General features: G+C 45.5%; 18 protein-coding genes across 18 annotated transcripts in view; 8 read left to right on the top strand and 10 right to left on the bottom strand.

The window, feature by feature from the left end:
- The window catches only part of BJ212DRAFT_1487254 (uncharacterized protein), a gene marked incomplete at both ends in the record, with an annotated part of 2,060 nt that extends 1,324 nt beyond the window's left edge, over positions 1-736 (top strand). Inside the window, 2 exons of the mRNA XM_041341254.1 lie at positions 1-134; positions 171-736. The exon at positions 1-134 is cut by the window's left edge and continues 254 nt beyond it. Of these exons, the coding sequence (XP_041186386.1) occupies positions 1-134; positions 171-736 (700 nt within the window). The remainder of the gene's footprint in view (positions 135-170) is intronic.
- A 1,901-nt stretch (positions 737-2,637) lies between these two features.
- BJ212DRAFT_1487253 (uncharacterized protein) lies at positions 2,638-3,345 on the bottom strand (the record flags this gene model as incomplete). Its single annotated transcript, XM_041341253.1, has 3 exons — positions 2,638-2,715; positions 2,773-2,921; positions 2,976-3,345. The coding sequence occupies 3 exons, from the start codon at positions 3,343-3,345 to the stop codon at positions 2,638-2,640; spliced, it is 597 nt and encodes a 198-aa protein (XP_041186385.1).
- Positions 3,346-5,322: 1,977 nt separating this feature from the next.
- On the bottom strand, positions 5,323-6,062 carry BJ212DRAFT_1304746 (uncharacterized protein; the record flags this gene model as incomplete). The annotated part of the gene is made up of 2 exons (XM_041333667.1): positions 5,323-5,706; positions 5,769-6,062. 2 exons carry the CDS (start codon positions 6,060-6,062, stop codon positions 5,323-5,325), a joined length of 678 nt encoding a protein of 225 aa, XP_041186384.1.
- A 4,202-nt stretch (positions 6,063-10,264) lies between these two features.
- BJ212DRAFT_1285560 (uncharacterized protein) lies at positions 10,265-11,179 on the bottom strand (the record flags this gene model as incomplete). Its single annotated transcript, XM_041331892.1, has 1 exon — positions 10,265-11,179. One exon carries the CDS (start codon positions 11,177-11,179, stop codon positions 10,265-10,267), a length of 915 nt encoding a protein of 304 aa, XP_041186383.1.
- A 2,581-nt stretch (positions 11,180-13,760) lies between these two features.
- On the bottom strand, positions 13,761-14,853 carry BJ212DRAFT_1487250 (uncharacterized protein; the record flags this gene model as incomplete). Its single annotated transcript, XM_041341252.1, has 3 exons — positions 13,761-14,116; positions 14,189-14,236; positions 14,292-14,853. The coding sequence occupies 3 exons, from the start codon at positions 14,851-14,853 to the stop codon at positions 13,761-13,763; spliced, it is 966 nt and encodes a 321-aa protein (XP_041186382.1).
- Positions 14,854-15,637: 784 nt separating this feature from the next.
- On the bottom strand, positions 15,638-15,950 carry BJ212DRAFT_1285586 (uncharacterized protein; the record flags this gene model as incomplete). Its single annotated transcript, XM_041331895.1, has 2 exons — positions 15,638-15,771; positions 15,845-15,950. Coding segments are annotated over 2 exons (240 nt in total), but the record flags the coding sequence as incomplete, so codon positions are not given.
- A 12,920-nt stretch (positions 15,951-28,870) lies between these two features.
- BJ212DRAFT_1285574 (uncharacterized protein) lies at positions 28,871-29,300 on the bottom strand (the record flags this gene model as incomplete). Its single annotated transcript, XM_041331894.1, has 2 exons — positions 28,871-29,125; positions 29,232-29,300. Coding segments are annotated over 2 exons (324 nt in total), but the record flags the coding sequence as incomplete, so codon positions are not given.
- Positions 29,301-41,075: 11,775 nt separating this feature from the next.
- BJ212DRAFT_1487242 (uncharacterized protein) lies at positions 41,076-42,118 on the top strand (the record flags this gene model as incomplete). The annotated part of the gene is made up of 3 exons (XM_041341251.1): positions 41,076-41,335; positions 41,564-41,768; positions 41,825-42,118. The coding sequence occupies 3 exons, from the start codon at positions 41,076-41,078 to the stop codon at positions 42,116-42,118; spliced, it is 759 nt and encodes a 252-aa protein (XP_041186379.1).
- A 1,462-nt stretch (positions 42,119-43,580) lies between these two features.
- On the top strand, positions 43,581-44,124 carry BJ212DRAFT_1216033 (uncharacterized protein; the record flags this gene model as incomplete). The annotated part of the gene is made up of 2 exons (XM_041329303.1): positions 43,581-43,816; positions 43,977-44,124. Coding segments are annotated over 2 exons (384 nt in total), but the record flags the coding sequence as incomplete, so codon positions are not given.
- A 1,198-nt stretch (positions 44,125-45,322) lies between these two features.
- Positions 45,323-46,438, bottom strand: BJ212DRAFT_1487240 (uncharacterized protein; the record flags this gene model as incomplete). The annotated part of the gene is made up of 3 exons (XM_041341250.1): positions 45,323-46,000; positions 46,070-46,222; positions 46,301-46,438. 3 exons carry the CDS (start codon positions 46,436-46,438, stop codon positions 45,323-45,325), a joined length of 969 nt encoding a protein of 322 aa, XP_041186377.1.
- Positions 46,439-49,314: 2,876 nt separating this feature from the next.
- Positions 49,315-52,605, top strand: BJ212DRAFT_1439011 (CHAT domain-containing protein). The gene is made up of 3 exons (XM_041337748.1): positions 49,315-49,348; positions 49,407-49,803; positions 49,924-52,605. Exons 1-3 carry the CDS (start codon positions 49,319-49,321, stop codon positions 52,362-52,364), a joined length of 2,868 nt encoding a protein of 955 aa, XP_041186376.1. The 5' UTR covers positions 49,315-49,318; the 3' UTR covers positions 52,365-52,605.
- A 1,436-nt stretch (positions 52,606-54,041) lies between these two features.
- BJ212DRAFT_1397143 (uncharacterized protein) lies at positions 54,042-54,590 on the bottom strand. The gene is made up of 3 exons (XM_041337233.1): positions 54,401-54,590; positions 54,246-54,347; positions 54,042-54,168 (listed from the first exon to the last, which is right to left on the bottom strand). The coding sequence occupies exons 1-3, from the start codon at positions 54,441-54,443 to the stop codon at positions 54,158-54,160; spliced, it is 156 nt and encodes a 51-aa protein (XP_041186375.1). The 5' UTR covers positions 54,444-54,590; the 3' UTR covers positions 54,042-54,157.
- A 467-nt stretch (positions 54,591-55,057) lies between these two features.
- BJ212DRAFT_1487237 (uncharacterized protein) lies at positions 55,058-56,768 on the top strand (the record flags this gene model as incomplete). Its single annotated transcript, XM_041341249.1, has 5 exons — positions 55,058-55,570; positions 55,629-55,835; positions 56,027-56,068; positions 56,119-56,361; positions 56,424-56,768. The coding sequence occupies 5 exons, from the start codon at positions 55,058-55,060 to the stop codon at positions 56,766-56,768; spliced, it is 1,350 nt and encodes a 449-aa protein (XP_041186374.1).
- Positions 56,769-57,784: 1,016 nt separating this feature from the next.
- Positions 57,785-57,976, bottom strand: BJ212DRAFT_1247590 (uncharacterized protein; the record flags this gene model as incomplete). The annotated part of the gene is made up of 1 exon (XM_041329678.1): positions 57,785-57,976. A coding segment is annotated over one exon (192 nt), but the record flags the coding sequence as incomplete, so codon positions are not given.
- Positions 57,977-61,060: 3,084 nt separating this feature from the next.
- BJ212DRAFT_1487235 (CHAT domain-containing protein) lies at positions 61,061-63,645 on the top strand (the record flags this gene model as incomplete). Its single annotated transcript, XM_041341248.1, has 2 exons — positions 61,061-61,100; positions 61,172-63,645. 2 exons carry the CDS (start codon positions 61,061-61,063, stop codon positions 63,643-63,645), a joined length of 2,514 nt encoding a protein of 837 aa, XP_041186372.1.
- A 1,683-nt stretch (positions 63,646-65,328) lies between these two features.
- BJ212DRAFT_1397118 (uncharacterized protein) lies at positions 65,329-65,920 on the bottom strand. The gene is given in 4 exon segments (XM_041337232.1): positions 65,329-65,455; positions 65,533-65,644; positions 65,696-65,875; positions 65,888-65,920. 3 exon segments carry the CDS (start codon positions 65,726-65,728, stop codon positions 65,445-65,447), a joined length of 156 nt encoding a protein of 51 aa, XP_041186371.1. The 5' UTR covers positions 65,729-65,875; positions 65,888-65,920; the 3' UTR covers positions 65,329-65,444.
- Positions 65,921-67,256: 1,336 nt separating this feature from the next.
- Positions 67,257-67,827, top strand: BJ212DRAFT_1397108 (uncharacterized protein; the record flags this gene model as incomplete). Its single annotated transcript, XM_041337231.1, has 1 exon — positions 67,257-67,827. A coding segment is annotated over one exon (159 nt), but the record flags the coding sequence as incomplete, so codon positions are not given.
- Positions 67,492-68,123, top strand: BJ212DRAFT_995509 (uncharacterized protein). The gene has a single exon (XM_041344539.1). The coding sequence runs from the start codon at positions 67,744-67,746 to the stop codon at positions 68,092-68,094; it is 351 nt and encodes a 116-aa protein (XP_041186369.1). The 5' UTR covers positions 67,492-67,743; the 3' UTR covers positions 68,095-68,123.
- The last annotated feature ends 129 nt before the right edge of the window (positions 68,124-68,252 follow it).

Genomic DNA, 68,252 nt, shown 5'->3' with positions numbered 1-68,252 from the left:
GTCTCGTGGCAAGTCCAGAACTCTGGGTGTCACTGCTGTGACAACCCCCAAGACCCAGACGCATGGTCGCAGCAAGACCATCACTGCCATCAAGGCACCCGCACCTGCACCAGCTCATAAGTCACCCAAGTTTTGTTTCATCACCATCTGACCATTATTTTCCCTTGTAGCACCTCCATCTTCGAGTTTGGCAGTCCCTGCTCCAGCACCCAGTCTGGCAGTCCCTGCTCCAGCACTTGACCTGCCCATGCCGGATCTCCATGCCATGGCAATTGTGATTCAGGATGGCACAGCTCGCATCACCATTCTTGAGGCTCGTGTGGCAGAGCAGGATGGTAAGATTGATACCCTGCAACACCTCCATGAAGGCCTTAGGTGCGAAATTGTCAACTGGCACCCTGCATTCCCACTTCCCGAACCTCTGGCCAATGCAACATCCTTGTTGCTTGATCAATCCATCCCCCTGACCATGTCACCATCTGCATCTGCACTCCCCCCTCTCATTGATCTCTTGATTGGAGAGATGATGCCCACACCCCCAAAATTTGAGGATGCCTCTGCCATTGAGGGCCTCCTGTTTGAGTACAACCGGGTTGTTCAACCAGAGGTTCCAGATACATCCAGCGAAATTGTGGACCTGGGTAATCCGGGCAACCTGGTCCCAGAATATGATTCTTCCAATGACATGGATGTTGAGGTTGAAGTGTCTTCTGAGGAGGTTGACATGGCTACATAATTGCATAGTGATAGACATATGTACAAGTTTTCCAATGAATGTTACCTCTGCCAGTCCATTTATTCAATCACTGAGTCTCAAGTACTGAGTAGTGAAACCTGAAAGTTAGAAACAAAGATTGAAACTCAAAACCCAACAGTCGTAACAATGTATGAGTTTCAAGTTTTGAGTCTCAAATCACTGAGTCCCAAGTCCCGAAACCCAAACATTGAAGCCCAACACCCGAAACTTGAAAGTTGTACCAATATCTGAATTTCAAGTTTCAAGTTTCAAGACTTGAATCACTGAGTCCTGAAACCTGAAGCCCAACACCCGAAACTTGAAAGTTGTAAAAATGTATGAGTTTCAAGTTTCAAGTTTGAAAATCAATACTCAAAACTCATACATTTTTACAACTTTCAAGTTTTGGGTGTCGGGTTTCGGGACTCGGTGATTTGAGTCTCGAAACTCGAAAGTTGTAAAAATGTATGAGTTTTGAGTATTGATTTTCAAACTCGAAACTTGAAACTCATACATTTTTACAACTTTCAAGTTTCAGGTGTCGGGCTTCAGGTTTCGGGACTTGGTGATTTGAGTCTTGAAACTCAAAACTCGAAATTCAGATATCAGTATGACTTTCAAGTTTCAGGTGTCGGGTTTCAATGTTCAGGACTTGGGACTCGGTGATTTGAGTCTTGAAACTCGAAACTTGAAACTTGAAATTCAGATATTGGTATGACTTTTGAGTATTGAATCACCAAGTCCTGAAGTCCAACTACCAACACAACTTCAGGTGTCGGCATTTGGTATGCAGGCCTCAGTGATTCAAGACAGGAAACTTGACAGTCATACAAATGTTTGAGTTTTGAGTTTTGAGTTTTGATGTTGGTGTTTTGAAGTTTTGGGTTTTGGGTTTCGATGGTCAGGGTTCGATGTTTGGGTTTTGGGACTTGGTACTCACTGTGTTGACTTTGATCAACGTTGACAGGATCTGAGTCTGAATGTCATTGATGACTCAGATCAAAACTAGTGCAACAGCATTGCTCATATGTCCATATAGTATACCAATACCTTGGCCCATATGTCTAAATGATATGTATTTGGGCATACCCATTTATCTAATATACCCTACGTCAGCCCACCCGTATATATAATACATATTTCCTGCCCCATCAGCCCACCCATCTATCTAATATACCCTACGTTGGCCCACCTGTATATATAATACATATTTCCCCACCCCATCAGCCCACCCATCTATCTAATATACCCTACATTGACCCACCCATTTATATGACATCCCCCTCCGTCGGCCCACCCATCTATCTAATATACCCTACATCAGCCCACCCGTCTATCTAATATAACCCCCACCTCGGCCCACCTGTCTACAAATAATACTAATACATTGGCCCACCCATCTATATAATAATATCTACCATACATCTCTCTTCAGCCCAGCTGTCTATAATATATGTCTATCCTACTCTACATATTGCCCAGATGGGCCCACCCATCTCCATTGGTAATAATATTTCTTCTGGCCCATCTGCCATCATTTTTATAACATTGGCATAGATGGGCCCACCCATCCCCATCGGAAATAATATCCCTCCCAGCCCACCCATCAACATCAAGGATATACATAACATTGGCCCATAGTCCGCTGGCCTGTCTTATACAGGATATTATGTAGGTCAGGTGACCTGTATAATACGGAGTTTGTCACTGAAGGGGCTCTACTTTAAGATAGAAGCACTCCTTCTGTCTTAGCCTACACTGAACACTTGACTTATTGTCTTGCGTAGAATCTTGGCAGAGGTCCTGACTCTTATTGAGTCATCTGTTATTAGAACTATCCTAGTTCATAACAGAAGGTGGTCACAAATTCAATGAAGATAAAAAACAATGACTCCAGGTCATCACTTGCTGTGTGTTGGATCTTTGCACCCTTTGCAATACCCTCCTGGAGAAGATGAATTGACATATAGGGCCATACCCTTCAGATAACATGCTCAGCCATGTGCCATGCTGTGAAAATTGTAAGTATCACTTACCATGCCCTCTGAAGGAACACTAACAGTGCCTTCCGCAATCATGCGAGCATGATCAAAGTCAATAAAATAACCTTGTCCATCATGGATGATAAAATTATTTGGACTCAAGTCTCTGTGGAGGACGTGACTTGTGAGCATTAAACTATAAGCTAAACACTGATGGGTCAGTCTCAGGATTCAATTTCAACACACTTGAGACTCACCTGAGACAAAGTCATGGAAGGCTCTCAACAGCTCAAGCTTTGAGGAGTAGAGCACAAGTGGTTCTCCACAGGGGGTCAACAGAAGGTGCTGGTGGAATCTGCGAATAAACCCAGAGGTACAAACACCATGGGAAGCTCGAATATGATATGTGCAGTCTGGCTCCCCATCATAGAGGACATTCCAATGGGCCACAAGCTTGACTACATTTGGGATTCCTTCAACCATCTTGAGAATGGTCACCTCGTGGTTTTTCTTGTCCTCAGCGACCCAACAGTCTTTGAGTGCATACTCCATCCCATCTGAGGTCTGAACACGAGAACAAATGGTACCACAAGAAAAGAAACCTTGGCTTTGCCAAAGCATGCTCATGATTGATAGATGGGATTTACAAGTGACTTGCAAAACTGTTATAATATTTGGTACTTTTTCAGTGTACACAATATAGCGCCTATGCACGTGGGAATCATGCTTAGTGTTGGTGGGGGCGTGTGAACTACAAACCCTTGGCTACAGACTGACACTTGGACCACGTGATTTGGCCAAGGGGATGTGAAGATATGCCTATTTTAAGACAGAGATACCATTGTAACAGTTTTGCAGCTGTTGATATAGATGGTGGGATCTTGGTCAAATCAGAGGATGGTTACTGTTATTTGCTTATACAAATAGAAATATACATAAAAATATTATGTCTGAGTTTGAAATTGCTCCCATGCTTCTTTATTCCCAACCATTGCTACTATTTCCTTAGGAGAATGCTTATACTCTGCAAGTCTCCTTTTGACAAGGTGCCAGAGATATTCCAATGGGTTAAGGTCAGGAGATTGTGCAGACCACATCATAGTCCTAAATTCCTGCCCATCTAGTCACTTCTTGACCTTTTTGCAGGTATGCTTAGGGTCATTGTCTTGCTGAAAGATGACATCAGAAGCATTATGATTATAAAACTCCAGGAAATTCTGAAGTTTATCCTTCAAAATTTGAAGGTAAAGATCTCCACCCATTCTACCATCAATCTTAGCAGCATAGCCAGCTTCTTCACAGGTCATACAGCCCCATATCATCACAGAACTTCCATTAAACTTGATAGTTCCTTATACCAATCTGTCACTATGCCTCTCTCCTGACTTTTTCCAAGCCCATTTGCAACCATCTGACCCTAGGTGATTAATTTTGGTTTCATCAGACCATATGACCAACTTCCAGTCCTCTAAAGTCCAATTTTTGTGAGTATAGGCAAAGTCTAAGTGTGCTTTGCAATATTTTGCAGACAGTAGAGTGTTTGGACTTGACTACAGCCCTCATCATAGCTTTTTCAGGTAGCAGAAAGTGGTGCTTGGGTTGGGGGGCTAATTGACAATATTTGAAAAAGATTTGAGCACTTGGATAGCAGTTTCTGCCTGCTGAGTGAAGATGAAACAAATAGGATGACAAATATTGACTGAGGAAAGCTTGGTTGAATGATCACCAGTCAACTTTTGCAAGTAGGAACACTCTTTTTAATGAAGCTTGGAGATAGTAGTAGTGCTGACACCAGTTGTGGAGGCAATAGAGTGAATAGAATGACCAGCATTAAGCTAAAAGAGAATGGTATTCTTTTGAGTAGTAGAGAGAGATCCCATGGTGGTAATGATTAAAAATAAAGAAGCATGGGAGCAATTTCAAACTCAGACATAATATTTTTATGTATATTTCTATTTGTATAAGCAAATAACAGTAACCATCCTCTGATTTGACCAAGATCCCACCATCTATATAACAGCTGCAAAACTGTTACAATGGTATCTCTGTCTTAAAATAGGCATATCTTCACATCCCCTTGGCCAAATCACGTGGTCCAAGTGTCAGTCTGTAGCCAAGGGTTTGTAGTTCACACGCCCCCACCAACACTAAGCATGATTCCCACGTGCATAGGCACTATATTGTGTACACTGAAAAAGTACCAAACATTGTAACAGTTTTGCAAGTCACTGTATCATGGTTTTCTATCCAGCCTATGGCATTCTGCCGCAGATCGGCATGCAAGCCCTTGCAGGTAGGATCGCACATATGCATTGTGGGATTGTACCCGAGGTTGTTGCTGTGTGTGAGTGTTAAGGTGTTTAAAACCTCAAGAAGACACACAGGATTTTTGAGGATATTGATGGGGTGTGAAATGATCAGACCTGAGTGGTCAAAGTAGTGAAGGCGAAGCAGGTTATTGGTGATAGTAAAAATCAAGATGAACTGGTGCCAAGGATGCTCTTGCATCAACAGGTACCCTTTAGTGCTGCTACCATAATACAAAGGTATGGATGAGCCGAGTTTGCTTTCTGTGTGCTCCATGCATGTAATAATATTGCACCATCATAATGAGACGTTGTGTAGATTGCAATCCACCAGAATAACATCTGGCTTCTGCGCATTGGTGTCATCCAGGACAGGAGTATTACAGAATTGGGAGGACCAAATATGCATCAGCAGGCCACCAATAATGTTCATGGCACAAAAGGGGAATGCAGCTGAGGGATTAGGGAAAATTTTCTTGTACATCATGTGCATGGCAGCTTGCAAGATGTTGAAGAGGAGGGTCCACTTGCCCTCTGTTGTCACTGATGCCTGAGGCTGCTTGTTGGGGTGCTTGTTGTCATATCCTTTGGCACCAAAGCTCTTGTCGGTTTCAGGCATTGTGAAAGACAAATCCAATATCTCCACTTCTGTATTGGTCAATGTGGCCAACACCATGCTCATCTGTGTGTGTGTGGTTGTGACTTTTGTGCCCTCCCTGCCTTTTGTCCCTGTCCCTTCTGTACCTGCACCTTCTTCTTCTGTTTTCTGGAGTCTACCAACAACTTAGGCTGGACATTCCTGTCATCGAACAGCCATTCTGCATTTGTGCCATGGCATGCAGCAGGTTGAAAGATAGACCCACTCTTAACCCTCTTCCCTCCTTGCCCAGACTTGAAATAGAAAATTTTGCTGAGAGATGCTAGAGTGAAATCAGTCTGTAAGATAAGGGTATCCATAACAGACTTGGCATCTTTGGGGAGTGATTTTTCTTCCCATAAGACAGTACTGATGAATTCTTCCTCCAAGAGCTTATCCATAGCAATCTTGTTCTGAGGTTCAGGGAGTGCATTGTAGGTACTGACTGATCCATAGAGGCATTTACAATAAGAAGTTGTGCTCACTAGTTGTGGCAGTGGCATCATGGGAGTGGTTGGTAGTCAAGTGGAGTAGTTGAATGGTTGAGAACATCTCACTAATTTTGGAAACACTTCTGTGTGCCATGTATGGGTAGTCTTAGGGTTGGCACTAGGATGCACAAGTGAAGGAGAGGAAACTCGGAAAATTTAATATATTTGTTCAAGATGACTATGCAAATGACACAACAGGCTACTAAGTGAGTGGGTGAATGTGCGCAGTGCTTTCTGGCCCCAATCAGAGATCTAACCAAGAGAAAAAGGTGAGCTGCAAATCCCTGAGAAGTTAGGAGTCAATAACAACACATCGCAGCAAAGTCGCAGAAACCCAGACAGGTAGGAGGAAGTGACTGCTTACAGGAAGGACAGAGGGGTTCAGCAGACCCTAGGCATGGAGATGCGGACAGATTCCTCATGAATTGTGGGAGTGGCTTGCATGTAAGGTGCCATGATTTGCACATGCTTGCACAGGTACAACTGGAATGCATCGCTGGCCCAGCACCCCTTCGTCTTGACAACTTTGAACAGGACATTGCGCAGCAAGTATTCAAGAGTTGAGCCGATGCAAATACCATGCCCTTGCAAAGGGTCCATCCCAGTGGCCTTAGCTGCCTCTGCTAGATGCGCTATGAATTTCTGCTTTGTGAGTACCCAGTGGCCTTTCTTGTGGCAATAAGAGAACAACGCAGAACTGGGAGAAGGGTCATTGACTCTCAAATGGTTGAGGAAGGCTTGCTCAGGGTCTGTGGGACCATTCTGCCTGGCAAAGGAAACATCTTCTCCGTCTCTTGCTGTCTTTGTGCGTGGGATGTGGAATACTCTCATTTTGAGGTTACTATGGTTGCGTTCGGTGCAGACATCAGATGGCTTAACATGAGTGTTGGGGTCAAAGGCTATGAGGGTGGGTATGGTGAATTTGCTGACCCTAGCTGTGCAAAAGAAGGTGGTGGTCAGACAGCTGTAGACTGAGGAGTTGAGGGGAGATTTGAGGTTAAGCTTGTTGCACAGCATGCAGATGAACTCGATGGTGTAAGGGCGTCTCTTCTTGCGCTTCAAGGACCTGGGGGTGAGATTGTCAGCTGCTCTGAGGAGGGAATCAATCTGCTCGTTGTTCAGGACCCACTGGTGACCATGTAGGATGTGCCAGGTGCGGACGCTGAAAACGTAGTTAGCTATGGTCTTCCCTGAGTAAGAGCCTGCCATGAATGCGATGAAGGCTGTGATGAGGATGGAGCTGGCTGGTGCACGGTCATGGTCTGGGATTGACCGAGCATCACAGAACATGTGGAAGATGAGCAGGCCAGAGCCATATGACTCGCAAGTGCTTTCAGCCCAAGCGTGAATCATAACTTCTTGGATCCTTACCATGTTGCGGGAAGCAAGGGAGCTGTGGGGGAGTCTGGTGGAAGCTGAGAGCCACATCTGGAGACGGTCTCTTGTGGTGCAGTGAGGGCGGAGAGCTGAGATGCATGGGGTGAGGTCAGCAGGATAGGTATGCTTCCAACACTTTGAACAATTCCTCTCCTTGTCTCTCAAGTTACCAGTTTGTGAGGGTGCACTCTGCATGAGCTGGTTGGAAATGGGCTTTGGTGGGAGCGTGAAGTGAGACTTGGGGAAACAGTCTGTGGGTCTCGGCTGGGTGTAGAGGGGCATTGAAGTCGACGATGAAGTTCCTGAGAGTGGGATCGATAGGAATGGGGGGCAGAAGTAGGGAGCAAGGAGGGTACTTTCCACAGGAAGGATTATCGGCTGGGTTGAGGGCGCTTGGAATGTATCATGTGAGGACAGTGGAGGCCACAGATTCTGTGATACTGTAGATGTGTTTGAAAATGCCATTAGTTGTGCAATTCCAGCTGTGTCCTTTCCACCAGCCCTCAACAACTCCCTGGTTGTCTCCATAAACCTTAACATAAGGGATTGGTCTGGGCTTGGGAGCATGAATGATGGTGAGGATGAGGAGCTCAAAACTGATGGCTTCCACCCATCCAATGTTGCGATTGTCAGTTTTCCAGCCAGGGATGAGTCTTCATGCTCTCTACCAACTGTTGATCCAAATTGCAATGCCCACACCTGAGCTAGCATCTGAGAAGGTGTTTGGGTCAAGTACTTCACAGGGACCAGAGATGGTCCTGTGAATGGTGGGCTGACAGAGAGTTGCAGTCCACCACCTGAGGTCAGCAGGGCAGTTCTGGGGTGGGGAGTGAGGAATGAACAGATGGTCACCAAAGATTGGGAGCATGGCTTCCAGCTTGGTGAGATAGGCTCTGCCAGCAAGAACAATGAGTGCGGTGTGCAACAGCTTACCATGGAGCTTTTGAACTTCAGCGAGAGTGTGATGAGGCTGCGCTTCCCAGGCAGCAATCACAGCCAGATACTTGTCCTTCTTCCTGGCTGTGAGTTTCACTGTGCGAGAGTCCAAGTTCCAAGTGAAACCCATGAATGGTGGATTAGAGCTGAAAGGGATATCCTTGGAGGGTTCCCATGGCATTCTGGTTTGTGCAGAGAAGAAGGTGACATCATCCAGGCAATAGGAGAACTTGGCATCTCTGGGAGAACGTGGGGACCACTGTGAAAGGTCAAGAATTGGGAAGATACAATCTTCATTGAACTCCTCTGATCATTCATCTGGGAAGGTGATCCCATGATACCATCTTCTGCCTCCGTCAGAGCGCATGCCTCCATTGGTAGCGATACCACGTGCCCAGGTTGATCTCTGCTCATTGTAACTGTCCAGGTGTTTAAGCAGAATGCAGAAAAATAGATGATCATTGACCCACTTTGAGAGTGGGCTGACACCTTTGCTGCAAAGGATATCTGTGCCTGCATCTGCAAGGCCCCTGTAAGTTCCAGCTGCTGATGAACATCCAAAGCAGAAACTGGTATCGACTGCAAACTCATCTTCTCCTGTCTGGACCACAAGGCCTGGGTACTGAGACAGGTGCAAGGGAATTGTTCTGTAAGCTTCAGCCACATCGTGAGTGGCTCCTTCAGAGCCAGGAGGGAGATGCCAGACCAAGAGAGATATTGTGGCAAAAGTGCCATATGTGCAAGGGTATAGATTCGAGTCAATGTGAGAATTAATAGATTGGACTGAGTGCAAAGGATAGTGAGAGATGTGCGATAAGTTCTGGATGAGGTGATATTTTCCTGGCTTGCCTGGCTTTGGGATAAGGGAGAGAGGTGCAGTTTGGAAGGGTCCAATGACTGACTCCAGGGTTGCTCTTGGCAGTGGACCCAGGTAGCATCTGGTCTCAAATTCCCTGATGAGGATCATGGCAAAAGCATTAGTGTGTTCAATGGTAGAAGGGTTATTAGGCGGGGTAAGGGTGACTGTAATGATAGGGATACTGCCAAAGAAACCATACTGTAACAAATGGGGAATATGGGGATATTTAAGTATGAGGCTGGATTTCATAAGGGCGACATGCCAGGCTTCCAGGTTGTATGGGGTGAGCACCTTAAGCATCCTGTCCTCAAGGACAGCTCTAAGCACCATGGTTTGTGTTTCCACAACCTGAACATTCATGCACGTGCTCATTGCTGATGCTTGTGCAACTGTTGGGATGCTGCCAATCATAGCATAGCTGGAGCCCCCAGGCATTGATGAGACAGCCTTTGGCATTTTGACGACAGAAGGTGGGAGTCTTTCTGTCCCAGAGAACCTCACTTTTGCACTTGTGGATGTTGTGGGTGAAATGGCTGAGACACAAGGCACAAGCATAATGGCCGTTTGGTGCTGCACCAATCTGAAAAAACTGTTGGTCTTGGGGAGGCTTCTTTTCGTCTTGTCTGGTGCGCTGGTAGTGCAGTGAGGTGGGATGAGGAGGAAGGCGACCAAAGGTGTTGTGTGGGGGGGAACGAGAGCAAGAGTGGATATGATGGTTTCCTCCTCAGGCCTGGGGATGGTGTGGGGCACCCTGGTCTTGGTTGGGGAGGTGCTGTGCTTGAGACGCAAGTTGCATCTGTATGAGGGGCAGCAGGAGCAGAAGCAAAGGTAGGGAGGAAGCAGCAGAAGTGTGGTAGCAGTGGAAGTGGAGGAAGAGGAAGCAGTGGTAGCACGGATAGGTAGCAGGTTTCACAGAGAGGGAGCAGGAAAGCAGTAGTGGTTAGTATTGGAAGCAGCACTGGGACTCTTTTTGGGAGGAACTGACCTCTGTGAGGCTTTCTAGACGTGACTTGTTCCAAACTTCCTCTGTCATGTTTTTAAGCAAAGTAAGATTGAAGATGCTGATGTCAAAAGCATTGTCGAGGACTAGAGAGTCATGCCAATCCTGATGAATGCAGGCTGCATACAGGAGCAGAGTGCATTCTCCAAAGGGTTCAGTCCTACAGGGATGCACCACAATGTTCATAAAGAACATGGTGATGGCCCATTGGCGCTTCTCAGGCCAGTTCAGCTTGTTGATGTAGAGGAGGAAACTGTTCTTTGTGAGGTCGAACTGGTGCCAATTGAGGCTATGGTCTTGAATGGCTTTGTGGGATGCTTTGAAGGATGTGACTGGCTTGAGGGTGATGAAGTCATCAACCCTTGTGAAACCAAAAGCGTCCTCTGCTGACAATTTTGCTTCATCTGAGGTTTCCTTGCAACTGTCAGGGCTAAAATACCAAAGCTCCATGTACTCAAAGGACTTCAACTTGTGTATGGCATACTGAGATGGATGAGGGGTGAGGGTGTCGCCTACCACCATTCCACACTTGAAATCGTTCATCTTGGGCTTCTTCTTCTCAGCTTCCTGAAGTTCATCTTCAGTTTCTTGTTCTAGGTGAAGATGTTCATGCTCTGTGTGTTCATGTGCTGTTTGTGCTGCTTCAGCTGTGAGACGAGCATCCTCATTGACTTGCGCAACCCATGCAATGCTTCTGTTGTCCCAGTCCTGCTGCCAGGCTGTGGTGAGGTCAGCTGCTACTTCCTGGTGCAATGCTTGTGTTCCACCAATGATGCAGTCTCTGAGAGCTTCAAAGGTGGGAGATGTGAAGTCGGGTTGGATATCCAGAGCCAGGTCTGATGTGATCCTGGCCATGTTGGAAGGACAGAGGTATTTATTATTATGGGTTCTTAGTTTTGAGAAAAGGGAAAATTGAAGAGGAGAAATGATGTAGGTATGGTGCAGAGGTAGAGAGGTAGAATAAGAGAAAAGAAATGCTTGATAGGACTAGAGTCTATGAGCGAGATGGGTGAGTGGAAACACAAGATGCTACTGGCACCTTCCACTTGCCTGAAGACCTTACTCTAATTCTTTGCTCATGCCTCATTATGTAATAGAGTGGCCACATCATGTCATGAGTGACCTGGTTGAACATGTCAACTAACTATACATCATCTTGTATTCATATGCCAAAATGTAATTTTGCACGTTTTTTGTGATGATTATCCCACACACCAAATCAGACATGAATCATGGTGTATTTTCTACATGCAGCAAGTGATCAGAACATTGTACAAAAGCATAGTATCGAGACAACAGACACCTTGGATTTACCTTGGAATGGCCCCTCCTTCAGATGATCCTGGCACTGCATTGGCAATGGGACTCCTGCTCCTGCAATGCCCATCTGTCAAAGCCTCACACTGATATGCATGCTAGTAGCCAACTTGACCTTCACGACCAGCTGGATGCATGTATTCTCCACAGATGTCTGATGGGGGAGGTCCATGCGAACAGTCATCCAGAAGTTCATGGTCTGTGTACCATGCGTCATGATAATATGGCTGTCTATTCCCACTGGCATCACAATAACCTGGGTTCTCATGGTAAGGAGCATAAGCATATCCTGGGTAAGGTTCACCACAGTCACCATAATACAAATATTCCCTCTGATAAGGGTACTCTCCTTCAGGTCATGGTCGCCTGGCATATGCATGCCAGCCCAAGTCTTCATGGTACATGTACAGTGGCTCAAAAAGTGACTCAATGTTTGTGACTTTTTGTGTAATTGCTGTATTATGAGCTAGGGTGTGAGAATATGACTAAGCCATAGGGAGGTGTGGGAAAGCTCTGCTTCTAAGCTTTATGTTTGATCCCTTCAGTGTGAGAAAATTATGTCATCAAGTGAAGATATGGTCAATTTAATTTGGTGACTCATTGAGACACTTTTGACTTTCAGTTTGACCAACACAATCTCTATAATTCTGGTACTTGGTGTTTCCTCCTGTTGCTCTAATTACTTCTGCCACTCTTCTATGCATAATATCTATCAATTTGAGGCATTCCTCATCAACAATCTTGCCTCACTCTGCTGCAACTCTCTCCCACAGCTGAAATAGCCCCTATTGTTATTATCATCAGCTTTTCTAATCTGTATACCAGGCAGATTGCCACCAAAACTTGTCTGAGCAGGGTTACTATCATTAGGATCATAAAAAAGTCATTCCAGATAAGAAAAATATCAAATTAGATTATCCTTTCAAGCTTACATCATATAACAAAAAATCTCTTGTTCATAATATTCCAACTAGGCAGGCTGCCAATGCTACTCAAGCTACCAAATTCATTAATGACATCATCTATACTGCTCTCTCCACTCAAATAGTCAGGGGTACTCTTAAGGCAGCCAATCTTAAAGTTGTAAACAGGCAGAAAAGCCTGTCCTGTCTTCAGCCTATATAGGAAGGAGATTTACCTTTGCTTTAAAGCCTCAATATTGGACTGTTGAGGACTGGAATAGGGCTACCTGGTCAGATGAAACAAAAATCAATAGGATGGGGTCAGATAGCTAGGAATATATGTAATGAAATGCAAAAGAACTACTAGAAGAAAGAAAGGTCAAGAAAACACTAGAGTATGGAATAGGAAATTTGATGGTATGGTGTTGTATGAGGTGGAATGGAGTAGGAATTCTCTGTAAGGTGGGTGGGAGGATGAATGTGAAGCAGCACATTTCAGTTTTGGAAAAGTATCTGCTCAGAAGCATGCAAGAATCAAGAATTAATGAAGAACACATTATCTTCTAACAAGATAATGACCCTAAGCATACTTCAAGTTGACCATAAAATGGTTTGAAAACCATGGCATCAGTGTGCTATCATGGCAAGTCCAGTCATTAGACCTCAACCCTATTGAACAGCCCTGGTAATTACTTAAGATATCACTTGCAGTCTATCAAGATCCTCAATAGGGTTATTTCAGCTTTGGGAGAGAGTTGCAGCAGAGTGGGGCAAGATTGTTGATGAGGAATGCCTCAAATTGATAGATATTATGCATAGAAGAGTGGCAGAAGTAATTAGAGCAACAGGAGGAAACACCAAGTACCAGAATTATAGAGATTGTGTTGGTCAAACTGAAAGTCAAAAAGTGTCTCAATGAGTCACCAAATTAAATTGACCATATCTTCACTTGATGACATAATTTTCTCACGCTGGAGGGATCAAACATAAAGCTTAGAAGCAGAGCTTTTCCACACCTCCCTATGGCTTAGTCATATTCTCACACCCTAGCTCATAATACAGCAATTACACAAAAAGTCACAAACATTGAGTCACTTTTTGAGCCACTGTATGCACCACATGGTGCATCACTGAGGTAATGATCATCATCGGGGAGTGCAGGAGAGCTGTCTTGATGAGTGTGCAGGTCACCATGAATGTATCAGGTGTCATGAGGCTCATGGGAGTGATTGTTGTGGCCCCACAAGGGTCAACATGGCAAGGTTCTGGTGCATCAAGGTTAGAAATGGTGGGCCAGGACAAATATCCTCAGATGGGGCACATGTTAGATTTTGCAGTAGTGGGGGAGGCACATCTTGGACATGGCCAGACTGTCCATTACCACCTGTGTGTTTGGCAGGAAGTTCAGTTTTACATGGGGAAGATGGCACTGCCAGAAGAATGGGTGCTTCAGTGACTTGCACAGAGGTCAAATGATCAACTAATGTCTCAGGCTGCACAGCTCTGCTATTATTCTGTGAGTCTTCATCTTCTTGCAAGAGACGCATGGTCTTGGTGAGAGCAGGTTGGCCTCCTTAGTCACTGGGCATGCACATCACACTGGGCTGATCTTAGTAAATCTTCAGACATTTATGTAGAGCAATACCTTTCACAATGTCAGGAGGTCCATCACACAGGTGCATTGCTGCATTGTCTGTTTAATTATCAGTCAGGATCACTACTGAACTGAGATAACCATCAAGACTTACCTATAGCAGGTTGTGATTGCTGTTCTTCATCTCCTGAGAACCCTACTGTGAGAGGAGATGAGTGCCCTCCTTTGGCATGAGCCTTGCCTGTGGCTTGTGCACTTGGCTTGTTCTCAATGGCCATCTCCTCCTCTAACCCAATTGGTTGTACATGCTTTTTCATAGCTTGTACAACTCTGGTATCAAGCTTCCATGAACGTGAATGTGAAAAATCACCATAGTCGGCATTATCCTCACTATGGATTTTGCCATTGGATGAGTTGAGAGGCTCCTCATCAGGCTTCTCAACACCATCTGTACTGGACAGAATTTCTATGGGAGCTGGCACTGGTTTAGTAGGGAGTCGCTTTGCAAGCTTAAATGGATGTGATGGAGGAGGTATGAGTACCTCGGAACGCAAGTTGGTTTTCTGGATGGTAGTCATGGTGTCTTTGGCCACAATACCCATAACATCATCCTGAGTGTGCGCTGACATGGGGACCTTTGGCTTCTTCCTGGTAATGGCAGAGCTGGCTTGAAGGTGTGGAGGGCCACCATAATCAAATGTTCCATTAACAAACATCTGCCTCACATTTGGAAAATAGAGTCTGCTGGAGGGGCCTTACCAATGATGACAGGCTCCTTGGAGACTATCACTGCACCTGTCAAATTATTATGAGCTACAGTGGTCTAATAAGTGTATCAGCACATACCTCCTATGGTTTTGGTTTGCCTTAACAATGTGCATTGTCTTTGCCTTCAACAAATGAGCAAGCACATTGACCTCATGTTGTGTCAGTCCTGCAAGACTTTACTCCATAAATTAATGTTATGAGATTCTCCTGGCATCAAACTCAAGTGTGCAGGATACCCCTCAATGCATAGATGGTCATTAGTGAGGGAACTAGGCATCAGGATCCATGAGGAAAGTCTGTCGGCAAACTTCCCACCAAGGTCCACTGAGAAAAAAATGTCAGGATCTCATAAAACCATGGACATGATGTGCTACATACCAACTTACTTGATGAGACCAGCCTTCAGCAATTTCAATGCATCCTTCTCCTTCTCTGACTCAGATGAGCTCACATCTGGGATCTCTATCAGCACCTGCTCTTGATCTCCTTCTGTGCCCTTGAAGGCCTGCTCCACAGCAGACAGTGAGATGGTGTTGTACACATGTGCTTTTGATATGCCCAATGATGGCATCATTACTAGCTTGGCAGCACTTTTGAAAAACTACAGAGGTATTAATACATAAAATACTTTCAAGGAGGGTAACACTTACACTGCCAGTGCTGGGCATTGTGTGAACATGGCCTAGTGACACATCTTCATTAACAATGTTACCACATATGATGATGGTGGCCTCAAACCCTTGCTTGCACAATGGTTTGATTATCTGTCAGCATGTTGAGTTCTCTGTAGGTATCAAGGATATCCTGATAAGTGTCTGGATAGCTTTTCTTGAAGAGCTCATAGCACTGACGGTGAACACCAGTGCCTGTAAGATCAATATATGGCACTGAGCAAAAAGCACACAGTATAAACGAATCACTTACTTGGTGTCATTGAACCATCCTGAGGAGGAGCGCCATCACCAAGCCTTACAAATTCCTGGCACATCCAGTCCTTGAAGTACCCTGCATAAAGATTCCAGTAGTTGGTGCTATTGATCACTTGACCTCAACTCTTCATCCACAGGTTGATTACCTGGTAGGACGGCATATTCATATTCTTTGTGGTATCATTGACAATGGCATCCAAAGCAGTGCACCCTTCTTTGAGTGCAGAGTTTGTCTCTGATGAATGTCGACCAGCAATGGGAGCATTATCATCATCCATCATAACATCAGACCCAACATGAGATATTCCAGTGGCTGATGGACTGAATGTGACTGCATGGTGACATGGCACACCAGCAGAAGGTGGAGCCAAAAGCTCAAAAGGCTTGAGGGGAGTTGGTGGGATGATATGCATCATCAGAACAGCTCCTTGAGGTGGCAAAGAGTTTGCTAACACTATGGATGAAAAATTCCAGGGCCCATCTGACCCATGCATATTGGGCTGTGAACCTCCCTGAGAGCTTGGACCTGCAACTGCAGGCATGAGAAGTGGTGAGGTCAGTAACTGCGAATACAAAGCCAGTGGGCTAGGGGAGAGTCTGGGAGCCTCATGTTCTATCAGAGGTGATGGCATGGGCCACAATGGCTGAACTCCAGATGGTATGGTAAGAAGGTTATAAGGAACCATGGAGTTTTGATCGAGAGCGCCATACTGGGGCTGCTGGGTGAATACATCCAAATTTTGAGGCATGACTGGCTGTGGCTGCTGGCTAGTGGGTGCCAATGTGCTGGAAAATAGATCTTGAGTCTGCGCAGGATGTTGAGCAGGCATGGCCTCAATGAAAGGAGAGTTGTGATGGCTGGAGTGCATCAACTCTAGCAGCAAGGACAAAGTCAGAAATCTGGAGAAAAGATCTTCAATAAGAATTACCAGATGTGAAGGTATTAGTGGTATAGCTGCTGGGAGCACAGGCTGCTTGATGTTGGATAGCAGCATCCCTTGCGATACCAATGTTGTGAGATGTGGGCTTGATTGTGCTCCATAGTCTTGATGGAGTGAGTTCTGTTAGCAGATCCTTGTATCAACCACCTCTGAACTGTTCCTGTGCATATCCTCCCTGTGTATATTTGGAATCCATAGCAGCAGGTGATAACACAGAAAGGTACACAGGAGGTGAGGATGCCTGGTCATTGGTAGGGTCAGAATAGTAGTCTGATAGATTAAGCTTCATACCCTTTGCGCAAGATCAGAGAAAATGACATGTAGCAATGAAAATACTCACTGGAATTGCAGATCCAAAAGGTGGGTAAAAAAAGGAGGGCACAACACCTCATACTTATATCAAAATTTAAGTGTGTGTGAAGGAAGTCCTTAATTTCAAGACTAAATAAGTTAGAAAAATGGAGGTATAGAAGCAAACAATGTACCAGACATCATGGAGGTCCACTGAGGAGGGTGTAGATGGTGAATTGGTGAACCTCTGGAGGCTCCAGAGGCTCCAAAGGGGGCTTGGTATCAAATGGCTTTGTGACTAAAGATTTCATTAATCCATGGCTGAAAATCTACTTCATGCCCAAGACAACACAATGTCAGAATTAGGTTAGTCCCAAAGAATGACCTATGTACATCTGCTATCTACATTTGATGATAGGATGGACTTTGATCAACATCTAAGGCACTTTGCAGGGTGACTTTCACTGTCACTAAATTGCAACTCTGACTCGTCCTCATCATTTGCACTGCCAGTCATGTCATCGTCCTTGGAACTGGATGGTCTCCCCTTGACAGAAGTAATGTGTGGGATAAGATCACTGGTATGCACACCAGATGGTTTTGGAACTGCTCAAGAAGCTGGTTGAGGAGGTGGTTGTGTGATTTCCACAATAACTTGGGTGCAACAACAAGAAGTAGGTAAAGAAGAAGGTAAACTAAGATGAGGAAGACCCTTTCTGTCGATTCAACCATCAGCAAATGCACACTGCCCATGGGAGTGTAAAGAGCAAGCTGAGGGGGCTTCTCTGATTACAATGGGGTCCTTTGATGTAGTGAGATGTGTATGAGCAGCATCACTCTTCACTGCTCAGATGGTGAGGGTGCCTGCCTTGAGGTGGTTGATGAGATTGATGCAATGGTAGTGGCTCAGATCATGGATGCCTTTGGTGTGAGAGAGAGAGAGGGGCGCAGCTCGCTGGGTATCAAGGTATCATTAGGGTAATTGGTGAGGACATACCTGAGGCGAGCTAGTTCCCTTGGGAGAGTTTTATAGGGGAAGTCAGCACTTGTGTGCCCACAGAGCATCCCACCAAGTGATGCTGAAATGATTTTTAGATAGGATGGATGTGTCATGATTAATCTTACCAGCAAGTGCCCTCATCCCACCCATAATACAAGGTATCCCATCGAGGTTTTTCCATTCTTTACTGAGGCAGGAGCCTCCAGAGACTTCAGTAGGTTGGGTGTCCTCTGTTGACATAGCTACATTGACAAGCTAGAAGCAGGTCAGTAACATTTGAACATCCAATTAGACAACTACTCACAATCCAAGAAACAGAAAAGATTGTGAATCTGTGAGTGTGGCAGAATCAATGAGGCCACAGGGTGAATTTGATGTGCTGTTGGTCATGGCCATCTTGCAGGAGGTAGTGCTTAGACAGTGTTTGAAAGTAGCACCAGCTCTAGATAACAATCAATTGATCATGTGCAGACCATGTGCAAGAGAAACCTTTGGAATGAGGAAAATTCTAGTAAGTTTGAGGAAGCTCAAAAATTTGAACTTTGAAGGTATGCCACTGCACTGGCAGCAGAACTTTCCAGAGATGGTAACATGTAGTGCCTCCCAACTTAATGAAAAGGTGGGTGCCCTCTACATTCAGACATTTTCACTTCAGTTTGATGTACATCAAGTCTCCAGGACATGTGCCTACAGTAGTAACAAGTTAACATTTCTGTTAAAAATGTGCAGTTTTTTTGAGAGGCTCATTTTCTCAGTTATCAGAGCCTCCAGAGGCTGTCAGACTACAAGGGTGACATTAAAATAAAAATTACCCAGAACAAAGTCATTGCTTAACTACTACATTCATTAAATAATTCCCATCTACAGTGTGTTGAGATTGAGAATGAGGCAATATAATGAATGTTGGAAGCTCTCCATATCATCCTCTTGCAATCCTGTAAGATGGAAACCTCATAAGACTGCCATAATCTCAGCTAGCACCCAAACTCTGCAGTCATAACCGTTTGTCTGCCGAGGTTGAAGCTGGAAAAATGTAGTTAGTAAGGACTGAGACTTCACAACAAATAAATTTACAATAAGTGGATGAGCTACCCATTCTCCAAGATCAAGTGATACCACAGGGTGGTGTCAACAAGCAATAGATAGTAGATGAGACACAAGTGTCATAATAGCCTATGTGGATAATGACAGTATTCCTGCATATACTATAATAATGCACTCGCTTTGATGTCATGTTGCCAAGGGTGCTCCTCAGCTAAACTGTCAAAAAGATAGAATTTCCTGGAGGAACAATGGATAACACAGAGTACCCAATGACCAACAGGAACTGGCTGATGAATGGGCAATATCCATACTTCCTTCTCCCAATAACACATCCACAAAGTTTGATGCCAGAGGATCTCATCAGGTGCATTGTATCAAATACATGGGAGGTTGTGAGTAGAGAGAATGGCAGTGTGCTGCACAGCATGTGTGGACATGTAGGTGTCATGCAGCAAGATTGCATATCCATTGAGACACACATCATTGAGGCATGCAGTAGGGGAACCAAGGAAGGAGATATCCCTTGGATCAAATATTTGTTCTGGGAAGCCATGCCAAGAGGGCCATATCTTAGCTGTACCTGACCTTTGTGTAGCAAAACTCAGATCCTTGTAGGGCACAGGTGATTCATCAACTTGAAGTATCTATCCATGGTTTCAAAAGAGCAAAGAAGATGGAAAATGGTGGTGTACTTTTGAAATTGCTTAACAAATGATTATGTTAGCTTTTCCCACATCACCAATATCTTCTGTATCTTTGTTAGCAGTGGCATCCTCTTCAAGGAAATCAGCAAATGCAATTTAATGTGCATCAACATCTGATGGCCCTGCTTTGAAGTCTGGGATGTCATCATCTTGGTGATCAATTTCCAGTGTTAATGCATCATTAATCAAACTGAGGTTGACTTCACTGGTTGCACCTCCCATAAGTGTCTTTATGACATCTGAAGCTTCTCTAGCATGACTAGAAAAGTGAGCTACAGAAGCAAATGGATTTACCCAGCATGATTGTAGCTGAAGAAAGTGGTCTCAGCAGGTTTGCAGCAAGAATATCAATGGTTGGTCTATTGAGATCGTCAGAAAATGGCAGAATGAAGCACTGGAATTACTTACTTGCATCAGAAGAAAACACAAGCTTTAAAGCAGAGAGCTCATCTCCAAAATAAGAGCACAGGTTGTCAGCTTCAATACTGAGACACTGCTGTTCCTCTTGACATTGATCATGTTTGAGGAGGGCACAGATTCCATCTCTCATGGCCGAATCATTCAACCAGCATGGTATGTCTCCTGCAGAGGGCGTTGTGATGATCATATTCCTGCTAGGCTTGCAATGGCCATCTTTTGATATAGGTGATGGAAAGCTACAAAACCATTGACTGCTTTTCCCACACTCAACCCGCTCCGGACATGTATTCCTGCACTCTGCAGACCCATGCATTCACTCCTGCACTGCGCACATACCTGTGGTTGATTTCCTGCACCTTTGGACTACCTTACAGATGTCCCACATCAGTCCATTGTCCATCCTACCTCATTGGTATGTATTTTGCCTTGCCTCGTGTGTTGTAACAAGTGTTGCAGCCTTATTACATGTCTTTACATATTCCTACTGCCTGTCTGTCCCATCCCTTCCATTTCCGAGAGGGTTTAGCTAGTATAAAGTGCCTAGAGTGACTACTTTGTATTTACTTCCCTTCTACAGTATTTCCTTCCCTTAGGTTTTACTTAGGAGCAGTCACCATTAGTGCGCGCTTTTAGCCCCTATTGGTTACCTTATACCTGGACACCTTGTCTTGACTTTCCTTACCCATGCAATCAATACCCTTGTCCTCACTTGTTACCTGCACCATTCCTTAAGACTTCCCTATCCCTTACCCTAGCATCATGCACTTCCTCATCAACTGCTCATCAACTGCTCATCAACTGCACTTCTGCATTCCCACACTCTACATACCTGCACACTTGTTCCCATGCTCTGCGCACTTTCGGGTCTTTAGTATTATTGGCCGTTCTCAGTAGCAATTCCCTTTAGGGTCAAACATTCTTGCTTGCAAGTGTAGCAGCTAGGCGGAGCATCAACCTACAACAATATTTTTGGTTAGGCACTTTAACAAGTGTCTAGCCATTGTTGTGTTTGCACAGCATAATCCAGATGTCCTCCATTAGGGTCTGGTCATTGTGCAAATCCACAAGTTTGGTTGGAAGTGCTGTTGGAAGTGGTATCCCCCACAAAGGGTCATAGAGGCTGTCTAGGCGCTCACAATAAGAGTTGAACTTATGAATAGCAGTCATCAGTGCTGGTTGTCTCTTTGCTATTGCTTTATGAGTTTGTTGATGAAGCTTCATGCCTGATATGTTGGAATTAGTTTGAAAGTAAAATGATTGATTTGATTAGGTCTTACCCAAAGCTTGCTGAGCCACACCAACCGCCCTGTCCAGTTTATCCCACTCAAAAAAACTACCAATTGCACATTTGTGTATATTGATCTTGAGGTCATGTGTCATCAGAAGGGTATGGATGAAATCCAGATTGACACCTTGAAGCTCTGGAAACCTGTCCTGAATGTTGAGTGAAGCATAGAGCATTTCGACCTTCTCCATTAGACATTGGTGGCCCCTCTCTAAACCATCAAGAGCAACCATGGTGTTATCCGATGCTGCCTCCCTTTCAAGCATGGTGTGGGTGGTCTGCAAGGCCTGATTTGAAGTGGCCATATCAGCCTGTAAAGCAAGAACTGTATCCAGTTCTTTTTTGAGACATGCAGGAGCATCTGATAAGAAGCCAGTCAGCAATTAATGAAAGCACAAATATGTATGACTTACAAGCATGAATAGATAGTTTCAAATGTCGTTGATCAGCCCACAATGACCATAGATCTTCAATAGAGACACCACAGGTAGTGAGGACATCCTGCATGGCATTTGTTTGAGTCTTAATGCCATGAATTTGTTGCTTGACCCAATCACTGAGGTCTGTGCACATTTCAGCTCTGATGGTGGCTGCCTGGTGGTCTATAAGCCATGGATGTCGCTGACACTAAAGCATGCCAGAATGAATATGTGAAGTTGTGTGAAAAGGAGATGTACTGACTGATGATGATTGCTGAGTACCAATCAGATGCACAAGTCATGACCAAAGTCACTTAGTGCCTTCTCCATCCGATAAACTGAGTCCACTGCACATACAGGGATTGTAGATAAGCTGGCATCCCCACTCATGTCCATAGGCATGCATAGCTGTTGTTGCAAAGCAGAGGCATGAAGTAATACAAGTGTCTAGAATGTCATACTGCAAGTTGTTACTAGGTGAATACACAATGAATGATTGCAAAGCATACCTGTGAAAGTGAACAAGATAGTACACAGCCAACATCATACAAAGTAATGACTGTTGCATTGATAGGAAGAAGTGAGAACAGATGTTCTAATAAGGTGACAGCATATTTCTGCTGCTCACCAGGCGTATCATAGGTGACAGGTGTCTCTTGCAGCCCTGGAAGTCTCTTCTGGTACATGAGTTGTACACTGTGTAGATTCCCTTATGAAGGGGATGTGTGTGGTGCAATGTGATCATTCACAGGATGGCCCTCTGGCAGATTTTGCGTAGCAGCTGTTGAAAGGGAAGGACATTAGTGTGTGCATCAAGGAGATCAGTAGTGGTAGTTCTCATTCCCCCCATTACCATGGTTGTTGCCATTCTTTGAACTCTTGCCATTTTCAAGGTGAAGCCTCTCATGCCTTGTCCTGCCACTTTTACTCCTTGTTCTTTTGCTATGAGGCCTTAGCACCACACATCAGTGGCATAGAGCATTTTAGGGATTACTACACCCTTGTATAACTTCTTCAGTAGGTGGCCATGGGCTCCTTTCATTACATGTGACATTCTTTGACATGCCATTGTGTATTTGGTGCCTTTTGCTAGTGCATACATCACATGCTCTTTGAATGTGAGCTCTTCATCTACTATTACCCCTAGGAACTTGTGGAATTGGGATGGTTCAATGACATGTCTGCGGATGGTGATGGATGGTCAGGGGATGGGAATGCTTTTTCCTGTTCTGTTGGGGTCTGGCATTTGTCTGTGTGATACACATAGCAAGGCCATTTTGTCTAGTTTGAAGTCAGCATTGTGGTCTCTACTCCAGTCTAAAGCGCCCCCTTGTTTTTCCATCATGGTTTTGAGCTTCCCATTTGCTTCTTCGTAGCTCTTGCCTCATGCAGCTATTGTGATATCATCTATGAAGCCCAGACTAAGTTCTTTTCAGTGTGGGTTGGGGTCAGCGATATGAAGGATGGGAGAGTTATAAAATAGGAAACCTATTACTGACAAGGGGCATCCTTGGTCAACCCCATTTGAGATGTTGAATTGGGCTGAGCGGTAGTCATCAAAGTGCAAGGTGGTCAGTCTATTGCTTAGTCATCTTTTGTACCAGTTGATATATTCAAGTGAGATGCCTACTTGTCACATGTTGTGAAGCATTCAGTTGACTACTATGCTCAGGAATGCCGCCTTGACATCTAGGAATAGGATTGATACAAAGTGGTCTGTCAATGCCCAGGCATCTGTTGCAAATTTTGTCAGTAGGTGAAGGGAGTCTACTGTTGACTTTCCTGGGTGGCCTCTGAAGTGTGTGGGTGGGAGAGGTTGTGGTGTTCGGCTATATAAACCAGGTCATCAGCAATGCATGAAGATAGGATCTTACCCATTATGTCAAGCAGTGTGATGGGCCTGTAGGCTTTCAGTAGGCTATAGTTTGGTCTTCCTGGTTTACAGAGTACTATAGTAGATGAAAGTTTCCAGTCCTCTGGGTAGTAGTCAAGCTTGAATGTTGCATGGAATATTGGTCCCATGTACGGAATAAGCAGGTCTTCACATTTCTTGTATATGCAGTTGGGTACTCTGTTTGGGCCAGGAGCTTTGAACGGTGAGAGTTTGGCTATTGCTTGGGAGATTTGGGTGTCAGTTATGGGTGTGAACTCACAAATGGGTGAGATATAATTGAAATTGGGCTTAACATATTCATCTTCTGGGGGAGGTCAGAAGAAGGTCTTGTAGAGTAGCTTACTCTTTCTTTCATTGTTCTGCATTACATTGTTGCCTCCCAGATCTTGTGGGTCTTGCAAGGTCTTGATTCTCATGTGAACTTGGTCTGTAGGGTCACTGGCTGTGTATCTGTGGAAGTCCCAAATATTAGTAGGTGTTAGTGCTTCAAGCCATTCTTCCCAGTGTTCCTTCTTCACCTTCTTGATGTTTTTGGAGAATCAGTTGTGGGCAATGTGGAACTCTTTGTGGATAGGGTCTTGTCTCCTGGCCAGTCAGTCTCTAGCTTTCCATCCAAGCTTGTGTACTTGCTTTCATTCAACATCTAGGTCTGACGACCACCATTGTTTGATGTATGGTGATTGCTTGGGTAAGGTGTATGAAGGTTTGCTAGAATTGATCTATGGTTTGGATGTCAGTGGGTGGTGAAGATGTGTCTAGGTAAGTAGATAGGGCTTCTCTAAAGTCTTTCCAGTTGATGTTTCTGAAGTTTGATTGTGGTGACAGGTTGATGTGTTCTGGTTGTAGGTCTATGGTGCTAATAATTGGGAGGTGGTCAGTGATAATAGGACAGAGTTGATATTCTACAGTGCATTGGGTGAAAGTATATTCAATTTTGACAGAACAGAATACATTATCTGGGTGGGTGTGATTTTTTGTGTTTGATGCCTCGAGCGTTGCAATGCCTTGTGGGAGTGCTTGAGTGAGATTATATTCAGCTAATAGATTGATTAGTACTTCCGCAGCATCTAGGTTTGCCATGGTAAAGAGGTGGCTGTTGCTCGTCATCTCCCACATTGGGTGATGATGGTTGTAGTCTCCTAACCAGATCATGTGCATGCTCGTTTCTCTGGTCTTGCCTCGAGCAGGGTTTGTTCAATTACGAGCTGCTGTCTCTTCTGTTACTAAGTGTCACTCCATAAATTGGAGGGTGTGTGTGTAGTCACAAGCATTGTAGATATTGTAGATGCATACCTTGCTGAAGTCTCTGTGGAGCTCAATCACTGTAATGTTGGGTGAGTTGAGTGGGATTATATGCTAGTTATTTTTGGATAGTTTCTTGTTGATGAGGAGGATGGATTGAGATTGTTCCAGGTTGGTGTGGTGGTTAGAGGGGTATATTACGTCCCAGAATTGTCTGAGGTTGGATGTGTTAGCTAGGCCTACTGGGTTGAGGAATGGTTCCTGTATGCATGCTAGATCATAGGTGTTTGGGTTGAGGTTCCAGAGCATGTGTTCCCAGGTGCTGGATGATTTTCTTAAGTTTTGCTGCCATATTTTGAAGTCTGTTCTGGGGAGTTGTTGGTCATCGTGGTTGTGCTGCATTAGTCAAAGCCTGAGGTAGGGGTGCTTTTGATTGGGTGGTTTGGGGGTGGGGATGGGGACCAGGGAGGCGAGGATTGAGGGGGGGAGAGAGAGATGGGGAGGGAGGTTGAGGTTGAGGTTGATGTGGCAGGATGGTCAGAGTTGCCTGTATGGTCGTGTTTCCATTGTTCTGAGGGTGGAAGGATAGCCAGTTAGTCATTAGGTGTGCTTGTGGGTTAGCATTGATCAGAATGTGGTTGGGGTTATCATGGGGTTGGTGATGATAGCCATGACCTTGTGTTCCTTGCTGATGGTTGGGTTGTTGCATGGTCCTCTGTTGCTGGGGAAGGTGTGTCTGGAGTTGTCCATAGTTGCCTTGGTTGTCAAGGTCTGTTGTTGGCTGGCTCCATGCTGTCCAGGTCAGGGATTCATTCCACTGTTCAATGTTGCCATCTAGTGTTTCTCACGTAAGGGGGTTGTCCATTGGGAAGTAGCAGTATTTGGCATCTTCTGATCATTTCTTGGATTGTTCCCATTTGTTGATGAAGGTGGGGCATTCCCTGCTCCAGGAAGCATGTCCCTGGCAGTCACAGTTAGTACATTGATAGAAGTTCAGGTCATCTACTTTGCATGTTGCTGTTTGGTGTTCAGCTCCACATGTGCCACACTGTTAAGAACCGGTGTGAAGGAGTAATAGTGACTAGGCTGGTTAGAAACTAGCGCTACTTATCCAAATAGGCACAAGTGTAGTATTCAACCCAAGAGGACTGCTAATGAAGCAACTCCCTACTAATATGCAAGGGGAGTGTTAGCACGAAGGACTAATAACCTATAGTGACCTAAGACCAAAAACCCAATGAGTAGCGCTATAGCGATCAGTGACTAGCGACAAGCGAGTTCCAACAAGAGAAATGTGCATATAAGTGAGTGGTGCTATGCAAGTTGTTTTATGCAATAGCACTATTCAACATCCGACTAGCAACAGCAAGAAGAAATCAAAGGGAGCGAAAGTGAGGAGTAAGGTAAGACAGTGCAAGTGGAATGCCCAATAGCGACTAGATTATAGCTCGACTACCGATAGTGATCCTGATGTTGCGAAGGTCAAACTTCAGAGGGAACTTTTTAGTGATGCGCACTTAAAGCAAGTCAAGCGACACGCGATCAAAGAGATTGGCAAGAGCAGAATTGATTGCACTAAAACTAGGATATAGCAACTAAAGTGACCTGACACCTGCAAAGGTCCAGGGAAGGGAAGTACTGTACTGTATGTAGGACAGGTCATGTTATCATACTGCATAGGGGTTCAGGATTGTGTAGGTGAGTATAGTAGTGACACTGGCAAGGACACATGTAATAAGACCTGCAACTGATGAGTAGTGACATTTAAGGAAAAATAATGCACCAGCGGAGGTAGGTGGACATAGGCAGGACATGGGAGGATGGAATACCTAGGCATCGGACCGGGTAGCACACTATGGGAGAAAAGTGGTTCCAAAGTGGATAGCTTGGGAGCTGAATAGTGCTGGTGACTAGCGCCTTACTCTTTTCCTCTGGACAAGGCAAAATATGCCTATGACACTCATATGCACCTAGCGCTGGTATGATTGTCACACCGGTTTGCTCAAGGGAGAGAGAGACTGACTCAGAGGGGCTTGGCCTCAGCTCATATGCTGTGCCCCTTACCCAAGTATGTGCCCTTCATTTTAGAGGAAGTCCAATGATGGTCCATTGAAGTCCAAAGGACTTCCAGAGGCTGGCTACTCTGGTGGAGAGTGCTAGAGGACTTCTGGAGGAGCACAGGAAATGTCCAGAGGAGCACAGGAGAGTTCCCACTGCAAGGTAATACTTCTACAGGAAACAGGATGGAAGGATAGGAGGTCCAGAGGTCTGGAAGTATGGAGGACAGGATGTCCGAGGGTTAGGAGGATGGGATGTCCAAAGGACAGGACACCTGGAGGTGCACAGGACAGGATGTCCAGAAGGAATAGGGACTACATCAGACAAAGTCCAATGTAGAAGCAAACAGAGGTAGACTACCCTTAGGTAGAGTTGGAGAGACAGGAAGTGGACCAAAGTCTGGAGAGAGGGTAAGTGCTGGAAAGGCAAGACTCCAGCCTAGGGAAGCAATCTCTAGACTTGGGACAGAGACATAGGGGACAAATTCGAAGGTCTGGAATTCTGGCCTAGGGAATCCATCCCTAGGCCTTATGGAAAAGGACAAACTCAGATGGACTGAAGTCCAGAAGAAGATTGGGCAAGTAGAAGAGGATCTAAGATGATATTCTGACTGAGGACTCTACAGGAGTTGTACAGGGGTTATATACTAGAGGATATCTGAGAGGATCAGTAAGCAATGGAGTAAGGCTATGTATGAGCATGTGGAAACACATTGGTAAGTAAGACAGAACATAAGTAAATGAACTTGGAGATGAAACTAGTACAAGGATCAATCAGCAAGACGGAAACAGAGATAACTGAGAACCAGAAAGGCGGAGATGCCTAAGTGGGGATAGGTGCAGGATCTCAGATGGAGGGTGGGAATAGGTCCAGAGATCTGGGGATCTGGAAGGCAGGGCAGAAACAGGACTGAGATATGTGAGGTGGTGGATGTAGTCTGGAATCTGAGAGGAGGTGAAGTCCAGATGTCTTGCTGGATGGAATGTGCATAGGGTGGACAGGATACGGGTGTACAGATCAGGCTAGTGGTAAAGATCTGGAGGTCCGGAGCTCAGGGATAATTCCATAGCAGAGCTAATCCTGCTTAGATATGGAGCACACAGTGGAAGGGGATCCAGGAATGAGTTGGAGGTGGGGTCCGGAAATAGGCCCAGAAGGTGTGGGAATATTATGGGATCTAGGTCCAGCATATGGGATATGACAGAAAGACAGAGATGTCTAAATGGGGACAGGTGCAGGATGTTGGACAGAAGGTGGGAATAGGTCTGGAGTTAATATCCAGAGGTCTGGAGATCTGGGGATCTGGAAGACAAGGTGGATACAGGACCGGAATATGAGGTGGATATAGTCTGGAATCTGAGATGAGGTGAAGTCCAGATGTCTTGCTTGCTGGATGGAGTGTGCATAGGGTGGATGGGACAGGGGGGTATGGATCAGGCTAGCAGTGGAGATCTGATGGTCTGGAGCTCAGGGGTAAATCCAGAGCAGGGTCAATCCTGCTAAGGTGTGGAGCACACAGTGGAAGGGGATCTGGGAATGAGTTGGAAATGAAGTGGGGTCTGGATGTAGGCTCAGAAGGTGTGGGAATATGATGGAATGTGGATCCAGATATGACAAGGCTGAAGAGAATTGCAGACAGAGAGCTGTGAAATAGCTGGTGGTGGAAGATACGAAATACATCGTCTTTAGCATGCTTCTTGTCAGCTGTAACATAGCTCAGATGAGGCATAATAAAATTTCAAATATGAACATACATACTTTTAGGAATGGCAAGGAAACCAATGATTCTGAGGGCATTGCAGTGTGCATGCCATACATTGTTGCATATGTTACCAATCAAGGCATAGAGGGGGTAGTATTCATTATTACCAGTGCCCACAGAGACAGTGGTCTTGTCACTACCAAGAATAATTGGGACTAAAGAAGATCCACGTGTTTCTGGAACTTCTGATATGGTGTCCTTGACAGAATATGAGTGATATCCCAAGCAATACTAAAAAATATGGAAGATGTACTGCCTGTTGCCATGTCCAGTCTCTGGACATGAAATCCTTCCATCAGTGTGTGTCGTCTGATGTATCATATTCATGAAACAGCACATAGTCAATCTCATCCTTGTAAGCAGGGTTGGCAAGTATGTTGTGTGCCATTGCACAGGGGTCCCTGAACTAGACCTCAAATTCATCATCCATCCATGGCAGTGTGGATAACACAACTTGGCTAGATAGTTGTTAGAATACCTAGCCAATATATTGTTGGAATTGAGCAAGTGCGCCCACAGCCATGGTGTTTCATTATTCACATCCTCTGATTGGTTCAACCCAACGACTCGTATGTTTCATTGTTCAGTCTTGTTATTTATCTTACTCTTGTACCTACTGAATCTTTTGTATGCTATGGCCAGCGCTCTTATCCCATTGTTCCTAGTTTCACTCACTCACAAGATCACTCGAACTATTTAGCTGTTGCTGTCTTGACTCATTACCTTAGATGTTTGCCTTCGCATGCATGATCTGAGGTAAGATACTTAGTTCTTTACTTATGATTCACCTTTACTTATATTGTGCAGAGAGTCTGTCCATTATAGACCCATGTGAATTGTACTAATCCTTCATATATGTCTACTAGTCCTGCCTAGCTGCTACACTTGCAAGCAAGAATGTTTGACCCAAGGGATTTGCTGTCTAGTCAAGTTCAATAATCAGTACTATGCAAAGGGTCAAAAGTCCGAAGGTCAGAGATCAAGTCTGAAGGCATGGGATGAAGTCTGATGTGTGGGAAATCAGGTCCGCAGGTGCAGAGATGTGGAGATGGCAGGAGAGTAAGGGAAAGGGAGGGAATGTGTCAGGACTAGCTTGGAGATGTCAAGGAAGGTCAAGTGAATGAGTGACACTTGTGTTGGGTCAAGGAGAGTGGGTAAACAGTGATATTGCAAGGGTAACTCTAAAGATAGGTATGGGGTGACCAGTATCAGGGATTTCTCCCTCCTACTAAGTGGTGATTGTAATTCTGGTTGCCCAACCCTATATAACTAGCTACATGAAAGTCTGGAGTCCATAGGTGAAAGTAGTAGCAAAAACACGGGTCCGATGATATGTAGGTAAAAGGCCATGTGTTACAACCATGTACGCCCCTATTCATTTCTCCCTTATTACTGTGTATTACATCATGAGCCGCATGTTGCCACCACTAGACTTATCTCTGACTCATGCTTTGTATTACATCACAACTGCCATTGCTGTTGCTAGATGACCTATTCTTGCTATCACTTACATGTCTCTTATCCCAACTCTGTCTATTCTCATGCCTGCCCTAAAGCACAGTAGTCCACTATAAATAGGTCTCCTGTACGCTTTAGTTCTTTACTTTAATCTTACTAGGTTTTACCCTGAATATCCTTTGCTTGAGACCTCCAATCTCTTGTCGTCTGAATCGTATCTTAAGTTAAAGGCACTCCCTTTAACTTAGTGCACACCGAACACTTGACTTATTGTCTTGCATAGAATCTCAACAGAGGTCCTTGACTCTTATCGAGTCATCTGTTGTTAGAACTACCCTAGTTCATAACAAAAGATTAAAGTCCCTATCAAACCTCTCCATCCAGGGAGGCCCCAGTAGCTCCAAGCAAGACGACCCCTTGGGTTAGAAAGTATTGGTGGGAGAGTGATCCAAACGACATCCCCACAGAGCCAGAAGAAGAATATCATGAGGCTGAAGGTCCAGATATCACAGAGAACAGAGAGAGACGAATTCCATCCCCTGTAACCACAGAACCCGACCATCATTCAACTACATCAGTAGACAAATTCCCAGAAGAACAGCCACCCCGAAATCTTTCTGCACATCCCAGTATCAGAATGTCCAGCTCTTTGTCCAAACTTAAAGCTGGAACACCAAAAGACTACAACAGAAGCCCTGACCATGCTTTAAGATGGTTGTTTTCAGTAAAAGCATCTTTCGCCATTAACTCTTCAGTTTACAACACCGATGAGAAGAAGGTCATTACCACACTTGCATATATGACTCAAGATAGCACTATGGGATGGGCGTTAACATTTTACACCAAAGTAGACAGCTCCACTTCGAAATCTTATGGAACCTTCACAAACTTCGAAACCAAGTTCAAGGAAGCGTTCACACCAGCAGACGCCATTGGCACTGCTATGAATAAACTCTGAACCCTGAAGCAGACAGGCGACCTCACTTCCTATATTGTGAGTTTCAGGACCCTTGCTGCACAAGCCAACGTAAAACAAGACGCCATTCTTATTACATTCTTCAACAATGGACTCAAGAAGGGAATCGGTAACACCATTTATCAAATGGAAACCGTCCCTACAGACTTCGACAAATATGTCCAAGCTGCAATCAGACTTGACAGTAACTGGCAATGTGGTGCAATATTCTGTAACAACAATCACACGACCACGAAGCCCACTGGTCAGCACTATGTCCCCAGACCTTCCATTGATCACCGCAACCCCAATGCTATGGAGGTCGACCACCTCACTGAGGAAGAGAAGACTGAACACTACCAGAATGGCAAGTGTTTCAACTGTCACCAGAGGGGCCACGTCTCCTGTAACTGCCCTAAGAAGAATGGCAAAACCCCCATGCGCTGCACTGAGCCAACTGAAGAAGATGAAGAAGTCCATCATATCAATGAGGAATTTTGATGTGGAAGACTGGATCGACGTCAGTATCTTCCAATGTACCTATTAGACTTGTTCGAGGTGTAGGAATCAGAAAGGAACTTCGCATTCCCATTTCCCTTATCTCCAAAACTCACCTAAAAACCATTGAAACGACTGCTGTCGTTGATTCCGGAGCCACCGGAACTTTTATCTCCAAGGATTTTGTTAAGCTTCACAAAATTCGAACACATAAACTCATGAAACCATTCTGAGTAACCACAGCAGATGGAAGTTATGCGAAAGGAGGCATGATCACCTGCTACTGCATCCTCATCATGAAAATTGATGAACAATTCATGCTTGGAAAGTTCAATATCATGAAACTTAGCCATCGCAACCAAATTTTGCTAGGAATCCCTTGGCTGCGTGCCATGGATCCAATTATTTGGTGGAAAGCCAAAACTCTAGAACTCTCTCAAACTGAGAAGAGTAATCTAATAGAGGAAGATGTTGACACTGAACAAAAGGAGAACAATCTTCCCCCTCTCTTTCAGAAAACCATCGAAATCCCAGTTGATAAAATGTGGAAGAACTCCCATTTGAAGAAAGAGGAGATGCCAGTTGTAGTGCTGCCAAAGGCACCTCCCATACGACCCATGCCAGAACCACTCCCTCGAGCAACAATCGAAGAAATCCCTGATGAAGAAGCACCTCCGGTTTTACCCAACCTTGACCCCATCCCTGATGACAATGACAACTCTTTTGATACCAAAGACAATGTATGGACTTCAGACTATGCACCACCTGTACATGAACTTGCCACGTACCATCTTGACAATGATGAATTTTTGGTAGAATACCCCACTGATGTTACTGAGCTCTGGGTCATCACCAACATTTCCATGGATACCCTGTTAACCAAAGATGGTACCAGTGCCACAGAACAGAAACCCACAGTCACACCCTTGTCATGGCCCGCCACATATGTCAAAACCAGTAATAAAGCTCAGCAGTTTGCTCTGGCAGCTGGGCTTGAACAAAAGAAGAAATCATTTGAAGAACTCATCCCTTCTTACCTCCACAACTTCACCAATATCTTTGCTAAAGACAGACTAAATCAATTACCTCCAGAACATCCCAGAATTGACCATCACATTGATACTAAACCTGGTTTCATCCCTAAAATGTCCAAGGTCTATCCATTGTCAGAAGCAGAATGAACCACTGTCAAAGCATTCATTGATGAAAACCTACAGAAAGGATTCATCTCCAAGTTGAAGTCACTGCAAGCTAGTGGATTCTTCTTTGTTGGAAAGAAAAGCAGTGATCTATGTCCTTGTCAAGACTATTGGTATATCAATGATTGGACGGTGAAGAATGCCTATCCTCTCCCACTCCCATTATCCCTGGTCACTCGACTACACGGTGCTAAATATTTCACAAAGATGGATGTCCGTTCTGGATATAATAACATCCAAATTCATCCTGATGATCATTGGAAAGTGGCATTTACCACTGAGTATGGCCTCTTCGAACCTAACATCATGTTTTTCGGTCTCTGCAACTCACCCGCTACCTTCCAGGCATACATGAATCGGACCTTCCAACAAGAAATAAATGAAGGATGGTTGGTCATTTACATGGACGACATTCTTATCTTTTCAAACAACCTCCCTTCCCACCATGCTTGAACTCATCATGTCCTAGAACGAATCTGTGCTGAACAACTATTCCTGAAACCAGAAAAATGCACCTTTGATGCCAAAGAAGTCAAATACCTAGGTATGATCATCCATCCCAGATGTGTTGCAATGGATGTAGCGAAAACCGATGGTATTCATGACTGGCCTACTCCTACCACAGTAAAGGAAGTTCAGTCATTCCTCGGGTTCTGCAATTTCTATTGCAATTTCATTCCTCATTACTCCAACATTGTGAGGCCCTTAATTGACCTCACCAAGAAAGACATGGTATTCCATTGGTCTGACCCATGTGCCTCTGCATTTACCATGCTTAAGGAATACTTCCGGAAACAGCCTGTGTTACAGAACCCTGATCCTAATAGGCAGTTCGCTGTCGCTACTAACGCCTCACTCATTGCTACCAGAGCAGTTTTGCTACAGACTGATGAAAATGGAATCTACCATCCATGTGGATACCTCTCCCAAACCTTGAACCCAGCTAAAAGGAATTATCAGATCTTCGATCGTGAACTTCTCACTGTTATTTGTGCCCTCATCAAATGGCATCATTATCTCGAAGGAAATTCTCATCCAGTTCTTGTCTTTATGGATCATAAGAATTTGCTCTACTTCCATACTGCACAGAAATTGACTTGTCGCCAAGCACATTGGCAACTCCTTCTCTCCTGTTATGACATAGAACTCCATCATGTTGCTGGAACTAAACTTGCCACCCCCGATGCACTCTCCAGATGTCCTGACCATGGGACCGGACAAGGTGACAATGATGACGTCACTCTCCTCCCAGACTCTATGTTTGTATGACTTCTTGATGTGGAACTTATGACCACACTCGCGAACCCTGACCCCACTGATCCTGACCCAATCTTCCAGGCTGCTGCTGATGCCCTTGATGGCTTATCGCTTCCCCCCATGAAATCTGCACTGGCTGATTGGTCAATTAAAGAAGACATCTTGTATTACAAAGATTGTGCCTATGTCCGCCCTGCCAGAAGACATTTAATTCTGGAACGTTGTCATGACCATGCTTCCACTGGTCATCCTGGCCATTTTAAAACTGAAGAGCTTGTCAAGTGTGAATTTTGATGGCCTTCTATGGGCTCCTATATCCAGAAATTTGTTGATGGTTGCGCTCTTTGCCAGCAAATGAAGTCTGACATGCACCCTGTGACTCCCCCGCTCATCCCTATCCCCTCTGTCGCCTCTGCACCCTTTACCCAAGTCTCCATTGATCTCATTACCAACCTCCCCGTGTGTGCAGGTTTCAACTCTGTTATGGTCATGGTCAACCATGGCCTTATGAAGGGGGTAATTCTGATCCCTTGTATGAAAACCATCACTTCTGAAGGTGTTGCCTCGAAGTTTTTCAAATATGTCTATCGCCGCTTCAGTCTCCATGAGAAAGTTATATCTGATCGAGGACCACAGTTTGTATCAAAGTTCTCCAAAGCTCTCGCTAAACTCTTAAAATATGACATCACCACATCCACTGCTTACCATCCTCAGACTGATGGACAGACTGAACATCTCAACCAGGAACTTGAGACTTATCTCTGCATTTATTGCTGCAATCACCCAGAAAATTGGGTAGAACACCTCCCTATGGCTGAGTTCATCCATAACCATTGAAAACACAATTCATGAAATGCATCCCCATTCTTCCTTATGATGGGATGTGAACCCAGAGCTCTCCCACACACTCTTCCCGACTCCACTGTACCTGCTGTGGAAGATCGATTGCATCTACTTCAGAAATCAAGAGAAGAAGCACTTTCTTGTCACAACCTTGCCATGCAACGAATGGCAGAATGAATGCACAGACAGAAGTACCAACCATGGAAAATAGAAGATAAGGTTTGGTTATCAGGAAAGAACCTGATTATGCAATTACCATCATGAAAGCTTGCGCCAAAACAATATGGCCCCTTCCCTATCATTGATGTACTATCACCCATCACATTCACACTCCAACTACCACCTCAGTGGAGAGTTCACCCCACATTCCATGCTTCCAAACTATCATCCTATCACGAAACAGAGATTCATGGTCTGAACTTCCATGATCCTCCCCCAGATGTCATAGATAACGAAGAAGAATATGAAATTGATGTGATCCTGTCACACAAAGGCACAGGTAAATGAAGATGCTATCTAGTGTCCTGGAAAGGATACTCCTCCGCCAGTAATGAATGGATCCCAGAAGATAACCTTAGCAATGCCACTGATGTCCTCTCAGCATATAAAAAGACTCATCAACTGAAGACTTAGAACAATGTCTCTTGAATGCCTACACCTCTGCATACAACACATCGAGGAGCTCACCACTGCTATGAACATCGTATCTGAAAACATCACTCACCCATTATCTCTTGCTGACTACCAGACTGCCACCATCGCTAACCTCGCCGCCATTGAAAACACACCTTCCCCAATCACTTCCCCACCATTGACCAACTCTACCTTAACCACTGACTCTACCCTCACTGATTATTTCACAATCATTGACCAGGTTGAGACTAGTGCCTTGTTTGAATCTGCCATCACATCCCAACAATACACTATTGAGATAGACCGTCTCCTAGGAGAAAGAGGGGCAATCTCTAGTGGACTTATTATCTGAATCATCAGAGATGCTAGCCTAATTGAATGCACCGCTAATCTTCTCAATGATGACCGTCACAAGACCATCTTCCACCACCTTCATATATGCATTCATAATACTGCAATCCATCTGTTGCCTGATGATACTAAGGAAGCTATCAGAGAAGCTATCCACATCATCACTGAATGGATCGCTACAAACCCAGTTGCACGACCCCCATCTCCACATATTGCCATTCCAATCCCACCACCAGTTCTTCTGATAGCTACTGCTGAGCATTCGGATGATAATATCCCTCCTATTGCTGTACTTGACATACCAGCTTCTCCATCTCCTACCCCCATCGCACCCACTACATGTCGGTACCCCATCAGGCATAGATCCGCCCACATCACCAAGCAAATCGCGTCAGCTTCCCCACACAGAAACCATAAATGATGATCTAGATCCCCATCTCCACCTGTGCAATCATCCACTGTCACCACCATAAAGATGGCAACCGTCGACAACGTAGTATGTTGCAACTGTCACATTGCCAGGCATCGTCATAAGAACTGCCCAGTGTATTATTGCCGGGTTTGCAAAGAGTATGCACCCAGACATCTATTGGTCTTTTGTAAAGACTTAAAAGGTGAAGCAGTCATTCCACTGGTTTGGACTGACACTGGTTTCTATGAAGCCCTCACTCATTGGGAGATCGAGCAGGATGCTATTTATCATGCCACCAAGATGGCTGATAAATCATATACCATTACAGAGGAGCAAAACAACTTGCTGGATTCTAACTATGACGCTGATCCTATCTACTGGGCTAACCAGGATAGCTAAAGTCGGTGACTTTGTCTCTAAATGAGGGGTAATGTTACAACCATGTATGCCCCTATTCATTTCTCCCTTATTACTGTGTATTATGTCACAAGCCGCATGTTGCCGCCACTAGACTTATCTCTGACTCATGCTTTGTATTACATCACAACTGCCATTGCTGTTGCTAGATGACCTATTCTTGCTATCACTTACATGTCTCTTATCCCAACTCTGTCTATTCTCATGCCTGCCCTAAAGCACAGTAGTTCACTATAAATAGGTCTCCTGTACGCTTTAGTTCTTTACTTTAATCTTACTAGGTTTTACCCTGAATATCCTTTGCTTGAGACCTCCAATCTCTTGTCGTCTGAATCGTATCTTAAGTTAAAGGCACTCCCTTTAACTTAGTGCACACCAAACACTTGACTTATTGTCTTGCATAGAATCTCAACAGAGGTCCTTGACTCTTATCGAGTCATCTGTTGTTAGAACTACCCTAGTTTGTAACACCATGAGGTACTGCGGCCAGTGGGAATCCATGTAATAATGCTGTCTACTCAATCAGTAATGGGAAATAACTGACTATGCACCAGTGGGGTTAAGCAGGACTGGACTGGACATGGTAGGGCAAGTGCACGGGATCTTCAAGCGGGTCCAATGGATCAGAGATATGGAGATGGTGGGAAAGCATCAGAGATGGGTAGGAGATGTGCAGACTGGATGGGGATCGCAGAATGGGGTCCTAGCAGGCCAGCATGAACATGATTGTCAGACTTTCACATAGCTACAGTGGCTCAAAAAACTGTCCACATGTTTTGATATTTTTCACTATCTATGATATTGTGTGAGAACGAACAAATGCGTCAAGGACATGGTTATACCACATTGTAGTATGGCTTCAGGGCTTTCATTTGAGCGCTACACCGTGGGAATCGGTGGAGATATGGTGGAGATACAAGGCTTACAAAATCATGACTCATGCGGACAGTTTTTTGAGCACATATTAAAACTATATAAATCATCATTTATGACACCATAACAATCATGCCACCATTAAATAAATTATAAAGTGGTGTCATTATGTCATTTTAAAACCATATCTAACTATACAAACCAAAAATTTCCATATGTCATGGTTATATTCACCATGAAAGCCACCCCCCCTGCTCAAAGGGATAATATCCTCTCTCTTTCCTATTCTGGCCTCTCTGCTTGTCAAATTTCCTCTAGAACTGGAGTATCCAAGTCCACTGTGGCCAAGTTCATCAAAGAAAGTCACACAGACAAGGAAAACTTCTGTGAAGGGCATCCATCCAAGCTCACCTTTACTGATAGGAGGGCTATTATTCAACATATCACTACAGGAAAGGCTGATAATGCTGTCCAGGTCACCTATTACATCAATTCCACCATCACATTCCCTGTCTCTTCACACACTGTGAGAAACATTCTCAAGACAGCTCATCTCAGGTCAGTAATAAGGAAGAAAAGGCTCTCCTCTCTATCACACATATGCAGAGAGGGCTAGCACCTTTCTGTTTTCACATATATACCTTGCCATCTGACCCAATCCTATTTATTGTGGTCTTATATGATCATATAACATGCTTCCAGTCCATGTAATCCAATTCTGATGGGCTAAGGCAAAGGTTAGTCATCTCTGCATATGTGTGATAGAGAGGAGAGCCTTTTCTTCCTTATTACTGACCTGAGATGAGCTGTCTTGAGAATGTTTCTCACAGTGTGTGAAGAGACAGGGAATGTGATGGTGGAATTGATGTAATAGGTGACCTGGACAGCATTATCAGCCTTTCCTGTAGTGATATGTTGAATAATAGCCCTCCTATCAGTAAAGGTGAGCTTGGATGGATGCCCTTCACAGAAGTTTTCCTTGTCTGTGTGACTTTCTTTGATGAACTTGGCCACAGTGGACTTGGATACTCCAGTTCTAGAGGAAATTTGACAAGCAGAGAGGCCAGAATAGGAAAGAGAGAGGATATTATCCCTTTGAGCAGGGGGGGTGGCTTTCATGGTGAATATAACCATGACATATGGAAATTTTTGGTTTGTATAGTTAGATATGGTTTTAAAATGACATAATGACACCACTTTATAATTTATTTAATGGTGGCATGATTGTTATGGTGTCATAAATGATGATTTATATAGTTTTAATATGTGCTCAAAAAACTGTCCGCATGAGTCATGATTTTGTAAGCCTTGTATCTCCACCATATCTCCACCGATTCCCACGGTGTAGCGCTCAAATGAAAGCCCTGAAGCCATACTACAATGTGGTATAACCATGTCCTTGACGCATTTGTTCGTTCTCACACAATATCATAGATAGTGAAAAATATCAAAACATGCGGACAGTTTTTTGAGCCACTGTAGTTATATAGGGTTGGGTGACCAAAATTACAATCACCACTTAGTAGGAGGGAGAAATCCCTGATACTGGTCACCCCATACCTGTCTTTAGAGTTACCCTTGCAATATCACTGTTTACCCACTCTCCTTGACCCAACACGAGCATCACTCATTCACTTGACCTTCCTTGACATCTCCAAGCTAGTCCTGACACATTCCCTCCCTTTCCCTTACTCTCCTGCCATCTCCACATCTCTGCACCTGTGGACCTGATTTCCCACACATCAGACTCCATCCCATACCTTCAGACTTGATCTCTGACCTTCGGACTTTTGACCCTTTGTGTAGTACTGATTATTGAACTTGACTAGACAGCAGATCCCTTGGGTCAAACATTCTTGCTTGCAAGTGTAGCAGCTAGGCAGGACTAGTAGACATATATTGGCTAGGTATTCTAACAACTATCTAGCCAAGTTGTGTTATCCACACCAGGATGGCAAGGGAAGTGGTGACTGGGGTGGTGATGGGATGTCCCAAAGGGACAGTCCTGAAGTAGGGTGAAGCGAGTGCCTGTGTTGGGTAAGACCTGACTGGTTTCAAAACCAATGCAGGCATCCTGGAACAGGACATGGAAGCTGAAGCAGGTGGTGAGCATGATGGGAAGGCATATGTGCTATGCTGGGATGTTGCTGTTGACAATCGAGTATTTTGAGGGCCAAAACATTCAAGGTTTGGGGTGCAGTTGTAATCACCACATTAGCACAGCCAAGGTAAACTTTAATGCTAAAATGAAAGCTAGATGTGGGATGCAAGCAAAAAGTACCAAAAAGGCTTTGGTAAGCATTGATGTTGAAGCTGGAAAAGCAATGGTTAACCTCCATCTCCCTGCACCTGCAAGCAAAAATTAATATACTAAAGGTGTGGGAAGTATCAGCTATCTCCTCACCAGACAGGTTTTAGTAAATGTTGATGTCAAAGCCACAATGGAAGATTGGTGGTAACCTCGGTCTCCTTGCACCTAGTACTGAAAAGGCTTTGGTAAACATTAATGTTGAAACTGGTGGTGAACCTTGGCCTCCCTGCACCAGTGAATAAAAATAAAAATACTAATGGTGCGGGAAGTGTTAGCTATCTCCTCACCAGACAGGTTTTGGTAAACATTGATGTTCAAGCCACACTGGATATGGGTGGTGAACCTTGGTCTCCTTGCACCCACAAATGAAAACTAAAATGATGATGGTGCAGGAAGTGTTAGTAGACTATCTCACCAGAAAGGTCTTGGTAAACATTGATATTTTGCAGCCTGAGGCAAAGAGTTGCATTGATAATATTCTGGAAAAAATGTTAGTAGAAATCGAGGTTCCACAGCAACTGCAACAGATCACACCAATATATTAGTAGGTATGTCAGGTCACAACTAGGTCATTTGGTCAGAATCAGCTTAGGCTACAATTTTTGGAAAATTGTGATGGAACTCACCTTGTTGCCAACTGCCACTGTTGTCTCTTTCTTCAGCCTTCCAGACCCCCCCCATTGATACCATGTCTGAGCCTGCGAGCACAGTTCTGAAATGCATGATGACTTGTCCTAAAAATGCAACTCAGCATCCAGGACATATTCTGACTGAGGCCGAAGGCTATACCAAAAGATGTACCAAAGCTCAAAAGGCCACTGATGACAAGTGTGAAAAAGAGGAAAAACAGGCAAGTGAAATGGCTACACAAGAAGGACATAAGCATGTTGCTGCATTTCAGAAAAAAATTCAGACAGACCAAGCTGCTATACATGCTGATGCATGCTGAACCCATGGAGACCTCTAACTTGACTATGGCCGAGGATAAGGCCATTAGTGCTAAAGGCAAGGGTGGTAGGGCTGGAGATAAATCAGCAGCCAGTGCTAATGTCGAACATCCTGAGAGTGATACAGAGGATGAGGAGCAGGAGGTGCGAGTGCCTGGAGCACACAAAAAGAAGGGGAAGAGGATGGTGTTACCAGTGAAGATGCCAATGAGAGATGCAATTGAAGCAACTGGTCTTATTGATGAATCAACAATGCCATGTGACAACAATAAGAAGTTTGATGATGTGTAAGGAGCTTACTTCTCAACCATAATGCACCATCTGACCGAGATGGCTCTTTTCTTTTTCAATTTAATGCTTCATGGTGACAATAGCTCTACAGCAGGTCCTACAAAATTCAGTGTTGCTTCTGGGCATATTTTGCATTGGAAGTCGAGCATCCCTGCAAAGCCTTCCTCCGACACCACTGCCTTGAAGGACAGATGACCATCCACCATGCCTTCTGCCTTCTCTAGTATTGCTCCCTCCTCTAAACTCACTAGGGGGAGTACTGTTAGTAGTGGTGGTGCCCCACTCACACCCATCAATACCATCACTGGTGCTGGGGCTGATAGCATGACAGATCATTTCATGACTCTGTTTGCAGATGATGATTTAGATGAATCAGTTGAGCGCTCTCAGGCCCTTGCCTGTATGTCCAAACAAAAGTGGGCCACTCATGTGAGTTCATTTATTTAATTCTTTTCTTGATGTGTCAACATTAACTATGTTACCAGGGCATCAAGATTTCTTCTATGGTCCCTAACACTTCAATTCAAACAAACTTAGCCCATCACAACACCAACCTGGCCCCCAAACAGCTCAACACACTTCAGCCTGACACTGTCACTGACAATAATGGTGATATGGATGTTGAGGTGGCTCGCCCAGAAGTAGTGTCCCTTGTCAACTACGCATCCGACACTGACATGGAATCTGATCTTGAACTTCCTCCTTCTACACAGGATATTATGATGATGACATCCACCAAGCTGCAGCTCTCAATTGAACACCAGCATCCTACCCTATGACTCTGTTAACAAGTGTCAAGCACAAACTCGCAGACATAGAGGATGACCTGACTGACAATGACACAATTGAGGACAACACAATTGAGGATGCCCTGCTCAAGGATGTCCCCTTTGAGGACAACATCATGGTCAGTGATGATTTCATTAATGATTGTGCCTCCATGATTGAGGAAGATTCACTCTTGTCTGAAGTTGAGTTCATGAGTCACATCAAGCCCATTGTCAAGATCAAATCCAAATCAGTATCTCTGTGGGTCACATCCATGGTAGTATGCTTTCATGATTAATATTTAAATTATACTGACTACACATAATGCAGACTAACATTGGTGTCAAACACAAAGCTCCTGTGACAAAGTGGACAAAGTCTTCCATCATGCATACTTGTAGTCTTTCCAGCATCTCAAGTGCTAGTTCTGGTGCTGCATTGGGTCCTGTAGAAGTGGAGATCCTCCCTTGTTCTGCTTACAGGATCAAAAACCTTCCTGGAGGTTCTGTTAAGGTTGCATGCTCAAGGGGGTCGGATCACAAGGGCTTGGCCTCAGCTTGTATGCTGTGCCCCTTTCCCGAGTATGTGCCCTTAATTTCCAGGGGCTAGAATAGTTGTCCAGAGTGTCCAGGATTTGACTAGGGCAGACAATGGACGTCCAGATCTGAAACATGAGATAAATCTGATGGACGTCCAGATATTACTTGGACAAGCAGATAAGGCTAATCTGGACAAAGTCCAGACTAGAAAATAACAGAGGATAGACTACCCTAAGGTAGAGCCAGAGATGTAGTCTAGGATACAATCCCCAGACTCAGAATGTGACAAGAGACTTGGCTCGAGTCCGGAGGACACAGGCATGAGCAGGAACTAAGATGATATTCAAACTGAAGTATTTCCGAGAGTTACAAGAGGTTTATATACTGTAGGTATCATATAGGAATCAGTCAGCAAACGCAAAGGCTATGTACGAAGCATATGCAAAGTCTATTAGTAAGTAAGACAGATCACCAATAATGCATATTGGAAATGAAATGTATGTAACAGATCAATAATCAGAAGGGAAACATAGTTAACTGGAGTCCAGAGACAGGGGAAGTCTAAATGGGGTTGGGCGCTGATATAGAGTTTGGATTCCAGAAGGAAGATAAAGATAGATCAGATCATTGGAGATCTGGATATCTGGACAAGCAGATTTAGAGTTGAGGGTCCAGAATGGCATATGACAGGTTCTTGGGCAGTCACTAGGTGGAGTGCTGTGTTCATTCCTACTCTCATTGCTGCCATTGGAGATCAAGATGAAGTCTGGGGTTGACTCAAGTTGGAGACGACATTTTGTGCTACCATGCAGGACACCTGGGATGCAGTTTACAGAGATATACCTCACACGGTCACAACCAATGGGCCAGTTATGGCTCTAGTAAGTGATTGTTGATGCAATTCATATCTGATTGTGTTTTATTTTATTATTAGGCTACCCAGTGGCTATCAGAGTGGCACAATGGCATTGGCACTACTGCCATCTCAGTACTTACACCCTTCATGTCAATGCAGGACAACATCAAGACTGATGAGGATCACAAAGATTTTGTGAAAAACTTACATCTCAAGCTAGGATTCTTGTATGGCACCATCATGGAGGATGGCAAATACAAACAACCCTTTCAGTCTGAACTTCTCATTCAGGTTCAGGTTCTCATGCAGCATAGGTGCACTACTTTGGGCACTATTGACAACTGCAGGAAGACCACATATGTGAAGGGAGCTCTGAGCCTTGCCACTGCAGCAGCATGTATATTTGCTCTCTTGTCAAACCACAACTGACTTATTTCTCATGTTTCAGATGGAACACGCCCTCGATATCATCAGCAGGGACATGCACATCAGTGAACTGAAATTCAACAGTAAAGGGAAGGCCATCAAGGTCCCCCACAGCTTGAACAAAGTCACAGGCAAGCCTAGTAGTGCTCTCAGGGCCTTTTCAGACACCAACTACAGCAAGGTGACCAGAGGCTACATGAAGTCCATCAACTGGCTCCAAGAGTCAGTCCTCCAAGACATCTGGGAATGCACAAAAGAAATCGCTGTGAAGAGGCATGGTGCACCCATCATTCTGGACGAGGATTCCGACGATGAGCACACACTCATCTACAATGACTGGTAGTACCATTTTATTATTCACCTACTATTCTACAACTGACAGTTTGTATTTTGTAGAGTCATTCACTGGTTTTCTGTCACTAGTACCCAGCATCCCCATGGCCTACTACTACTAGAGGCGCATAGTAAATTGAATCTCTTGTGTGTGTTCTTGCTTGATGTCTATCTTTCACTACTTACTAGTACTCACATACTCTTTCCCTTGCTTTATTTATGAAATGCAACTGTTTTTGTGGTTATTTTTATATTAAAAGTGTGAAATAAGTGAAATAAGAATCAACAATTTGTACTATGCAACAGAGAAATAAGTGCTACTGTTAAAAATAATTGCCCAAAAAGCTAGAAAAGATTGAAATAAGTCATGGTCAAGAGGAGGCATCTGCTTTTTCAACTTAAAATTGCCTTGTGGCAGGTTTACAGTAAGTTGGTGTCACCATTCTTGCAAGGGACTTAACTGCTCCTTTTTGGGAAATTAGCCAGCAGCAAGTTGCAAAAAAGGAAGTTAAGCAATGTGTGAATTTACTGATGTTGATAACAGAGGTTTGCTAGCAGTTGTTTTGCACCCTCTACTATCACTGGTGGGGTTTTTCAAAGGTTTTCAATGTTTGATGCATAGCACACTCGTCAAGAGGTTTTTTTTTCCCACTTCTTGACAGACCTGTGGGAAATATTGTGCTCTATCACACCCAGGTGAAATCTGATTTTTTTGTGATGATGTTTGAGCAGCAGAAGGAATCTGGTTGTGCAATGTCAATTTGGCAGGGACTGGCTATGCTGTTTCAAAATTTGTCACCACAATGTCACACTGGAGTTTTATAACTCTGCAATGGCATGCTTGGCAGAATTTTGAATCTCAATATCTGAATGAGTGTTGGAAGGAAATCAAAGATTGTATGGATTCATGCATGTACATTATATAGACCAGCTATTCACAGTAAGTAAATCTAAGTGCATTAAGTGGAAAGGATATGATAGTAATAGAATGAAAGTGAGTATGTTCATAAAAGTGTACAATCAAAGACTGGATGTAGGATATATACCAATGAGGATTAAACTCACAGTCCAGGTAATTGTGCTGGTGAGTGATAATAAGGTGGATAATAAAAGGGATCATGTTGAGCTTGAAATGATTTGAGGTGAGGATGTTTGTGATAAGGTGTATTAATTGCAGATGCGAGTGGGAGATGGCTTGCCAAATGCAGAAGAGGATGTGCACCGAGCACAAGTGGAGGATCATGTTCATTGTCATCAAGCATGTGAGAAGACGTTGATGCAACAGGCCATGATGGCAGCAGATTTTCTTCCTCAATAGCTGCCTGTTGTTGACTATCATGCATGTCCAAGTCCCTGAGATTTTGTGGAATAAAAAGTTTTGAAAATTGGGCATCTGATTGCAAGTACACAGACCAGCTGAGGTGATTAACAATGGTAGCGATAAGCTCTGATTTTGTGCCAGAGGTAGACAGAGCAAGAATGAAAGCAATGTCTTGCAGGTCTTGTTTCTTCTTTGAGGTAAGCCACCCACTAAACCATACATCAAGATTCACAGCAAGCTGTGCACACCAATCAGCTAAAGCCGTTTCTTCATGTTCCTTCTCAACCTGCTTAAGTTGCTCTGCTTCTTCTTTCTCCACCTTCTCACACTTCCTCTGTTCAAACAACTTCAGAGCATCCTCAGACATGAGGAAAACACCACCACCAGCTTGCATCTGCTTGCCCTTGTGTCCATCTGCCTTTTTAACTCATCTGTTGAGCTGCACTTTCAGCTTCTCGTTCTCTTGCCAAGAGAGTTCACAATGAACCTCGAGTTCCTGCTGCTTTTGAAATTCAGCAAGATACAACACTTCGAGGCACTGAAGGTCAGCTTGAAGAACTTTATGCTGCCTGGCAGTGGACCATTGTTTGTGCACAAGTGTGTGCAAAAACTGAGGAGCCTTTGGTCCTGTCAAGTGTGACTTATATGATCACAATGAAGGTAGTGTGGGTGAGGCAGGTGTAGGTGGTTGGCAAACCTGGCTTTTAGTAGGACATACATCTTGAGATGAACGTGCAATGGGTTCAGCATCATCAGGATCATTCCACTGTGTGATGTGACTCTCATCCAGAAGTTGTGGATCAATCTGCATTGCATCTGGCTCAGGGGAGAGCACAGGGATGGGTATGGATGACATGGATGAGTCACTAGAAGGTACAACAAAATTTTAGTCTATGGAGTGTGAGATTTTTGATGGTGATAATGAGGTTGGTGCAGTTGAAATTAAGTCTGGATTGGGAGGTGGGAATGATGGTGGCATGTGCACTTGTGTTGATGTCATGTGGCTCAGCGAAAATTCATCCACAGCAAAGACATCTGGGTTAATTGGCCAAATTCCTGTCTTCCTGAATGCCACCTTGATGATCTCCAGTGTGATTGCTTGTTCCCGAACTGCCATGTACTCATTCACAAACTCATGCTTTGGAAGGCCCTCTCCCATTTCCTCAACAATCTGCTCCATGTGGTCTATCCACTTCTTCTGCAAAGGGCCAAAGACACCAATGTCAAGTGGCTGAGTCTTATTTGAGGTATGTGATGGCAACACGTGAAGATGAATATTGGATTTCAAAGCCTCTTCTACCAGCTCATCTGTAAGATGGGAACCATGTCTGTCAAATGTGGCTAGAATTGCTTCATCTTCATCTAATGCTTTGGCACAAGCTTGTGGAATGAGTACATCACAAAACCACTGATGACATTGAAAGTTATCTGTCCAGCCATTTTGCATGAGGCCAACACTTAACCAATGAAACTTAAATCACAATGATGTGTGCATGAGTTCAGTGACTCATGAGATTCCTTTGTGCTTGCTAAACCAGTCTTCATCCCAAGTTTTCCCCTGAAATAAGAATCCTGGGTCAAGCATTGTGCCATCATTGCAGGCACATTTGACAATGGTAAGTAGCTCTAGATTCGCATCTCGTTTTTGATACCATGCATGGGAATGCTGACCAATGAAGTGTTTCTTCCCCATCCTCTTTTGCCCGCCTCCTTGCTGCATTCTGGTTTCATCAAAATTTAAAATAATGCAGTACTTATACTTGGAGATGGCATCACCCAACTGCTTGAAGTGGTCTGCAATATTTGTGGGGTTAAATGCCTGAGCATGCTTGGGGTCCAAGCCAGACATGCCACAGAACTTCACTGCATCTTTGTGTCAAGACATGAATGCCTTGACCCAATGGTCTGAGGGTTTCTTGCTGGTGGGCAACTAATGCAGATTTATGCTTTCCCAGAAAGCAATTTCACAGAGTGTCCATCTTGACATTAAATTTTCGAGCAGTGGCAGAATAATTTACTTTGCCAGCAACATTTTCATGAAGATAAGCGAGAGCAGCAGACATGCACTCTCCAGATGTATCCAAAGTCTTCTTGGAGGGCCGGACCCAACCCGACCCCTTGACCTGGCCCATCTGGAGGCTGCTATAAAATACACCTCCCCTGTCAGTCTTACTCAGTGTACAGTTTTCGAGTGGAGATTATAATCAATGCTGACTAGAGTCACAGTGCAGCATACACTCTTTCAACAACTTCACTGATAACACAGTTCTGCCCTCATTCAATCACAATATAGAAATCACAGTCATAAGTATCATTTGTATAGGCACAGAGATTGTTTTCCCTTGGTTTTTTTCCTGTTTGATGAAGTATACAGATTGTAGCATTACCATTATTAACACTCAGTGGTGTGACATATGTCAATGTATGATTTATTGTGAACACAACTCCTCAATGTTTTCTATGGGATCTTCACAGATGTATTCTATAGACACTAGAGAACACTGGCTAAAATCACAGAATATTTTTATGCAGTGTGCAGCTCGCGATATGATGATCAGCGAATTTTGAAACCCAATACCCATTGGGAAAAACCCCACCAGTGATAGTAGTGGGCACCAGCAGTGCAGGAGAATGGTTAGTGTTTTTGGATAGGTTTTGCGGTGTTAGTGCCATTTTTACTTTATGTTTTTTGTGTTTCTTTGAGAGTGTATAGTACGAGTATGAAGACTGTTAGAGGAAAGGAAAGAAAGAAAAGAGACTGTAAAGGCGTTGTTGACGCCTTCGATGCTGGTAGGCGCGATGTTGAAGTTTTGGTTTTTGGGGTCCTTGTAGGGGTGCCACTTGGTGCGGGTCCAAGGTGCGTCCCCTTCAACTTGTGTGGGCCACTTTCGCCGAAGACTGATCATGACTTTGTCTATACTTCTCTAGCACAGATTCTTCCGCTAATCCTACTGAGTGATCTCCATTTTCAGCGCTTATGGTGCAACGTATCAGCGTCTATCGTGCCGAACTGTGATCGACCACATGGAAATACACGTGTAGCATAGCCTGAACCCTCAACCTCTTCTCAGCCTCAGCCGAACTTCATCTAGCCACAGTCCCTATATCCCTACCCTCGTCCTTCCCTCTCACCCATTCCGCCAACCACTCAGTCGATCCTCAATCCTCTTCATCACACCACCATGCCTAGTAGCTTGGAAAGCCGATACATCAGACTTGAAGGTGGGTCGCTCCATATCACATTTGCATCCATTTCGCGATCCTCACACTCTTTTCACAGTCATCAGCGGAAAAAATCTTCAAGTCCCATCCGAGCGCGTTCCCGCAGGCATTTACATATCCATCAATGTCGATTCCCATAGACGCTGGAAATCGGCCATCAGTGTGTTATCATCTGAGGAATCTGCAGCGTGGGGCGACACTGTGACTCTGTAAAGTCCATGGAGACTTTCCGATGCGATGCGGGAGCTGATCTTCTGTTTCTAGATCATCCCATACCTCACCTGCATTATTAATAGAGATCAGGACATCCTATGAGGCCGGTCGAATGCTAGGCAGCGGAGAGGTCATTGGGAAACTTCAAACGTCGTGGGACGAGCTACTCGATCATGGAGATGAACCTTTCGGTGAGTCATTTTCTCCTCATTCATGCACGTATACCAACATCTCGTAGTTTTGTCCTTCCCACCCGTTCGTGGTGTCCACCCTTCCCTCACGCTGAGGGCCACCATTGTACATGCTTGCGACGATCAGGAGGGCGCACTGTTTGATGTAAGTGACACTGGTCTCTACTGTTAGCTTTGCTGACGGTTCGCCAATCGTAGTCCCTCATAGACTGCGAGATCGCTCGAGACACAGATGCGGGCCACGCACAATTTGCCGCATACGTGACGAGCGAGACGGTCTCTCACCTGAACGATGCAGTGCAGCATTTTCAGTTGGTTCTAGACCAGTGTCCCGTCAGCCATCCCGATCACGCAACAGCCCTCACCAACCTTGCGTATGCGCGCCTTCAGGGGTATATTCGCAACGATTTTGAAGATATTGATACCCCCACTTCGCTGTTCCGCGAGGTCCTTGCATTGCGTCCGCAGTGCCATCCGGATCATCCATTATCTCTATATAATCTCACCGAAGCGCTGACTTGGCGCTACATCAAGAAAAGTACTGCTGCCGACATTTGCGAATCCGCCAAACTCTATCATGAGCTACTGCCTCTCTGTCCAGAGGGCACACACCTTTGTACCATCGCGGCAGGGGCAAATGGTGTCGATTATGTGATCAACGGATGCAACAATCTTCCAGAAGACGCATCTGATGAAGGCATCCACCTTCAACGAGTGGTCGTCGAGCTCTGTCCTCTGGGCCATCAACACCGTCCCAGAGCACTTTACAAGCTTGTGTGGGTTCTCAGATCACACTTTCGACAACACGGCAGTATTGATGATCTTGATACGAGCATACGGCTTGGTCGTGAGGCCGTGTTTCTATGCCCCGAGGGACATACTGACCGTGCTTACTACCTGCACAACTTGGCCTTCTCACTCGAATGCCGCTTCGATCATCAAGGCAAACCTAATGACCTCAATGAGACCGTCTCTTTGTACGAAGAAACACTGCGCCTGTGCCCTGTTGGGCACGAGTCTCGTGATACCTCATTAGACAACCTAGGGCTCGTCCTCATCAGCCGTTTCAACAAACGCGGCAACATTGATGACATCACCGGAGCTATCAGCCTCCATCGCGAGGCACTGACATTGTGCCCACCTGGGCATCCACGTCGTGATACCATGCTTAACAACCTTGCCCTTGCGCTCGACGCCAGATACCACAAATTGCATGTCATTGAGGATCTTAACGAGGCCATTGATCGGTATCGCGAATCCCTTCGGTTAAAGCGGCATGACCATCCACAACGCCATAGAACTCTTCACAATCTGAGCTCGGCACTCTGCTCTCTTTTCACGGAAACTCGGGAGAATGAAGATATCGAGGAGGCGATTAATCTTTGCCGAGAGTCATTGGCAGCTCTGTCTTCACTGCACCCGGACAGGTATTTCAGCTATGGCTGGCTGACGAATATTTATTTGTCTCATTACCAGATCCTACACAATCCCGCTGATCTGTCACTCGCTATAGAGAACTTCAGACTCGCATCGGGACACCGTACTCAAGGCTTTCCAAATCGTATTCAAACTGCCTTGTGCTGGGTTACTGAAGCCGAGAATCATCAACACGACTCTTCCCTCGAAGCATACCAGATGTGCTTCGAGCTTTTCGACAGCCACGTGATGACGCGATCGTCGATCATCTCACGGCGTGAGGCTGCAACCGCTTTTCGTGGTGCACAAGCACTCCCTGTAGATGCGGCCTCATGTGCCATACGTCGTCACAATCTACGGCAGGCAGTTGAACTTGTGGAGCAGGGCCATGGCCAGCAGTGGTCGCTGGCCTCTCAACTCAGGACTCCACTGGAAGACCTGACATCTGCGAGTCTGCAACTAGCTCAAAAGATCTTGGAGCTCAACAAGCGCCTATCTCATGCTCAGGGTTCTGCAGGCAGCGCTGACCCAGCTGTGGCTGATCAAGCTGCAACAGAATATCGGAGACTCACAAGACAATGGGATGCTGCAGTGACTGAAATCCGTGATCTTAAAGCGTTCTCGCGCTTCCTGCTCCCGCCTTCATACGAAGACTTGCAAGCGGCAGCACGCCAAGGCCCTGTCATCATCCTTATTGCCAGTCAATATTCGCGCAGCGCCATCATTATTCCGACGTCAGGAGAACCCCATCATATTCCCTTACCGTCTGTCACTCTCACAGATCTGAATAATCTGAAGGATCGCTTCGCCAGGGCCATACGACACGCATCTATCATGGGCCCAAAGTTGCCTCGGAACGATCTAATAGTCCTCTTGAGGACAGTATGGGAAGAGATCATGCTACCCATCGTAAACGTACTGGAGCATGTCTTTAAGCTAAAGCATGGCTCTCGAATCTGGCTGTGTCCAACTGCAGCTTTCACATCTATTCCTCTCCATGCAGCTCACCCCTTTCAAACAAGGGCAGATCGCTCTAAAGAGCCATGCCTGGAGGACCTCTACATCTGCTCTTACACGCCGACACTTTCGGCTCTCGTTAGATCTAGACAGATGATGAAGAAGCGCATCACTCCGTCCTTCGTGACAATCGGACAGGGTCAACCGGGTACGGGGAAAGGCAAGGCGCTCTTGGCTGTCGATAGCGAGCTCGAGCTTGTCAATAAGCTCGTCCCTGCGATTGCCAACCGTAGCACTATTTCTGGTGACGCAGCCACACGAGCAGGTGCACTCAAAGCTTTAGAAGAGAACACTTGGGTGCACCTCGCTTGTCATGGCAAGCAGGACCCTGTGCAGCCTTACAATTCCCACTTCGTCATGAGAGACGAACATCTGACGCTGCTCGATATCATGGAGAAACATGTCCCGCATGCTGAGTTTGCGTTCTTGTCCGCTTGTCACACTGCTGTTGGCGATAAGGAGACGCCCGACGAAGTGATTCATCTCGCAGCTGGTCTCCAGTTTTCGGGGTTCAAGAGCATCATTGGCACGCTGTGGGAGGTCGATGATTCTGTCGCAAAACACGTCGTCAAAGCATTCTACGAGAATTTGTTCGATGGTTTAGAGGAGGGTGGCGTCATGGACTGTACGAAGGCGGCCTGGGCACTCAACCGTGCTACGCACGCTGTGAAGACGAAAGTCCCGCTTGAGCAGAGGATGGTTTTCGTTCATATCGGTGTATAGTTCCTGCTATATTGCTTCATCTGATACGGTTTCACGTGTTCTTTGTATCGCGTTCTTTTTCGTCCCCAATGTACTTCAAGTTGTTGCTACTGACTTAGCCTGTTACATTCGTCTATCACGTACTTACATGCTATCTTGTTTTGGCTTTCGTTTTTGTCTACTCTCGTTGCTCGACGACTTCACGGTGTATTCGAATATTAATGTTCACGACTGTTGCGGACTCGACCCGGACCTTCAAGCGCCCATGTTCTTTAACTCCTGCACCACACCTCAGTAAGCGCCGCATCGCAACAAATATCTAGACAGAAGCAAAGCTCATCCACCAACCCACTGAACAGGGGCTGCTTATACCCAACGCTGTCGATAAGCAGTACTGTAGAAACACCAGGGGAGAACATGCGGAAGCCCAGTTGCACAATATATGAGAAAATCTCATAAAAATATTTGAAGCAGACACTGACGCCGCAAGACTCGGGCCTTTACGATGTTTGGTTCTTGGACAAGTTTGATGATGTATTGCCTATGCGGGACAAGTATCTCTATTCCATTCACATCCTGGCACTTGTTCAGGCACTCGAGAGATTGATGCAGATTAGAACGTTGTTTGGATCGTGGAGGCTTAGGCTGAAACAGGGTGTGAGTAAGAGCGTGCGCAGAGATGTAAGGGGCGGAATGGCATTTATGAATCCACGCCTGTCTCGTGAGTCGTGGCAGATATGATACATGGAACGTTAGGTGCTGTCTACATCAGTGCGCATCTTCGCGTCGGGGACGGTCAGTTCAAACAACAAAGGTCTGACAATGCAAGAACAATCTAGTGGAAACTCGTGCACCTTGTTTGTGAACTATATCTTGAAGAGACTCTGGTACTGAACAGCAGCTCAGTCCTTTCGACGAGAACCCCGATCCGCTGCTTATTCAACTGGATATACCGAGTCTCGGGGCGCCTCATCCATCTTTGCCTTCTCTTCCACGTACGTTGAAGCCTAAGATCCGATGACATGCACCTCTGCTTACCTCCCCACCGTTGCAAAGATCAAATGCCCCTCTTTACATCGCTACCCACTCCGCAAATCCTGCAGCCGACCCACCGCTTTCGATTTACCTCCAAACCTTCTCGTGTATATTCTCCCTTTCTGGCTTTACATCCCGCCTCGACGAATTGATCAATCCATATGACTAGGTCCCGTTAAAGGGGTTTTTGATACCATTGCTGGACGCGATGGTGCTGGCTAGAGCAAGAGAGATCATTGTCACGGATGGGAGCACTCTTGAAGCGTTTGTAAAGGACGTACTGTGGAGGCAGTATTGGGGGTTTGAGATCGTGCAGAAGGGATGGGTACATGTCGCATACAACTACTCGCCTTGTACGTAGCGTTGTCTAGCCACGGGTGCACGTCTCAAATATACCTTACCTCAGTGTACAAACTATCCCTCACCCGAACTCAAAGTGACTGCAGATAATTCCATATTTCCCATAGTCTCGGAAAAGATATCTCGAGGAGCAAGGTACCCTCTGCGTAGATTGGCGCTACTGTTCTGAGATGAAGGTTGTATGTGGCGAGAAAAAGAATTTAAAATTTAAATGTCTTGACAGCAGGGGAGCCATAAATGTAGGATCTCAATACAAACCTCACCTATCCAGAATAACGATGATGAGATGGGCACTGCGCAGGTCCGCCAATAGATCCTTCATCGAATAATGTACAAAAATCAAAGGCCGAGAGCAGGGGAATGCAGTCACACACCACTCCCGTAGACTTTGACGATGCTCGTACAGTACAACGTTGTGATTATAGTGGATCTGCAGTAGATATGTACAACAGTAGCACAGGAGGACGCATCAGAACATATCCAGCCATACATTCACGGACGGCTTACCATTATTCCAGCAAATGAACACGTCCTCGTATTTACTTATGACTGCACCATCAATATGCTTCTCCGTCTGCTCCAGCGCAATGTTCATATATCCATCTAGACACGAGAGAATGCCTACACACGTAAACTCGGCTCTAGATTCATAGAAGGCAAAGGAAAGGATACCTTGATAATCGATGCCCGATGTAAGACGGACATGATCTTTTTCCCGACTACGCCATCCAAGAAATTAGCCGGTGTCCCTGTTGGTGCTAATGGAGGTGGGTTTGGTATGCATTGATATCTGGCGGTGGAGGCGTTTGACTCGAGTCAAGGATTTGGACTTGTTTGGTTTTGGCGCGGGCAGTTGTGGGAACAACTTGGAGAGAAGCATTCATTTAACCAAAGGCTTGTTCAACGGGCAGACACGAGTTGACATTCACCGCGTTATGGATCTATGTGAAACGTGGGTGAGACACCCGTGGGTACAAAGTCTACCATAGGTACACACATGTACAATCACATAAGGTATACCGGCGAAGGAGAGATATGGATCCTATAAGTATCCGAGGTATAAACAGTACGGCGAGATAAACTGGTGTATACTACGGCTACCATAGGTATACTTGAGGTCAACTAAGGTGTGCACACTGCCATTTGAGGTGGTTTAATATGTATGAATTAGGACAGGTAGCCACGTTGTGTGTACATATCCTGATATGGGTCGAGTACAGGTATGCTACACATCTGTTCACCTTTTCTCCCCAACCTGATCCCTGAGCCCCAAATTGAGCACATATACCCGGCGGAATCAGCGCATATACCCAGCAAAAATGCGCATCAATGGCAGCAGGAAACAGCAAGGTCCTCCAGCAGGGCCTCCTCCTCCACCATATCCACCCCTGTCTGGTGGTCCAAATGATCCCCCACCAGCACCTGTTGCATTGCACAACTTGCTGGCAAACTTGGCGCCAGATGTTTTACTCACTCTTGCAGCGCAGGCTGTTCAGGGTCAGCCTCAACAGAATCTGCCCCGTCAAAATCATGTACCCCAATCACTGCCCCCCAGTGACCAACATGCTATCCAGCCAGACTTAGAAACTGTGTTGGATGTACAGGCACTGTGGAGTATATGTGAGAACCTCCAACACGAGGTTAATCACCTGAAATGTGGTCACAAAGATGATGGTGATGAGGCAGATGATGAGGATGAGCCTACAGATAAAGGTATGCATCAGAAGAAGAAGAAGAAGAAGCTGATGAAGGGCAAGATATGGACGTACCTTCTCAACCGCCCTCTTCAAGAACTCTCAGCAGCTGAGAAGACTACACATGAAGAACTACAGGTGAGTTCATCAAAAATGCAGGCACATATATGCGTACTTACCTTCAAATGTGGTGCAGGAATGTCTTGATACTGCAATTTTCGATGTCACAGGGACTTCCATGGACACAATTGAGACTGATGATAGTGATGGGGGCAATGGTGGAGAAGATCTGCAAGAGGGTGAGAAGTTGCAATTTGCATTTGGTGGTGACAAAGGAGTCCAAGCAATGTGCAACAAAAAGATTATTGATTGTGCAGCCAATATTGTCTGGAATGAACAAAATGTGAGTGTTCAATGATCATCAAATACTATATAGAATTTGGAAAGGATTGTGATGCAGAGACTTGCACCCTCAGACACAAGGACATCAGCTTCACAAAGAAAGACATTGTTGCATTTGCCAAAGACAAGTTTCAGAACTTGAAGCATAAGTATGCCAAAGTCATGGACTCTTCTAAATGAGCAAAGTGTCAGAAACAGAAGGTGGTGAACAAGAGGAAGAAGCACCATAAGCAGGTGTGTATATCCAAAATGAATGCGAACCTATTATATCACACCACATACAGCTTTGCAAGGATCGAGTGGACCCATCAGTCATCGAAGCATACACCAAAGAATATGGCACAGATCTGACACTTCTCTTGGAGACTGAGTACATGTCTGAAGAGTTATCAGAGCTCGAAACAGATAATGAGGAGGAGAAGAAGGCTCACCATAAGATCCTGTTGCAGAAAGCTGGCTTCATTGGGAGTGACGAAGAAGATGCTGTTGTGTGGGAAGTGGTTCGTCAGGAGTGGAGATCCAAGGATGTAGGACCAAAGAGACAAACTTACCCTTGCTGTTGTTGATGTTACTGACTTTATGGTGTTAGTTCAATGACATTGTGGAGCAGATTGACAAGATCAGGCAAAGGCTGCATCAGGAAGTGAAGAACAAACAAGTCCATACTAAACATGTCAACATCGGCACTGTTAAAGACCATGCACCTGAAATTCCAGTGTACCCATTCATGCTCAGCAATGACTGGCTGGCCAAGTTCAACCAAGAGAATCCTGGCACTTCCCTCGATATCAAGACATGCAATCCAAGAGGCTTTGGACCCATAGACAATCAGCCGGACACTCAAGAACAAGATAACCATGGCCCTGGCATAACTCCCAAATACAGTGGTGGAGAAGCAAATCACGGTGATGATATGGATGATGGTGACATGTAGGATACACTGCCTTCTTTCTTGCTGTTCTGTGCATTGTGCTGCTGCATTGTGTCATGCTAGAAAATTGAAACTTCCTATATTTGCATTCATTTGTGTTGAACTCGTGCGATGAATGACACTAAGTACTCACTCGACTAAGCCCAATTGTTACCCACATCTTCTGTACCATTTCATCATTTTTCTTTGTGATTGACGCTTGACAGACTTGGGAGATCAGGTGGGATGGCAAAATAAAACGTTGAGGACCATCGACTGTTGGATCAAGGAAGACTTCATGCTCCCACAACTGAACTTCGAGCTCTGGACTGCAAGACAATTAAAAATGTCCAACATATGAATGAGTTTACTTCACTATTTAACCCAGTCCCTCATGTTGACATTTAGCTTCTCTTTGAGCCACCTGATCTCGAGAAGGGTTATCTCTCGTGATATGTGACACTGCGCATGAGATATTATAGACATGACTTGCCCAACATAACATCTGCCTCCGATATCAGCTTGTATGAGAGAACTTGATGCATTATTCAGTGAGGAAGATGGAAGGATGTGACGTCCATCAACAACAATGTGCATGAAAGTTCGAGCACGGCTATTGAGGAAATTTGGGCCAATTGTGTTGGTTGATGCTGCATGTGAGACAACTTTTGCATTAGGGTATGAGGATTCATAGAACTTCATCAGGTGGTCTTGCTGCTGCTGAGAGAGAGTTGTGAAAGCAGAGGCACCAAGTGAGAAACATGCATCAACTAGTAGATCCCCATCAGGTCAGCATCTAGGACAATATGCATTGGAATGACATACAATCTTCTGTGGCTTGATCTATTTCATGAGTGAGAGAGGCTACTGTCCTGCATGTGTCACCATCAGTGGCCAAGATAATTCTGACAGCTTCTGACAGCAGCTCATCCTCAGTCGATGATTCTTGCATGTCAGATGCAGCATTTAGATTTGCGAGCTAAGGGAAGAATAAGGATTAAATTTGATGTGTAAATATGACATACCATATCATGCAATGCAACATCCTTCTGAAATGCATGCATAAACGTAACTTCAATCTCGCCATTGCTGTGATTATTCATTGAGTAACTCTTGAGGACTTTGTTCAAGTGCTCGAAGAGAAACGTCCAAAAGTTGTACACAGGTCTGTAGTCTTGTAGTTGATTGAAAATATGGGTTACCCAATGATGCGTGGGCTTTACATCATCAGGGTAAAGCTAGCAGCCCATGTGTGATCATACTGGACATGCTTAGAGAGTACCTCAGCACACCTCGAGATATTCCATAAGGTAGTTGTGGAGCAATTCCTTGGTGCATGGAATATCGGCATCTCTGAAGGAACGTCTGAGGATGATTTTGAGGGCTGCAGCAAGTTTCAAAAAATTGTCAGGAGCTGACAGATGCATCTGAGGAATGGGCTTTGTTGATGGTTTATCATCACCCTTTTTCGCTTTTCCAGCGGTGAGATGAATGAGTCATTGTTTCTCTCTGTTCTCCCAGGACGTTAATGCTTTCTTGTATGTAGCATTGACCTTTGGGTACCACTCCTGCCATAGAAACAGTATCTTCCAGGTAGCAGAACTAGAATTAGCCTAGCCCCCATTGTGCCACGATAAGCTTAACATACCACAATAGGACAGAAGACTAATGCAAGTCCCTTCCACTCATCTGACATCAATGAACCTCCAGCAGGATAGCCCACTTATTCAGGTAAACATCCAACCCAGTTTGGCATTTCAAACTGGTCAAATGGGCAGATGAGAAAAAAGCTTGAACGAATTGATCACATACCATCATTAGATGATCATGAATCTGATCCAGTTCACATTTGTTTTTGTTGGTCCACTTTTGTATGGTGTTGGTTTGAATCCACAAATCATACCAGTGACAACGTATGATACCTAACAGTGGATATGAGTAATGACAGCATAGGGAGCAGGTCGACTCACCGAGAAGGAAACTGTGCATTGGGTCAATGACTGACATGTGAACTGGGTCAAAATACTTCAAGCATGAAAGCTCAAAGTAGCGTGCACTATGCAGCTTAAAGAAGGCCTCATGTTCCTTCTCATTCAGGTCCAGATACTCCTGGGCTTGTTTTGTATGCTCCTCCCCATATCGAGGAGGAAATTCTGATTGAATAGATTCAGTTGTATTCACACAAGTAAAAGGCGACATACTATCATAATCCATTGCATCCCTTGTCTTCAACTCGCTGCGTTTAATGTGGCACCGAGTGCAAAATCCCTCTTCCTTGCAATGACCTCCAAACCCGCAGACTTTACAGAGCGCAGGGTGGTCACAACAGACAGCAACCAGGATCATATGAACTCAGCGGCCTGCAGACACATGGTGTTATTTGAAGCAACTTAGAGAAGTACTTGATGACATACCATTGGGATAATTTGGCGTCTTGACCATGATTCCATTTTCATAGAGTGAGATTAAGTTGTTGACATAGTTTTTCATGAAAAATTGCAACTCATCACTATCAAACTCTTTTGGCCCTGGTGTGATACCAAAGACCATCAGATTTCATGGTCAGTATCTAGACGAGTGTTCAAAGTCAGGAAGTGAACATTAACTGTAGCAAGTACATACCACAAATGTGTTGGCAAGTTCACAATACAATTTGACAGGATGCCCGAGCTGTGCATTCCTGCATTACGACTGCGCTGATAACCAAATCTAAGATTATCAATTAGCAGAGAGTATAGTGTCACTAAAGAGGAACAATACCCATCAAATCCTAGCATGATACCAATGTGAAGCTCATCTTTGTCAGGACATTCTGGACTATTGTCGAAGAAGAGCTCGCCATCATTTCCCTTGATGGTTTTCCATATCTCACCATCTTGAATTGAAGCACGCTTCCCAGGTTCTGGAACATGGCAGCACCAAGCATCAAGTTCCTCCTCAATTCCTGCACAAGAGAAAAGACAAAGGATCACATTCAAGAGTGGACTCTGTGGACACTGTAGACGTGGCCATGGTTTGGTTCTTGATGTGATGGGCTCAAATAAAGGTTCAGAGCAATTCAAACATTTTGCATCACCTTGAGAATCGTGAGGATAAACATGGTGGCAAACCAGGCAAACTGGGTGAATATCAAAGTTATCCTTGATGTCAAGGTGGTTGAATATGGTATTGAGCGACCCAGCCACCTTCTCATCAGGTGTGAGTACAGTAAGGCCAACAAGGATATGTCTCGTGATCTTGAGAATAAGAGTACATGCAAGATGCGGCAGATGATAGTGAAGATTTAGCCATGCAATGAGCAGCAGGATAATTTTCCAAAACCAGTGAGGGGATGCTGCAGCTAAGACTACTGAGGGGGGACGAGGAAGCTCCAGCACTGACGTGTATTGCGCATCTAGGTACCACCTAGACGCCGAGATCAGGTTGCCACGGAATGCGTGAACTCATGATGGCTGCTTCTCCCCAGAGGCTCCCCAAGGTGACCGTGTGTCGTGTACGTGTGTGTACGTGTGTCGTCAGTGCCGTAGACCGTCGTAGACGTTGCTGGGATGAAGGTGGTCTGTGCACAGGTCAACGCCTCAAGGATGACTCAGAGTCCCCACGTGGTGTGCGGAACTGTGGTTACTATAAGTAGCTACCGCTCGCCACATGGCATCAGATACCTTCAAAACGCAGTGATTGGGCTGACCAGGTATTCTCAAGACTTGGTCCTTGTTCAGTGTCACCCGTTTTGCCTTGGTGTGTCTACAACATTGTCACGCTCAATCCTCCTCCACCATGTCAGCTCAATTGAATGAGTCGAATCGTTCGACTTTTCTGTGCGCTCCGTTTTCAGCAGTTTGTATATTTTTTTTGTCCATTAGCTTACAAAATACACTCGATTCTACATTTTGCTTTCAAAGTGTGCTAAATGAGTGGTACGACACCATGACACAAGTCCAGGACCAGCAACCATCACAAGGCACTCTGAGACTGACATATCCCCTTCAACTTCTGAGGCCACTTTCGCTGAAGACTGATCATGACTTTGTCTACACTTCTCTAGCACAGATTCTTCCGCTAATCCAACTGAGTGATCTCCATTTTCAGCGCTAAGTGGAATCATACCAGCGCCTATCGTGCCGAACTGCGATCAACAACATGGAAATACACGTGTAGTATAGCCTGAACCCTCAACCTCTTCTCCTCTCCCTCAGCCGAACTTCATCTACAGTCCCAGTCATTCCACCCGCCTCCGTCTTTTCCTACCACTCATCCTGAACCCCTCTCAATTTCCGATGCTGCGTGTCGTTCGTCGTCTGTTTCGTCTCACCATCATGCGTAGAGGCTTTGCAAGCCAATATATCAGACTTGAAGGTGGGTTGCTCCATATCACATTTGCATCCATTTCGCAATCCTCACTGACGAATGCAACAAACTTCCGATAGACACATCTGATGAAGGCATCCACCTTCGACGAGTGGTCGTCGAGCTCTGTCCTCTGGGCCATCAGCACCGTCCCAGAGCACTTGACAACCTTGCGCGAATTCTCGCATTGCGTTTTCAACAACACGGCAGTATTGATGATCTTGATACGAGCATACAACTTCGTCGTGAGGCCGTGTCTCTATGCCCCGAGGGACATGCTGACCGTGCTTGCTACCTGAACAACTTGGCCCTCTCGCTCACATACCGCTTCAATGACCAAGGCAAACCTAATGACCTCGATGAGGCCATCTCTTTGTATGAAGAAGGGCTGCGCCTGCACCCTGTTGGGCACCAATATCGTGATACCCCATTGGACAACCTAGGGCTCGCCCTCATCAGCCGTTTCAACAAACGCGGCGACATTGAAGACATCACCCGAGCTATCAGCCTCTTTCGCGAGGCACTGACATTGTGCCCACCTGGGCATCCACGTCGTGATATCACGCTTAACAACCTTGCCCTCGCGCTCGACACCAGATACAGGAAATTGGATGTCATTGAGGATCTTAACGAGGCCATTGATCTGTATCGCGAATCCCTTCGGTTAAAGCGGCGTGACCATCCCGAGCGCAATTCAAGTCTTGTCAATTTGAGCGCGTCGCTCTGCTCTCGTTTCACGCAAACTCGGGAGAATGAAGATATCGAGGAGGCGATTAATCTCTGCCGAGAGTCACTGGTGGCTCTGTCTTCACTGCACCCAGGCAGATGGTTCAGCTACAGATGGCTGAAGGCAGCCTATTTAGTTCGTTACCGGGTTCTACGCAACCCTGCTGATTTGTCGCGCGCTATAGAGAACTTTAGACTCGCTTCGGTGCACCCTACTCAAGGCTTTCCAAATCGCATTCAAACTGCCTTGCACTGGGTTACTGAAGCCGAGAATCATCAACACGACTCTTCCCTCGAAGCATACCAGATGTGCTTCGAGCTTTTCGACAGCCACGTGATGACGCGATCGTCGATCATCTCACGGCGCGAGGCTGCAACCGCTTTTCGTGGTGCACAATCACTCCCTGTAGATGCGGCCTCATGTGCCATACGTCGTCACAATCTACGACAGGCAGTTGAACTTGTGGAGCAGGGCCGTGGCCAGCAGTGGTCGCTGGCCTCTCGACTCAGGACTCCACTGGAAGACCTGACGTCTGCGAGTCCGCAACTAGCTGAAAAGCTCTTGGGGCTCAACATGCGCCTATCTCATGCTCAGGGTTCTGCAGGCAACGCTAACCCAGCTGCGGCTGATCGGGCTGCAACAGAATATAGAATACTCACAAGGCAATGGGACGCTGCAGTGACTGAAATCCGTGATCTTAAAGCATTCTCGCGCTTCCTGCTCCCGCCTTCATACGAAGACTTGCAAGCGGCAGCACGCCAGGGCCCTGTCATCATCTTCATTGCCAGTCAATATTCGTGCAGCGCCATCATCGTTCCGACATTGGGGGAGCCCCATCATCTACCCTTGCCGTCTGTCACTCTCACTGATCTGAACAATCTCAAGGATCGCTTCGCCAGGGCCATACGACACGCATCCATCATGGGTCCAAAGTTGCCTCGGAACGATCTGATAGTCCTCTTGAGGACAGTATGGGAAGAGATCATGCTACCCATCGTAAACGTACTCGAACATGTCCTTGAGCTAAAGCATGGCTCCCGAATCTGGCTGTGTCCAACTGCAGCTTTCACGTCTATTCCTCTCCATGCAGCTCACCCCTTTCAAACAAGGGCAGATCGCTCTAAAGAGCCATGCCTGGAGGATCTCTATATCTGCTCTTACACACCGACACTTTCGGCCCTGGTTAGATCTAGACAGATGATGAAGAAGCGCATCACTCCATCCTTCGTGACAATTGGACAGGGTCAACCGGGCACGGGGAAAGGCAAGGCGCTCTTGGCTGTCGACAGCGAGCTCGAGCTTGTCCATAAGCTCGTCCCTGCAACGGCCAACCGTACCACTATTTCCGGTGACGCAGCCACACGAGCAGGTGCACTCAAAGCTTTGGAAGAGAACACCTGGGTGCACCTCGCTTGCCATGGCAAGCAGGACCCTACGCAGCCTTACAATTCCCACTTCGTCATGAGAGACGAACATCTGACGCTGCTCGATATCATGGAGAAACATATTCCACACGCCGAGTTCGCGTTCTTATCCGCTTGTCACACTGCTGTTGGCGATAAGGAGACGCCCGACGAAGTGATTCACCTCGCAGCTGGTCTCCAATTTTCAGGGTTCAAGAGCGTCATTGGCACGCTGTGGGAGGTCGATGATTCTGTCGCAAAGCACGTCGTCAAAGCATTCTACGAGAATTTGTTCGATGGTTTAGAGGAGGGTGGCGTCATGGACTGTACGAAGGCGGCCTGGGCACTCAACCGTGCTACGCACGCTGTGAAGACGAAAGTCCCGCTTGAGCAGAGGATGGTTTTCGTTCATATCGGTGTATAGTTCCTGCTATATTGCTTCATCTGATACGGTTTCACGTGTTCTTTGTATCGCGTTCTTTTTCGTCCCCAATGTACTTCAAGTTGTTGCTACTGACTTAGCCTGTTACATTCGTCTATCACGTACTTACATGCTATCTTGTTTTGGCTTTCGTTTTTGTCTACTCTCGTTGCTCGACGACTTCACGGTGTATTCGAATATTAATGTTCACGACTGTTGCGGACTCGACCCGGACCTTCAAGCGCCCATGTTCTTTAACTCCTGCACCACACCTCAGTAAGCGCCGCATCGCAACAAATATCTAGACAGAAGCAAAGCTCATCCACCAACCCACTGAACAGGGGCTGCTTATACCCAACGCTGTCGATAAGCAGTACTGTAGAAACACCAGGGGAGAACATGCGGAAGCCCAGTTGCACAATATATGAGAAAATCTCATAAAAATATTTGAAGCAGACACTGACGCCGCAAGACTCGGGCCTTTACGATGTTTGGTTCTTGGACAAGTTTGATGATGTATTGCCTATGCGGGACAAGTATCTCTATTCCATTCACATCCTGGCACTTGTTCAGGCACTCGAGAGATTGATGCAGATTAGAACGTTGTTTGGATCGTGGAGGCTTAGGCTGAAACAGGGTGTGAGTAAGAGCGTGCGCAGAGATGTAAGGGGCGGAATGGCATTTATGAATCCACGCCTGTCTCGTGAGTCGTGGCAGATATGATACATGGAACGTTAGGTGCTGTCTACATCAGTGCGCATCTTCGCGTCGGGGACGGTCAGTTCAAACAACAAAGGTCTGACAATGCAAGAACAATCTAGTGGAAACTCGTGCACCTTGTTTGTGAACTATATCTTGAAGAGACTCTGGTACTGAACAGCAGCTCAGTCCTTTCGACGAGAACCCCGATCCGCTGCTTATTCAACTGGATGTACCGAGTCTCGGGGTGCCTCATCCATCTTTGCCTTCTCTTCCACGTACGTTCGAACCCAGGATCCGATGACATGCACCTCTGCTTACCTCTCCACCGTTGCAAAGACTAAATGCTCCTCTTTACATCGCTACCCACTCCGCAAATCCTGCAGCCGACCCACCGCTTTCGATTTACCTCCAAACCTTCCCGTGTATATTCTTCCTTTCCGACTTCAGATCCCGCCTGACTTCCCTCGACGAATTGATCAATCTGTATGACTGGGTCCCGTTAGAGGGGTTTGTGATATCGGTGCTGGACACGATGGTGCTGGCTAGAGCAAGAGAGGTTGTCACGGATGGGAGCATTTTTGGAGTGTTTGTAAAGGACGTACCATGGAGGCGGCATCGAGGGTTTGAGACCATGCAGAAGGGATGGGTGCACGCTCTACACAACTACTCGCCTTGTATGTAGTGTTGTCTAGCCACGGGTGCACGTCTCAAATATACCTTACCCCAGTGTATAAACTAACCCTCACCCGAACTCAAAGTGACTGCAGATAATTCCGTATTTCCCATAGTCTCGGAAAAGAGAATTCGAGGAGCAAGGTACCATCCGCATAGATTGGTGCTACTGTCCTGAGATGAAGGTTGTATGTGGCGAGAAAAAGAATTTAAAATTTAAATGTCTTGACAGCAGGGGAGCCATAAATGTAGGATCTCAATACAAACCTCACCTATCCAGAATAACGATGATGAGATGGGCACTGCGCAGGTCCGCCGATAGATCCTTCATCGAAGGATGTACAAAAATCAAAGGCCGAGAGCAGGAGAATGCAGTCACACATTACTCCCGTAGACTTTGACGATGCTCGTACAGTTCAACGTTGTGATTATAGTGGATCTGCAGTAGATATGTACAACAGTAGCACAGGAGGACGCATCAGAACATATCCAGCCATACATTCACGGACGGCTTACCATTATTCCAGCAAATGAACACGTCCTCGTATTTACTTATGACTGCACCATCAATATGCTTCTCCGTCTGCTCCAGCGCAATGTTCATATATCCATCTAGACGAGAGAATGCCTACACACGTAAACTCGGCTCTAGATTCATAGAAGGCAAAGGAAAGGATACCTCGATAATCGATGCCCGATGTAAGACGGACATGACCTTTTTCCCGACCACGCCATCCAAGAAATTAGCCGGTGTCCCTGTTGGTGCTAATGGAGGTGGGTTTGGTATGCATCGATATCTGGCGGTGGAGGCGTTTGACTCGAGTCAAGGATTTGGACTTGTTTGGTTTTCGCGCTGGCAGTCGTGGGAACAACTTGGAGGGGAGCATTCAAAGGCTTGTTCAACGGGCAGACACGAGTGGACATTGGGCTGACCAGGTATTCTCAAGACTTGGTCCTTGTTCAGTGTCACTCTTTTCGTCTTCACATCCATGAATCCGACTTTCATGTTCTCCCTTGGTGTTTCTACAACATTCTCGCGCTCAATCCTCCTCCACCATGTCAGCTCAATTGAATGAGTCGTACGGAATCGTTCGACTCTTCTGTGCGCTCCGTTTTCAGCAGTTTGTATATTTTTTTTGTCCATTAGCTTACAAAATACACTCGATTCTACATTTTGCTTTCAAAGTGTGCTAAATGAGTGGTACGACACCATGACACAAGTCCAGGACCAGCAACCATCACAAGGCACTCTGAGACTGACATATCCCCTTCAACTTCTGCAGGCCACTTTCGCTGAAGACTGATCACGACTTTGTCTATACTTCTCTAGCACAGATTCTTCCGCTAATCCAACTGAGTGATCTCCATTTTCAGCGCTAAGTGGAATCATACCAGCCCATATCGTGCCGAACTGCGATCAACAACATGGAAATACACGTGTAGTATAGCCTGAACCCTCAACCTCTTCTCCTCTCCCTCAGCCGAACTTCATCTACAGTCCCAGTCATTCCACCCGCCTCCGTCTTTTCCTACTACTCATCCTGAACCCCTCTCAATTTCCGATGCTGCGTGTCGTTTGTCGTCTGTCTCGTCCCACCATCACGCGTAGTGACTTTGGAAGCCGATATATTAGACTTGAAAGTAGGTCACTCCATACTGCCTTCGTATTTGTTTCATGATCCTCACGATCTATCTACAGTCATCAGCGGAAAAATTCTTCAAGTCCCCTCCGAGCGCATTCCCGCAGGCATTTACATATCCATCAATGTCAATTCCCAGAGACGCTGGAAATCGGCCATCAGTGTCTTATCATCTGACCAATCTGCAGTGTGGGGCGACACTGTGACTCTGTAAAGTCCAAGACTTTCCGATACGATGCGAGAGCTGATCTTCGGTTTATAGATCATCCCATACCTCACCTGCATTATCAATAGAGATCTGGGCATCCTACGAGGCCGGTCGAATGCTAGGCAGTGGAGAGGTCATTGGGAAACTTCAAACGTCGTGGAATAAGCTACTCAGTCATGGATATGAACCTTTTGGTGAGTGATGTGTTCCTCATCCATGCACATATACTAACATCTCGTAGTTTTGTCCTTCCCACCCGTTTGTGGTGTCCATCCCTCCCTCACGCCGAAGGCCGCCATTGTACATACTTGCGACGGTCAGGAGGGCGCGCTGTCTGATGTAAGTGACGCTGGTCTCTACTGTTGGCTTTGCTGACGGAATGCCAATCGTAGTCCCTCGTAAACTGCGAGATCGCTCGAGACACAGATGCGGGCCACGCACAATTTGCCGCATACATCACGAGCAAGACGGTCTCTCACCTGAACGATGCGGTGCAGCATTTTCAGTTGGTTCTAGACCAGTGTCCCGTCAGCCATCCCGACCACGCAGCAGCCCTCACCAACCTTGCGTATGCGCGCCTTCAGGGGTATATTCGCACGATTTGAAGATATTGATACCCCCACTTCGCTGTTCCGCGAGGTCCTTGCATTGCGTCCGCAGTGCCATCCGGATCATCCATTATCTCTATATAATCTCACCGAAGCGCTGACTTGGCGCCACAACAAGAAAAGTACTGCTGCCGCGATTTGCGAATCCGCCAAACTCTATCATGAGCTACTGCCTCTCTGTCCAGAGGGCACCACCTTCGTAGCATCGCAGGGGCAAATGGTGTCGATTATGTGATCAACAGATGCAACAATCTTCCGATAGACACATCTGATGAAGGCATCCACCTTCGACGAGTGGTCGTCGAGCTCTGTCCTCTGGGCCATCAACACCGTCCCAGAGCACTTTACAAGCTTGCGTGGGTTCTCAGATCACACTTTCGACAACACGGCAGTATTGATGATCTTGATGAGCATACAACTTGGTCGTGAGGCCGCGTCTCTATGCCCCGAGGGACATACTGACCGTGCTTACTACCTGCACAACTTGGCCTTCTCGCTCACATACCGCTTCGATCACCAAGGCAAACCTAATGACCTCGATGAGGCCATCTCTTTGTATGAAGAAGGCTGCGCCTGTGCCCTGTTGGGCACCAATATCGTGATACCTCATTGGACAACCTAGGGCGCCCTCATCAGCCGTTTCAACAAACGCGGCGACATTGATGACATCACCCGAGCTATCAGCCTCTTCGCGAGGCACTGACATTGCGCCACCTGGGCATCCAGATCGTGATATCACGCTTAACAACCTTGCCCTCGCGCTCAAAACAGATACAACAA

This window comes from Suillus subaureus (assembly GCF_016647635.1).
Source record: "Suillus subaureus strain MN1 chromosome Unknown BJ212scaffold_74, whole genome shotgun sequence".
Classification (NCBI taxonomy): domain Eukaryota; kingdom Fungi; phylum Basidiomycota; class Agaricomycetes; order Boletales; family Suillaceae; genus Suillus; species Suillus subaureus.
Note: the sequence above shows the minus strand (reverse complement) of the source record. Positions and strands in the feature narration are given on the sequence as shown.

Coding starts and splice junctions, on each gene's coding strand:
- BJ212DRAFT_1439011 (XM_041337748.1), top strand. CDS start 49,319: ATGCTTGCGACGATCAGGAGGGCGCACTGT. Junction 49,349..49,406: donor CGATCAGGAGGGCGCACTGT/TTGATGTAAGTG, acceptor CGCCAATCGTAG/TCCCTCATAGACTGCGAGAT. Junction 49,804..49,923: donor TCATGAGCTACTGCCTCTCT/GTCCAGAGGGCA, acceptor ACCTTCAACGAG/TGGTCGTCGAGCTCTGTCCT.
- BJ212DRAFT_1397143 (XM_041337233.1), bottom strand. CDS start 54,443: ATGTCCGTCTTACATCGGGCATCGATTATCAAGGTATCCTTTC. Junction 54,348..54,400: donor GATTATCAAGGTATCCTTTC/CTTTGCCTTCTA, acceptor GCATTCTCTCGT/GTCTAGATGGATATATGAAC.
- BJ212DRAFT_1397118 (XM_041337232.1), bottom strand. CDS start 65,728: ATGTCCGTCTTACATCGGGCATCGATTATCGAG. Junction 65,645..65,695: donor ATCGGGCATCGATTATCGAG/GTATCCTTTCCT, acceptor TTACGTGTGTAG/GCATTCTCTCGTCTAGATGG.
- BJ212DRAFT_995509 (XM_041344539.1), top strand. CDS start 67,744: ATGAAGGCATCCACCTTCGACGAGTGGTCGTCGAGCTCTGTCCTCTGG.